Here is a 72089-nt window from a genome sequence, read left to right on the forward strand (position 1 = left end):
ACCGGGTTGGTTCGGATTTTTTACAAACCAAACCAAACCATTTGTGTCGGGTTATTAAATCTATAAACCAAACCAAACCAATAAAAATCGGGTTTTTCGATATCAATTTTTCTCGAGTTTTTCGGGTTTTTTCGGGTTTCTCGGGTTTTTTGGGTTTTTTCGGATTTTTTCGGGTTTCTCATAGTATCTAATAAAAAACACAGAGCAATGCTTCTTAAAAAGAGTTCTAGTACAAAATATCAACATATAAGATGGAAGCACAACACTGTTCGAAGTTTTAACTTTATAATATAACTTTATAAGATAAGTTTTTTTTGTATATTATTTAGATGGGCTACTCAAGTCCAAATCTAAATGTAAGAAAGAAAACAAAAATTATGAAAATAATTTAAAAAATATTTATAAATTACATTTTAATAAATATTTTTATGTATAACATAATTTAAAAGTAGTATATCTATAATCGGATCGGTTTGGGTTCGGTTTGACTTTTTTTAGTTAAAACCAAACCAACCCTATAATAGTCGGGTTTTTTTTTCAAACACCAAACCAAGTCAAACCAAACCACTAGTCGGGTTTTTTTTCCGGTTTGGTTCGGTTTGCCGGTTTGGTGCGGTTTATCGGTTTGTCCTGTACAGCCCTACCAAGCACACCCAACATTAAAATTGAGTTTTATATTTGGCAGTCAGCACCTCCCAATGCGTAGCAATTTTTAATGTAACTGTTGTTAATATATGCAAAATGGACTGCCAAACAACCCTCAACAAAAACAAAAGAGGACTAAGCTTTCCTATGAAATAAATGTGGTTATTTTTTAAATAAATTTGATGCTGATCAGAGGCACAGTAAAATAATTTAATTTATGGATTCTAAATCATGATTTGTTTTGCTTAGTGATTTTTGAATACGTGTACGTATTAAATAATTTTTAACATAAATTAAATTGGAATTTGAGCTAAAATTATTAAACTTTGTGTCGCTCCGCTTTTACTTACTACAAAAAATAGTAATTTAGAATTAGCTATAAATTTTATCGCTAAATTACTTGTAGCTAACATATATTTTAAGCAATTGCTAATCTTTTACTAAATAAGTTTAGCAGCCGATTTTACCATTTAGCTATAAAAAATATGTAAATCTTATTTTTAAGTGTGTAAGTTAACGTTATATTGTTGATCTATTTTGGTGTTGGAACGAAAACAAATCGGAGGGTTATTAACTTGACGACATGTTGCTTGGGCTGAGATGAGATAGATCAAGATAGACTAATTAACATATGAATTATTGGACTCTTATTTTTATTTATTTATTTATTTAAGGAAAAACTATACAAAATGGACCCTTTAAACAAACTATTTATCACCCCATACCCTGCCCCTAAATAATTTCTTTATTTACCTCTTCGCCCAAATTAATTAATTACCCCCTGTACCCCATTTAGTCTAGCCCCAATTCACGTTTATGATACCATCACAATATATATATACGCTATGATGGTATCATTCAACATTTGTGATGGTATCATGTCAGTATATGATATATATTTGAAGGATGATCATTGATGAATGATACCATGCTAGTATTTGAATATATTGTTATGATATCATTAAGGAATGAGTAGTTTTGTGAATGAATAAATAAATGAAACCTTAGTGCTACCACAACAGTATATTCACATACTTCGATGGTATCATACATGATCTGAGGAGTGTTACTAATTATATGAAGCAATCATTAATGATATCATGCCAGTATATAATGGTATCATGGAGATGTCGCTGAAGTATTGAAGTAGACATTAATGATATCATGACAGCATATAGATATACTGTGGTAATATCATTACAGACTGAATCAACCTCAATGATACTATGTCAGTATATTGATACCGTAATGGTATCATGATCGCGAGTCACGTGCTTTAGAGGGTATGAATTGTAAAGAGGTATTTATTTATAATTATTTTGCTTTTAAGGGATATGAGCTTAGTTTTTCCATTTATTTAATTGGGGGATAGGGAAAGAGATTACAATGTGGGAAATCAAACCTTATCAATGAGGTAAAAGTTTACGTTGCTAATTAACTGAGCTAAAGATTTTTTCGTGATTCTTATTAAGCTTTAACTTTTTTATTAATCTATTTAACTACCTAATACAACATGTTTTTCGCTTTTATATATGTGTGTCGGCACTAGAAAAATAAAATTCTTTTTCAAGTCCTCTTCTTTGGAATAGTGACAAATATTTATTATTTTGGTGAATTTGGCAGTAATATAAATTCAAAGGTCCTTTTTTAAAAACAAATTGAAATATAAATAAGAAAGAAATGGGTATTATGCATGTTTTATAAGCTTAATTAATATTCAGCCAATCTAATTTCAGGTTTCGTAGAGTTGACCTTCGTCTCATTAGGAATCTGCAACCGTCTTCTCATTTGAAGTACTACTCAAGACTTCAAAGATCAGATTTTGACAAATATGCACTTTTCTTTAGTGGAGATGTCCTTTAAATCTCTTGGAGTTCATCCTATGGTTAACATTACAGGGAAGATTTAGCTACTGTGGAAAGACTTGAAAGATGCGGCATACAGGTGCCTCGAGACAGTTCTGTGACACCGGAGAGATCTCACTCATCTGTTTTTTAGTTGTGGATATGCAAAGAGTATGTCGAAGAGACTATTGGAATGGTAGGGTATAGAGAGACAGGTTTCAACACAGGAGGCTGAGATACAATGGCTGTTAAATGCTTGGATGAAAAGAAAAACCAGAAATTAGAAGCAAGACTGCAAGTATAGGATCAGACAGATTATCCTCCAAATCCACACTAGGGGACAACAAAAGACCAAATGGAGGAATATACTCCACTCCAAAGTTCAAACAATTTTCCTAATTAGATTTGTATAATCCTAGCAGTTTATTGCTATCAGAGAGTTGTAATGTAATTAGGAAAGTCACAATACAGAGCCTTGATGAAGTTCATATTGAACGCCCGACTGACAGATCTAAAACCTCTGATGATTATTTCTTGCTTGCAATGTAAATGCCAGATATTATGGCCACTCCTGCAATTGCAACTCCAAGGGTTGTCACAATCTTATTGACAGAAATGAGAGGTTTGGGTGACGGTATTGATAGTAATTCCTTAACCTGTGGAAGCAAATAAGAACACAAGAAGCTCTCAATAACTTATGAGTAAGAAGCTCAAACCGAGTTTTGGACTATGTGGATATGAAAAATAAATCAAGCTCTGTTTTCATATACTTCATGATGCACAACAGATGATATCCAAGTCTTACCAAAGTTGTCACTAAGAAAAAATGTCTATTACCTCAATAGGTTGTTTCCAGTTCTTCTTGATTCCTGGAAGATGACCCTTGCCAACAACTGCGACAACAGAGTTGTGTTCACGGGCAACTCTTAGTAACATTGATGACATAAACCTGCAAAGAGAGAGAGAGGGTAAGATTCTTCAGATTTGTTAAATGGTACAAGTAATTACTTTCAACATGTATCAAATGTCAAAGTCTAAAGGTTGGATCAATCACTCTTTCTGCATTTTTAGAAAAATTTAAGGCGGCAGGAAGAATGATGTTACTACTAGTCTGCTTGATTGGACTAATGAAACAATTTGTGCCAAGCACTAACATAGGACTTCTAAATCATTGGTAATCACCATACTATAGCTGAATTTGTCAAAAGACTGATGACGTTTAAGCTTTAAGCTTATAAGCAAGATATATCCTTTTTTTCTTAGTCCAACCAAACAACCACAAATTAGTCCCATTAATGGCTTTTTTCTTGGCACTACCCCCTTTATTTTATGTTGGGTGGAGGGTTAAAGTCTGTTACCGCCATAAGATATTGAAATTACATTTCAATCTAAGAGAGAGCTATAGTAATATTGGCTTTATTTATGGGAAATCTAGAATCAAATAAAGGAATTGATAAAGAAATAATGTTCTACGGAGACTAGCAGTGAATAAAGACAAGCAATGAAACACAGAGATTCCTTGAGAAGACACTCATTAACCCTTCACCTAAAGGAGCACAATAGTGAGATAGAGCACCACTCTCATGCTCTAAACTCAGAGACATATATTAGTCCCTTTATTCCATATTACTTGAGATTATGAGTACATGCGAGAAGACATTGTCTAACAGCCTATGATCAAATGTTATATCAACCCAAACTAAGAATACTCTAAAGACATAGAAGCAATTAATCAGAGTATTTTCAATGTTTTGACCTGGAATGACTTGGTCAAACAAAAGCCATCTAATTCTAAAATCAAGTACGAGTGCCAAACCTGACAGTTAGTTCCTGGTTCTAGACTCAAAGCCAGTAAACAACTGTAATCACCTTGAATTCACAAAACAATACCATAGAACAAGCAGGCAGCAAACAAACTGGTATCATACCAACAGACCTCGCATGGGGTGGGCAGGGGGATTTTGTGGGTGGGTGGGTCAGGGTGGGGTGGGGAGTGGGAGTTGGGTTGGGGGCGGGGGGACATTGTATGCAAGTGAGAGGACTAACTCATCTCGCTCATGAACTAAGGTATCCATAAGAGTAGGGAACTGCTTGCTCATTTCTTGAATTACAAGAGTCAACATGTCAACATCATCCATTTCCTTCAACTGCCCAACAAAAATAGTTTGGCATAAGCAACATAAGAAATTCTTCTCCATAAATGAAATTACTTTATGCAGAGAAGGGAATCCCATAGCAATCTTATGCAACGAACCTACCATTTTGACGAGATCTTCAGGCTTTGGTAAGAAAACAGCTTGGAATAATAGAGAGTACACCAATTTTGTCTTGTGCCAAAGTGGCATTTTTGCCCATGTTCTTCGTAATGTCACCTGTTCGTAATACAGATACAACAATTCACAATTCATTATACTGAAAAACAAAAGGTAAACCAAAGATACCGAGCAAAGCAACAGTGAATACGCAAAACTGTTTTTTTTTTCATGTGGAATCTGCTACCAAAGTGTAATTGTAAGCTGATAAATCATGAAAGCATTGAAACCCCATATGTTTATAGAGATCTACTCCATGAAAGTGGTACTCTAGTGCATTAGAAAAGAGAGAGAGAGAGAGAGGAGCGTGAGGAAAGCGACGATGAGTTTCTTAATGTCGCTCATGATTCAGAATCTGACGAAGAAACTTCGGAATGCAATTGCAGTGGTGCATTTTTCCTTTGTGATAGTAAATCTATCAGAGTTATTTCAAAAAGTTCAGCCAAAACTTTGTTCTCAACAATTGAACATATCAAGGACAAAGATGCCAGAAAAAGGTACCTCATAGAATTACAAAAATTGGTTACTCGGCAACATGAAGAGAAACCGAAAGTAATCCCATTCAGCATGAAGCAAATCATGCACATATTTGATTCTAAGAAGGAAGAACCTTCAATTGAAGAACTCCGTGGAGAAGTCAATCTCCTTAAAGGAGAAATCAGAGAAGTGAAAGCAAGATTTCACAAAATTGAGATTGAAGCTCTCACGAAACAAGTTCTAAAAAGAGCTAGCAACCCAGAAGAAGGTACAACTTCAAAATCTATTATAGCAAATGATTCTGAGAAAGAAGATGGAGATCCAGAATCTCCCAGATACGAAGCTGAGGCAGGCGTAGCTGAGTAGGAGAGTGCGGTTCTGAGATGGATATGCTTTATGTTGTGAGACAATTAGACCAACTAGTGAGGGTTGGGCGAAATCATTGAATGGTTAAGGTTGCTAGGTGGGGACTATTGGGGTGATGGAATAATAGTAAGGTGGGTCCCTAACCCACAGTTTTAAGTTGTGACTAGGGTGGTAGTGGAATCGTGTTGTTTAGGGTGGTCAATACCCTAAGGGTGAGAATAAGAAGTGCACTTATTGGGCTGGGGTGGCTAAATTGAGAAAGTCCAAGTATTATGATATCTCTTACTTTTCTGTTCATATATTATGCGGTGGGTATCAGATTAAACGATGATGTCTACCAGTACGTGTTGTTTGTACTGATACTACTCTTGTTATGCCACTTGGCATAGTCTGATTGTAGGGTCAGTTATATCTCGTAGGTGAAGACGAAGGCGATCCTCCAACAGCTTCTATTTTTCCCTTATCTTGGTGGAAGCTGGGTCATTGTTTTTTTATTTTATTTCTACTCTTAATAGCTCTTGTACTTGTTTAGATTAGTATCCTTGGGGATTTGTATAGTTGTGTAAGTTGGTCTTAATATAGTTTTCTTTAGAATTTTGGTTTAATTATTCAAATTTGTTTTAAATTCTACAACTGTTCTTATCTAAGGGTTCTCCTACTTGGGGTGTATAGTGGGTGCCCGCACGGCCCGGTGAGTTGGGTGTGACAATAAGTTAATAAAGGTTCAACATTTTTAGGGACAGGTCTACCTCAGATATCATTTTGAAAAAAAAAGGACATTAGATGTTATATTACCCTAAAAATTAGCTCGAGTGAGGAGGATTATCCGAAATCATATAAGAAAAGTACAATTCATACATAAAAATCGATGTGAGATTCTAATAGTACAAAAAATTGGAATATTACAAATATTTTGACCATATTCTAATTAAATATTGAAGAGTGGAGGAGAGTGCATAAAAATAATGATATTAATGATATACATGTATATGATTAGCATTATATTTGTCAGGAGACCAATAAGGGAGTGGGTTGTAGATTCCCCTAATGCGTTTGACATTAATAAACTTAGAGAAAAAATCAACACTACCATACCAAATTGATTTTCAATTTAATATTACTAAGTTTAGTTTGGTATATGCGGTTGCAAAGTAATAATATGACAAGGTATCATTTAAAGTTGTAGTTTCGAATCATCAAGAAAATTAAATAAATGGAAACTCCTAAAGAGGGGATAAGATAAAGAAATAGTCTCATTCCCACAAGCCCTCAATCCCATTAACTGTTTCGATATGTTGAGTCTGATCATCACCACTATAAAACTGTCAAAAGGGGAAAATATGCTTTTATGTCTACTGGGAAAAAATATTTACATCACGTAGTTCAATAAGAAAATATTTGTATACAACATTATATTCGTTTAGTCCATATTAGGCAATCATAATACGTTAAATTAGGCCTTAAATCTAACTCACAGTCAAAAGTTAGTTCAAAGAAAGATAATTGTCCAATCCTTATTAGAAAGCCAAGATTTCATTCATTCACCGATGTGTCGTGTGAGATATTTCATTCATCATAATACACATCGCTATAAAACCAGAATTTTGTGTTAATGAACCTTTTATCTGTTTTGTCATTATTTTTTTTGATTTAGTATCTCAATATCTGGTATCAGCTTTATTAGGACTCGATTAATCAAGTTTTGTGCCACGAAGTCCCATTTAAAATATATTTTTAAAATGTTCTCTGGAATCTGAAATTCTGCTCAAAAGAATTATAATACGGTAAAAAAGGAAGTTCTTTCTATAGTTCTTTGTATTACTAAATTTCAAGATGACCTTATCAACAAAGAATTTCTACTTCGAGTAGATTGCAAGTCTGCTAAAGATATCTTGCAAAAGGATGTTAAAAATCTAGTCTCTAAACAAATATTTGCTAGATGGCAGGCCTTATTATCCAGCTTTGATTTTCAAATTGAGTTTCTCAAGGGAGAAGACAATTCTCTCCCAGATTTTCTAACCAAAGAATTTTTGCAGGGAAAAACATGAGGCCAGCAGTAAGGCCAACATCAAGTGGTCCCTTCAAGGGAAGAGAAGGAGCTAAAACTCCTTTAGCCAAACCTTTCGAAATAAGGCCATCATTGAATGAACAAAATAGATATTCAGCCTTAGCACAATTGCCTCCTATAAACCCGGCTGCATATCCACCATTACCTCCGAGCTCATCGTCAAATCCCTTGGTTTTGAAAAAAACATTTTACAAGGCCAAGAGCCTAGTTCCTATTCTCCTTCAGGAAAGCAAAGATTTTTCTAAACTCAGACCAAAGATCGTTATACCATGAAAACTCCTGAGAGTTTCGCTGAAGCCGTTGCACCTACAGCAACCTCCAAGCAGTAGGCCAAGGAGAAATTTGATATTGTTTCTTTGCAGGTCTTCCCGATCCTTGCCCTAGACAAGGAATATAAAGTCAAAACACTTGCTCAAGAGCTTTGATAAAGCCTCTTCACAGAGCAATGATAATGGAGATATGCTAAATTCAAGAGCTTTAGCACAATCTTATCTAAATCCTTTTGATGATTAATCCTAATTGAGGTTGTTAAAATTCGGAATAATTAGACTTTCAGATGGAGACTTAAAAAGTCGAAATTATCTATAAAGTAAAAGAAGAGTCTCAAAGAGACGGAATTTCTTTTAATTAAACATCAAATGGGACCACTTAGCTGAAAGCAAATTATCCTCTCATTAAAGGAAATTTGTCCCATTCGGAAAATTTGGGCAAATTATTGCCGACAACATTATTAAAGCTAAAGACTATAATAAAAGACGGGCACGCCTCGCAAGCAGTGGACCCTCAAGATAATGCAATCCGGAGCAGCCAATCAAAAGCCAGTATCGAGATTTCCTTATCTCTTTTCGAAGTCTATATAAGACTTGTAATTTCATTAAGGCATCAGAAAATTTACTTACATATTTTCTTTGAACCCTGCACTATTGTACAATATATTCAAGCTTCCGAAAGGTTGTTGTTATCTTCCTCCCGTGGGTCAAAAGAAGAAGGCCTTGCCGAAGACATTGTTCTACTTGAAGAAGCTTGGTTGTAAGAGTTGGATCTTAATCATTTAAGATTAATCGATCCATCTGAAAATTGAAAAACCCTGTCGATTTGAGATCGTTTGGGTTGAACAGGTAAAGGGTTCGTGATAGAGTCAAATTTTCACTCTTCATCCATGAGGATATCGTTCCATTTAAGGAGTCGAGGAACGAAGGTAGTACTGTGCTCTTGGTTAGCTTCCATGAGCATAGTTACTCCTTTGACGCTAGCAGTTATAGCCTTTAGGGCTATAGTGGTTTTCATAAGCTTGTAATATACCCGATATATTACAACTATTTCTCTGGTATCTAATTTACTATTCATATTCTTGGTTTTGACATTAAGAGTTGAGGTATCCATAACATTGGGATCAGGGATATCAACCGAGAAATTGGGGTAACAGTTAAAGTAGACCGAACGCCATTGGCGAGGTTACTTTCAACTACTCCGGACAGAGAGACATCAAAATTTAAAAGTCTATCATCTCTAAGAAGTAGACAAATAGGAATATTCTGACCTTTCCGGAAAAGAGGTTTAACAGCTACTTGAACAAGACCAATATGAAGGAACTTAAATTCCTTAAATCTATCAATGTCAGCAGCAATTAACAACTTGATAGTTTCAATGGAATTATTAATAGCAATAGTAGATTCACAAGTCTTGATATTATATTTTTTAAACATGGAAAAATTACCTAGTTGGTAAATCTTTTCAAAAGGTTCTTTTGGAATAGACCAATTTTGTAAATCATTTTCTACCTCAGAGATAGACAAATTAAAACTATTAACAGTATATTGATGATTATTCATAGAAAAATGTTGCCCTAAACTATACTTTAAGCAATGATATTCTAACAACAAACTTTCTTTATTAATAAAGATATCTAGAACTTATTGTTAATAAATTTCTAAATATTAAAAGTAAATATGGACTTATAACAAGGATTTTACACAAAGGTATCTTGGATATTACTCGAACTGTCATGTTATCTTAAAGGCAGGAACACCTTGCAGTCTGTGCCTGTCTCATCGGCTAATGACCGCCCTTCTGGCTTGCCTACCTAAAGCCGGGAAGTAGTCGGCATCTTCACACTTGACAGGATTCGAAACCTCAACCCTTATCACCAGATATAAAACGTCCATTTTTACAGAGAGAGAAAAAGAAACTCATTCACAATAGATTAAAGATAACTATATTAATAAATTATTTTGTCATTAGATAATCATAGTCTGGGCAGAGAAAATTTAGCTATTCATGGATAATAATAACAACATCTATGAGATTATACTAGGCATGTTGTTGTTGTTGTTTGCTGAATCATCTGGAATGAAATGGATTTCTAGAACATCAACAAATTTGTTTTCTAATAGCCCTTATCCAATAAGCAGAGTAATCTATTCAATAACACAAATGATTAATGGTTTGTGATTAATTGTTCCCTAATAATTATCTCAGGGAAGGGAGAGAAGAGAGAGAGAGATGAAGAGGAAATGCTTCCTACTTTACCAACTCTGATGTTCAAGGGACACAACAGGACAGCAATCTAAATTTTGCCAGGATTACAGGGGATATGTGGTGATGTAAAAACACTATCCAGTTAAAGCAGGGATTCACATGATCAATTTTGAGACACGGAAGCAAACAGACCAATTAATAATGAAATCAGTGAAAATGCCTTACTTGCACGGGACGGTCACCAAGAACCACTTTCCCACCATACTTCATTGCTTCTTCATATGCCACACGAAACTCTGCCCCAGGAAAAACCTCGAGCTTGCTAGCAACCTAAAACACAACATAGATTCAATGAGTGATCAGCATGTCCACAGCACTAATGTTAAGGAGTAACATAGCACCTCGAACAGTAAAGACAACTTTTGAGATTATGGTCATGCCTTGGCAAGAAACCAGCTGTAGAGTATCCCAAATGGATTTTGATTTTTCTTCCACATCTCCACCATTTCTCCCATCGTTGGTACCTGGCCATATCAGAATTGGGCATGTTAAACATTAAACCTAACGAGGAGAAAATGGATCCACCAAAATGTTTTTCATCAAAAAAAAAATATATATATATATATATTAAAACTAAATGATACAAACACCAGCTAATGAAAATACTCAATTGAATGATAAATCAAGCATGGACAGAATCTCAGAATATACTTATCTGATTCTATAACATAGTAAGAAAAAGTAGGTGTCATTAATATGTTTGCTTAGAAAAATTAAGACAATAAACATGATGCCGAAAAAACATATGCACAGAAGTCTCCTGTGTGGTTTGCAAGCTATTGCATAGGAGCGGGGGTTTTATCCTATGCACACCCAAAGGATAGAGGCTGCGGATTTCCCTTGTCATAAAAAAAAAAAAAAAACATACACACAGAAGAGACAGAGAAAGAGGGAGAGAATACAGTTCTCTGGCATAGTCTATATCAAAAGGTCATTTCACTTTTCATCTATGTCCATGACCGAGTTGACTTAATAGCATACACATCTGATACACCCTTAATTGAATCTAGATTTTTCTCATGGCCAGTCCACTGGAACACGTTAATCTCTTGATGTGCCTTAGTAATTAAATTTAAGACTTCCAATAAATGAATCTGAATTGCAAAAAATAAGGGCAAGAGAAAAGTGGCAACTTAACATGTGGATACGAAATATTAAAGTGAGACAATCACAAATGACACCAGTTTGACACAACCAGATGATGTCTACATACATATGCATGTGCTTCAAATTTGATGAATCCAAAGAAGTTAAACAATAATGAATGCCTCCTCACGGCTGAAAGTTCCTCTTCTTTTGAGGGGTTGGGGAGGGAGGAAACATCTAATGTAATTGTCTTCGTAATGCAGGATGCAGAACTCAAGCTAGTATTCAAGCTACATGCATGATTGCATGTGCACACCCTCATAAAGAGTGCAGAGATGTTGAAACTTTTCCTCTAAATTCATAGACGATATGGACAAAGACATCTGCAACGCTATCCCCAAAAGAATACTAAGTAAAATAATAACCATAGTGCAAAAAACACCGGCCAAAATAAGCTCAAACCTGACCAAATGGAACCCAAAAGCCAATCCCACAGAATTTGGTTCCAATTATCAAGCAATTATAAGAGAAAAAGGTAGAGATCCATATAGCTTGAAAGTCGATCAAATTAAACGAGTTCCCAAGGTTCAATACCCAAAAGAATGTCAAACCTCTGTCATCCAATGAACTCAAGGCCATATTAAAACCTCAATTTGTTCGGAAAAACTAAAACTAGGCTAGGAAAACCATAACTTTCTATCATAACTATGAATCTGAACAGCCATTATCAGCAACCTCATGTTTTGCCAATGAAGAAAAATAAAACCAGATTAGAGGACCTACAACTCTCCATGTAAACTCCATGGATCATCAGTGGAGAATCCGAGAAACACCACATTTTGTCCTACCAAAACCATGGAAACGCTTCAAAGTACCTGATTTTAAATTAGCAGAGAAATCACAGTTTTTATCCCTATGGGATATGACACATACCTCACTCCGTCGTTGCACATTATTAGTTTCGACTATTAGTATTTAACAAACAAATCCTTCTTTTGGTTTTTTCCATTACAAAATACAAGTAAAAGAAATATTTTCAAGTTAAAGTACACCCCGTCCTGTCCCACCCGCAGTCCTAACATCTCCCGTCAGCCCTTCACCTCCCAGAGATGAGGTAAGAAGGAGAAGGAAGTGTTAGAACAAGAATGATAATAGTACAAGAAATCCAAAATTAAACTTGCTTGGCTTAGAGCTAAAACACGAATTAAGGCATTCCCATGTTCAACTCTTGGGTTACTAGTAAACTTGCTTAAAGTTCCTAATGTGTAACCAATATCTGGCCTGGTACAATGCATGGCCTACATAAGACTCCCAACAATTTGAGGATATGTCAATTGATCAAGAACATCAACAGGTTTGTCGTCAAAATGGCCAAGCCTCTTCAAAACTCTCTCAATATAACTTATTGAGTAAGAGTCAAAACCATTAGCTAATCTTACAATCTTAATACCCAAAAATCACATCGGCTTCTCCAAGATCTTTCATTTCAAATTGAGAAGCTAGAAAAGATTTTGTTTCTTTGATTCTTTCAATATCAGTTCCAAATATCAATATATCATCTACATAAAGGCATATTATAACACCTGAATTTTCTTGAAATTCGCTAAACATGCAAATATCACCACCATTGATTTGAGTAGCCATTAAAATTCATGACTCTTCTAAATTTCTCATTCCATTGTTTACGACAAATCCTTCTGGTTGTTTCATGTAAACTTCTTCATTTAGATCTCCATTCAGAAATGCAGTCTTCACATCCTAAATTACAAGACCATAAATTACTACTAAAGCAATCAAGAGCCGAATGGAAGTCATCCGAGCTATTGGTGCAAAGGCATCAAAATAAACAATATCTTTCATTTGAGTAAAACCTTTTGCTACCAAGCGAGCTTTGTACTTAACTAAAGTAACATTAGATTTCAATTTCCTCCTGAAATCCATCTACAACCAATAGGTTACATCCAGGAGGAAGATATGATAAAATCCATGTATTATTTGACATAAACAACAATAACAACATACCCAGTGAAATCCAACAAGTGGGGTCTGGGGAGGATAGGATGTACACAGACCTTACCACTAGCTCATGGAGGAAGAGAGGTTGTTTTCGAAAGACCCTCGGTTCAAAAGTCACAGTTCCACGTACGAGAGAAAAACAATATATATAGCATAATGAAAAAAAATATTAAAATATATATATATATATATAAATAAAAAAATGCAAAGTTTACAAGACAAGAACAATAACTATAGCAAAGTACTGCGATGATCAAAGGCAATAGCAGCACAACTATAAAGGCACGCCTAGACCTACGACCACCCTAAACCGACACACGGCAAGACACCATTTTATCCCTACTAGCGTTCTACCCTAATGTAACACCCCAATTTTTTTCATTAAGATTTGAACCATTCTTCATGTGCGTATAAGATCGAACTCGAAGGCTTCAATTTGTATATATGATCTATGATTGATTCATAAGTATTTAAAATATTATATGTGATTTAGGGTCATAAGGAATCCCAAAAAAATCAAGTCAAGTCCAAAGAATTCCTTTCGGCTAAGTTTCCGAATGAGTTAGTATAAGGGTCAACTTCAAACGACCATATCTCCTAAAATATAACGAACTGGGTGTCCCATAACCTATCAAATTAAAGGTCTTTGAGTCTTCTTTCCAACGCCACCAAGATTGTATTTTTCCGAGTTCGGAGTCAAAAGTTATGCTTGATCGATTAGAGAAGGCCTGCAGCGAATTTTGGCCGATTTTCCAGATTTTGTAGGGATATTTTGGTAAAATTACCTAATATCTATATACATAAACTGGACGCGTTTTGGATCAAAATTCCAGTCTTTTCCTCTCCAAACAACCTAAATCTTTAGTCCCTTCTCTCTCAAATTATCTCCAATAAAATCCTCTCAAACTCAAGGATTCAAGTTTCCCTTTGAAGACCTAACATCAAGGTTTCTTCAAAATCTACACTAAGGTATGTAAGGCTACTAAAAACATGGATTAAATTCACCATGTGCCCTACATCTTATTTGAGATTGAATTTTCATAAGAATTGGGTTTTCTTGATAGATCTATGTTCTAATGAGTTCATACATCTATTAACTTGATTTTTGTTATGTTGATATTGATAAGTTGAGAAATTAATAAATGTTTCATGTTTGATATGAGTTGATTGATATGAGTTGTTATACATATTTTGTTATGTCTAAGAGTTGATTGATATGAGTTGTTATACATATTTTGTTATGTCTAAGAGTTGATTGATATGAGTTGTTATACATATTTTGGTATGTCTAAGAGTTGATTGATATGAGTTGTTAAACATATTTTGTTATATTAACAATAGATAATTAACTTGCAGTAACTTGAAATCCGTTGGTACGTTACAGTTTAATTCGACTATCAAATGATGGAACATAGAAAGAATACTACAATGTTGGTTAGGATGTTTTCATTAGTTTAACACCTTCACAGATCCAAATTGCTAGAAATAAGATGAGAACAATATTTGATGAACCTTTTAGTTAGCATGAATCCAATTTCTGTGAGTTGATGCCTCAATGGAATTCCATTAGCATCATGAAATTAAATTATATTTAAGAAAAAGTTATATTCCTATTAGTATATTCATATAATACTTCCACTTTGATATATTCTAATAATATAGAAAAAACTAACTTTATCATTTATTTCCTAATTTTACGTGAAGTGTTTGGTTTGGTTTGGGACAACTTGGATAGTTATTAAATAATAATGTTTGGCAAAAGAACACTATGGAAAGACATTCTTTCTAGTCAAAGGTGATGACACAAAGTAAAGTAAGCAATATTCTTGAGATTGCCTTTAAAATATATATATATATAAGATTGGTGTTGATTGGATAATATGATTGGTCAAGAGGCTTGATTTGGAATAGAATTGATGAATTGACAGAGGTCCAAACGAGACTGGTCGATATGATTAGATTGAATTGATTGAATAGAGTTTTATGAGCATTGAGTCTTGGGAGGAGTATCGAGCACCGAATTGGGTAAGAGTAAGTAATAACTCAAATCCAATAACTACGTCGCCAAACGTAGGAAGGAATTGGACCGTTAAAGTCGGATGTTTTCCAAATTACTGTCCTGACATAAGAGGACTTGATTGGTTATGAATTTATGATTTGTTGATTCGTTCGTACCCTGGCAAGGTATGAACGGACGTGGCAACAACGTCGGCTTGTTGTACTATTACTGGCTCATAAGTGATGGTTGTCAGATAAGAGAAACTCCCATATAGGTCTTGATAGTACTCTGAGTCGGATTGGGATGGATTGGGATGGATTGTATGTTATTGGTCCTGTCTAAATTATATTTTGTTTAGAATCAGAACATCTTGATTGAGTTGTACCTTCTTCTGAGTTGAGATTCTGAGTTGATTTGATCCCACCTTAATGTATGTTTCATTCGGCCATTTTACATACTCGTACATTCCACGTACTGACGCCATTTGGCCTGCATCGTTTCATGATGCAGAGACGGGTACTAGAGATCATCAACAGGCGCATCGTTGAAAATCTATTCACTTCCAGCTAGTTGGTGAGTCCTCCTTGTTTTCGGAGGATACCGCGGTTATCTTTCCAGCTTTGAGTTAGTTTTCCTTTATTTTGATTTGTGGTAGCCATGAATTTGTCATTGGCACCTCTTATATTGTTGATAGAGGCTTCATAGACTAGAGTGTGGATGATGTTGAATTGTTTCGTTGTGACTAGTTTTATTTTTCTAGTTGTTGAATGGAGATGTGGTTGGCCTTTGGCTTTATTATGAATAATATTCTTATAATTTGAGTCTTCCGCTAATAGAGTGTAACTGAATGAAAGTGTGATTGGACCAAGTGGTTCGCTTGAAGGCCAGAAATGGTTTTCGAGTGCCGGCCACATCTAGGGTACCCTCCCGGGGCGTGACACCTAATCTGCGACCTCCACTCTTTTCTATCTAAGGTCATGTCCTCGGTGATATGGAGTAGGGTCATATCATCATCAATAGCTTCACGCTGGAAAAGAGCATTATGTGAAGACATTGCTTCATCATAACTTTCAATATCCTTTTCAACTAAATAGACTTGAAAATCAGGTCCAAAATCTCTTGGTTTGGCTAATCTTGCACTACACCTTGGTTGGCTTTCTTCTGAGGGCTCAACTATTTTCCATTTAAGAGGAGATATAAAAGATCTTGTATCTTGTTCCAAAGATTCTTTTTTCTGAAGAAATATATGCTAAAAAAGTTAGCATGTAAAGATCCAATAATTGTGAAAGGGCTTGGGGCCTCAAGATTTAAGAATCTATGAGCCTTCTTGGTTTGTAAATAACCAATAAACACAAAATATATTCCTCTATAGTCAATCTTAGTCATATCTTGATCTGCTAATCTAACATGAGCCAAACAACCCCATACTAAAAATAATTTATATTTGGCTTTCGATTATTCCAAAGTTCATAATGAGATGCATCATGTTTCTTGGGAGGAGTTCAATTCAAAATATGACGGGTAGAAAATAAGGCTTCAGTCCACTGATTTTCAGTCATACCAAATCCATAAAGCATAGAGTTCATCATTTCTATGGAAGTTCTATTTTTTCTTTTAACCATTTCTATGAAGTTCTATTTTTTCTTTCTACTACACCATTTTATTGAGGGGCATAAGACATAGTCAATTGTTTCTCAATGCCCTTTTTTTCACAAAGATCAATAAAATCTGATTTTAAATACTCCATCTCTATTAGATCTAATTGATTTAATCTTCAAGCTTATTTTCAACTTCTTTTTTTATGACAAGAAAAACCCGCAGCTGCTATCCTTTGAGTGCACACATGGTAAAAATTCCGCTCCTATGCAAACCACACAAGAGTGGTAACCCACACTAGGCAAACCCGATGCAATGAGCTCAACCCAAAAGGCAAACCCCTTGCTTCCGCTGACAAGGGGTTTCGAACTTGAGACATCCAATATGAAAATCTCAAGCATAATTTTTTTTCCAACAAACATGTCATTTTTAGACAAAATAAATTTATCGACCTTAAAAATCATTTAAAAAAATCATGCTTTGAGAAAAACATACTTGACACCAAGTTCTTTCAAATATCATGTGACCATCTTTTCGGTAGTAAATTTCAATTCAACATTTCCTTCTCCAACAATCTTAGCAGAGGATGAGTTCCCCATATACAAAATTTTATTGTCCCTCACTAATTCATAGGTACTATTTCATAGGTCATAAAAGTATTTCGATCACCTAATATATGACAAGTTGCGACAGTGTCTATCCACCATTCCACTTGATCTTCTGCTACAAATGCTTCTATGACCATTGCCACAAGTTCATCTTTTCTATTGTTATTTGCTTTTTCTTTCTTTTTTTCAGCTTTAAGAATTTTACAATCATAGTGACCAATTTTGTGACAATGATAACATTTATTTGACTTAGAATTGGTATTGGTACACTTGAAATCCATACTCTTCTTCGCCTTCAAAAATTTCTTATTGTCAGCTACTTGATTGATTTTTCTTCAACAACATGAGCTTTCATAACGGGTTCCTTCAAAATACTATTGTCACAATACTGTATCTATTGATCAATTTGCAAATGTTGCGACAATTGTTCAAAAGTCAAATCTTCTTTCTTGTGTAAGAGTGCGTCTTTTTACTCTTCCCAAGATGGAGGAAGTTTTGAGACAATAGCACCAACATGAAAATTTTCATCTAAGAGCAATTTCAGATATAGCAATTTTACTATTAGTTGGAATTCTTGTTTTGTTCTGTGATTGACTAGCCATCAACCATTTTGAACTCCCTATAATTTGAATAAGAAATTTCTTTGAATTTGCCTCTTCGGCCAAATAGATAGCTTGAAGAGTATCGCAAATCTCCTTAGCAAATTTGCACTTAACATAATATTGATCATAATATTTGTTGGACATTCGTCCAAGAATATAATTCTTGCATAAATAATCATCATCTTGCCACTTGACAATTGGTTCTTTAATCAAAATAGCCTCGTCAGTTGCTACCTCAGAACCAGGAACGTCAAGTCAAGGTTTTTTAAGAACATATGTCAACTTCAATTGTCTTAAAAAGAGTTCCACTTTCCACGCCATCTACTGAAGGCTTTGCCATCAAAAATTTCAACATGATGATTAGGCAAAGATGGAACAAGAAGGATTAGGCATCGATTTTGATGTAGAAGCCATATAGACAACTATCTTCAAATTGTTAGAACAAGAATGATAATAGTACAAGAAATCCAAAATTGAACTTGATTGCCTTAGAGGCACGTTAATACGTTTCGTGAAGATAGTTTGAGCCTCTCCCTCGAGCAAACGAAGAATAAATAACAACTCTATCTTTGAAATTCAACTAAGCCACAAAACAAGTAACATTCAAGAATGTTGCTCTTCTATTCTTGAATCGGTGATTTCACCTTTTGATGATTGTCTCTCAAATGTTTTCAAGGGAAAGATTTTTGGAGTGGTTGCCTTTTCAATGAAAAAGAAACAGTATTTATATGATAAAAGTTCTTGAAAAAGAAGAGTTACAACAACAACAACCCAGTGAAATCCCACAACATGGGGTCTGGGGAGGGTAGAATGTACGCAGACCTTACTCCTACCAAGGTAGGATGGTTGTTTCTTGGAGACCCTCGGCTCAGTAAAAGCATAAATGCATAAAAAATGTTAGATAAGAATAGAAAATTTAAAAGCTTTATGAGAAAAACAACAAACAAATAACGAATAGATAACAAATAAATACAAATAAATAAATACTAATAACAAATAACGATTAAATAAATAATGAAAGCGTCACAGGTAAAATTGAAAAAGAAGAGTTATCATTAAATAATAGTTTTAATAGGTTCATGAATTTTTGAAATATAATGTGTCTTTCAAGAACCTAAAATGTAAAAAAATTAAATAAGGAATGAAATTCCAATTCACATTCATTTCTTTTGGAAATCAAGAAACTCTTATCGGATGAACTGTTTCAAAATTAATTGAAACATTAATTCTAACAGGAAGAGGTTAGACATAACCTCCTATTATAAGGTTGCACGAAAGCACCAAAGAAGCAACAAGGATTCAGAAATCAAATCATAATCCTCCATTACAACATTGAAAGAATACATATGTACATCTCTGAAACCTGATCTTTTTTCCTTAAAGGACTCCTAATACCAGCTAGGAAACAGTTCTATACTTATTACCAAAATGCTGGATATTCTCCTAACCGAATAAATTCTCTGTTTCCAATGTTTTCTGCAAACTGCATGAATTCTAGAATGATAAAAAGAGAGCCTACCAATAGAAAGACTGACCTTTAAGTTCTGCGGTGTAAGTACACCCACCCGACCTGAGCATAACTCCAAGAAGACAACCTATCATCAACAATCCAGTATGAATCAGACTGATGTTAAAAACGTAAAAAGAAGAGAATTTAGCATGCACCACAGGCTGCTAGGTGCCAATAGATTGTTAGAAGTACGACCTCTGGCTTCAAGAAATTGATTACTGCTTCAACTTCTTGGCAGGATTCCTGTAACCATACGTAGTAAAGTTAAGATGATTGAACATCCTTTATAACTCAATCTGTATTACAACATCAATTTCTTTAGGATGAATGATTAACTCGATAAAAGGTATAAGTCGCATATAAAGCTTCAAACTTTATCAACCTAATCAAGAGAAACGAGAAAATAAGAAAGACAAGGTATGAAAATAAAGGAAGTAGTACATATTCATACAAGCTTAGTTTGTATAAGGCATGGGAGCTTAACTACGTCTTCTACTGTTAGCTTCTTAACTTCAAGAAGTGTCAATCATATTCATCTATTTAACCATGCACCAGCTGATGTAGAGTCAAATCCAAAACTAAACAACATATCATCAAACAATGCTCACGAGATATCCAATAATCCTACGTTGTTAGAGCATCATTTCAGCAAACTATTACTGATGATCTACTAATTCCGCTTCTGCTACTGGGAAGCTGGATCATACCAAAATTAAATACTAGTCTTAAGAAGCTTTACACATAAAAAAGTACTTCAAGTGTGATTACTAAAAAGCACCTGGTCCTCCTCCTAAAATAATGCTAGTAGAATTACAGACTAATAGGGTAACATACAGGAAATGCGATTTCTATCACCTCCTTTAACTCAACAGAGAGAAAAAATATGTAAAAACTTCACTATTGTACACTTCTTTTCTCACCTCTCTTTGTGATAGCTACTTGTACGATTTCCAACAAAACTATAGAGGATGAATATGAACTATTCTCACTCGAATATCTCCGTTGTAGGATTATTTCTAATAAAGTAATAGAAAAAAAGCAGTAAATTTACCGCAGAAACGTGAGCAGTGCCAACGACATACACATCGCAAATGCCTCCATCAGTAGAAGAATCACAAGTTAGCATCATTACACTCCTTGCCAATTCCTCCGGCAAAACCTTCCTTTCATATCCTTCTTTTTCTCCCTCTACATTCGCTGAAATTACCTCTTCAACTCCTTGCTTCTCCACAACACTCGCTTCCGAGCCTTCCGAATTAAAATTATCAGCTCCACCATCAACGTGAACAAAATCCTCCGTCACCGACGCCGTCATCGGATTTGAACTCATCTCTGCCGGCTTACGCCTCCCGATGACCGCCGAGGAGGAGGAAGTTTTGGAATTCACAGCGATCGAGAATGACTTAGCGATTTTTCCGGAATATTTAGTGAGGAGAGATTTGACCGGAAATTGGCGACGGTACGGTGTGCCGGTGAATGAGTTGAACCGGTACGACTCGGCCGGGTTGAGAAAGGTGAGTTGGCGAGTCAAGCGACACAGCATGAAGGTTTCAAGATGTAACTGATTTTACTTTATTCTTGTTTTTGTATACCTTGCTTTGGACACTGGAGATGATGACACGTGGCAAGATAGTGTGACTGTGATTGTTTGTTTCGTCATATCTTTACTTTAGTGTTAAGTTTTGCAAGTTATAATTTTGATGAATTTGGATCATTTGGTCCGTCGATGATATAGAAATGGTTATGGTTGATACGAAGAGGGGTAGAATAGGAAAAAGTGATAACACACTATGTCACATAATTTTAAATTATTAAGGTATGATTTTAGATAAGAGCTCGTGGAGAACATTAGTCAATAGAGTGTTGTTATGTTTTTCGAGTTTTTAGGCATGGTGGTGTTTGATTGTAATTTATTGTGTTTCGATTATTGTATTATTTTATTTTTTTTGTTTTTTTATAAGATTTGCACGATTTATTCCTTTATTAGTTATTATATTTTTTTCTTTATTGTATTCTTACTCCTTGTACTTGGATTTGCTATAATTAAGTCCATAATCTTTCAAAATAATTTTTTTACCTTGTATAAGTATGCGTACATTTTGTTCTCCCAATTCCACTGCATATGTTATTGTTGTTATTATAGTGTATGTTCAATCATTAACTCTAAAGGTTTCATTTGGTAGGATATATAAAAATAGTGTGATATGGCATGTACGTTTTAATGTTGGCATTAGTAATACTTATATTAATTGAGCTAAAATTGTTTCTTATGTAGTGTTGATTTGGTGTATTAAAAATAATATAAATTGCATTATTGTTAAAAAAATATTTGTTATAAAAATACCTTCCACAAATGTAGTGAAATGGCGTGGGAAGAATTTTGAGGGACAATTGTACCTTCAATCATGCATTAAAAATATTTGCATTACTTCTTTCATCAATTTTTGTATATTAGTTGTACATATCTCAATACCAATTAAAGTACATAAAACTAATATAAGCATTAACTTTTTTTAATATACTCTATCGAATGATTCATTAAAACCCCCAGAGAGATCTTTAATCCAAAATGGAGCACCAATATGGATAGGGGTGTTAACGATTTGGATAAAAACTGATCCAAACCAAAAAATAAAACCAGTTAGATCAAATAAACTGTTTTTTATTTAGTTTGGTTTGGCTTTACACTTTTAAAAGCTGATTAGTTGGTTTGATTATGATTTTGTTCAAGAAAGTCGAAGAAATAACCGAATCGAATCGAATCGATTGATTATATACATATTTTTTATAATTACATATACATAATATATTATTTTTTATGAATACTTTTTATACAAAAAAATGCAGTACACTAATTTAAAATAGTAAGGTATGATGCAAATTTTATTTGTACAATCATATCATTAGCATGTACATTATTCAGTAAGTTTATGTTGTTTAGTACATTGAATTAACTAACAATATAAATAGAAAGTTAAACATAATTAAAGTTCTATTGTAAGAATTATAAGATCCAAGATGACACGAAGATTTTTTTTTGAATGATTTTTTTTTCTTTTGAGTGAATCGTTTTTTAATTTTCTGTGTTTGATTAATAACCAAGCTAAACCAAATCGAAATCAATAATAACCAAATCAAACCGACGAAGGTATATTTTATTTTTCTTTTCTTTGATTTTAATAATTCTAAAATTAATTAAATTGATTTAATTTTGATTTTGATTGATAACCGATCTAAATCGATCAGTGAACACTCCTAAATATGGATATGGAAAATAGAAAATAAATAAATAAAACTCTATAATAAAATAATACTACGACAATAACAATAATAACTCAACAAAATTCTACAACGTGCGGTGTAGGAGGATAAAATATATGCATACCAAAGTAGGATGACTGTTTCCAACTCAGTAAAAAGCATTAAAAAAGGATGAGATAAGGAAATAGTAGTAACTTAAAAATCAGTTTTGTCAGAAGGTATCCATATCCATCCGCAAACTGTTGTGTTGGTATCCAAAACTAGGGTTTTGTGAACTATCGATTTTCCTTGTTTTTATCGATCCATTTTCTTGTGAGCTGAGTATTTCTCTGCTGCAAATACCAATCCCAATCCCAATCCCAACAGTTTTTATATACAAAATCGAAAATGGTGGAAAGGAAGCTGTACAAAACGAAACTATGCATGCTTTATCAGAGAGGTCGTTGTCATCGTCAGACTTGCTCTTTCGCTCATGGCAATGCCGAGCTCCGTCGCTTCTCAGATTCCGGTGGCGGTAATTTTGTTTCTTCCCCCATCATTACTTGTTTAACATTTACCATATGCTCCCTCTCTTTTGTTTTAATTGGCCCATGTTCTTTTTTTTTCCTAATGATGACCGTGGTGTCCGGGGCCATTTTTGCGCAGCTCTACTAATTTCTCGGTACCAATTAACTTTGTTTGTCAAGGTTAGAACTAGGGGTGTGCCTAAGTTGGTTCGATTCGGTTTTATGTATTATCGGTTTACTGGTTTTCAATTTTTAAATATGCTAAATCACTAAGATGTTTCTTATGGATTTTTGGTTTATTGGTATTGCTCCTTATGATTTGATTTTCGGTTTAATCAATAAGAAAATACTCGTAAAACAAACATATGATTTCTCCAATAATTTGGACTGAACAATAATATAACTTTATATAATGCTCATAAAATAGAAACAATAGTAACTAACATGAAAAGAAATATACAAGTGCAACACAAATAAAAAGATTAGAACGATAATGTGAATTACAGTGATAAAGGGCAAAGAGGACAGAGATAGTAACCATTAAGTCACTGATATTAATATTTAATATTTATGTAGAGGTAAAGTAGTATATTACTATACTCCTAATGGGTTATCGATCTACCAAATAACCCAATATTAAAAAATCAAAATCAAATCGATAACCCGGTAATTGTTTTTATAAAACCATTAAAAATCTGTCAACCCAATAACCCAATAAATTTTTTTTGGGTTAGATTCGATTTTTGCACACCCCTAGTTAGAACAAGTAGGACGAAATCTCAGTCATGTTTACTTGACACTTCCCTCAAGAAAGTATTTATTAGGGTTTATTTCTCTAAATCAATCCTTTGAAGTTGAGGATAATATTAGGACAAGTGAGGCTTGCTCTGGTTGAGCACCTCCGCTATAAACCGGTAGTTTTGAGAATTCGAGTCACGCGGGAGGGAAATTGAGAACACTTTTGATCTTCTCCTGGGTGTAGTGGGAAAAGCATAAAAAGGAAAAAGGATAGTATCGGGGAAAATGATAAATTTATCTTGAAAAAATATATTTTCAGTAGAAGAGCCAAGTAAAATGTATCATAGGTTCCCAAATTAGTTGTCTATGTTTCGCTTTGTGAGAGTCAGTTTGACTAATCTTTCAAGCAAATTGGATTAGATTTAATTCAATATTTTAAATTTTAAATTTAGATATTCAAAATCGATAGGAAAAGTACTACATAAGTTGCAATTCTTGTCATGTTAGTATGGTGAAAAAATAAATGTTGGTCAAAGTTCGCGTAGTGTGACTATAGAGAGGCGAAACATGAAAACTAATTTGGGACGGAGAGAGTACCAAAGAGTTTATATCTTTCAATTTTATTTTATTTTTGATTATTTGATAGCTGATTCAAAAATATTTGAGCTGAAGTTGATATTTGCTGATTAAGTATGTTCCTCCACATCTTTGCCTTCATATCTGCTGATAAAGTACCAATTTACATATGTAATCCTCCTCTTTGTCAAGGTGTCATCTGTCTAATAATTTTCCCTTGCTGCCAATCAAGTGAAGAAGCACATCTGTCTACTTTCTGGTGCCTTAGAATCCAAATCAATGTATGAGGAAAGCCAGACTTTCCTCTTATCTAAACTTGTGGTAGTATGACATTAATGAACAAACACTAGCTCTCCTCACCCCAATCCTGTCTAGTGTGTGTTGTCTTCTCTTTGTGAAGCATTTCACAGTCCCTGGAATTCATCAACTTCCTAATAAATTCCTTCTAAATATCATGTCCTGCAGAACTCCTCCTTGTTGTGTCCTCAGAATCTGTTGCATGTTCTTCTTTCTGGCTTGAAATTTTATATAAGTTGGGAAGGAAATCCGCAACGTGCTCTCTCCGCACCACCTGTTGCCCCCAAAACTAACTCTACTTCCAACACTTGCCCTTCCAAGTCCTTGATGTAACAATGCCACTGTAAGCTTCCCATCCTTCCGAGATATTCTTCCATATTACGTATCCCTAAGGTAGGGTGGTGTTTCTAGTCACCTATCCCCCTTTTCATTGATATTTTCTTGTGATCGCCTCCCCCTACAAAGTATGTTCCTCAGTTCCTGCTCTCCATACTATTTCCAAGGAAAGGCTTGTCAAAAACTCTCAAGCTTGTCACGCCAAACATAGCTTTGCTGGTTTGTTGAGATCATTGCTTCCTCTAACTAATTGTTCTGTCTGGTTCATCAATATAAGAGTAAAGAGTTGAAGAAGTATCATCTTGCATTTCATTTCATTTTTTATTTGAGTTTGTTTCTTAAATTTAACTTTTTTAGAGTAGTAGATTGTAAAATTTCTTTAAGGAATGAAAGAGAAACAAGATAGTTTGTAAAAGTACATCAGATATCAGAAATATTTTCTAGAGAAACAAGATAGTTTGTAAAAGTACATCAGATATCAGGAATTTTTTCTTACCTTTCTTGTCAGTTCCCATTTTGCTTGTCAATCATTCCAAATAAATTGAGACAAGAGAAAACTGATAAAGTGAAAATTATTGGAAATGCATTACTCAACTATCAAAGGAGCAGAAACCTATCCATATCTTGATCATAAATTCTCATTGGATATATGTCGTATTTTTACCTTGTTCTGCTTTTTTTTGCAACTTTTGTTTTATACTGTTATGAAGCATTTTGGCACTTCTCTGCTATGTGTTTTGGTTAAAATTCAGTTTAAGAGATCCAAGTGTTGTATCTGTGTACTCAAATTGGTGATGTTACTGAGTTGAAGGGAGAAATTTCACACTTTAGGTTATTCTATTGGACAGTGAATAAATGCCTATCAACTGACAGGTTTTAGTATTTCTTATCAGAAAGGAATTTGCTGGTTGCTTTATCTTTGTGCTGCTTACGGTATTTTTCTCAGCATCTTGGTTTATCATATTGCATCTTGAAGCAGCAGCACATGAGGAATCAGAATATGTTTCTCTGGACATAGTCTCTTCCATATGTATATTTACTCATCTGCCAGCTTGATGAACCATACCAATGCTGTGCCCTAGTAATTTCTTCACTCATATATTCCTCGAGAATACGGTGTTCCTTCTTGTGACTTCTGTTTGAATGAATCTTCAAAGGAACCTGTTGGATGGTATTTTTGTCCAAGAAGGCCTGTTTATTATCCTATATATTGTCATGCGGCTTGGATAATCCATATCCTTTTGATATGGCTGCTAGCAGATTATGTGCCGTAGCAATTTTTTTACTGAGCAAGATGCAAGGATGTTTACTACTTCTGTTGGTTCTATGATATGTGAAGCTCTTCTGGGTAAAAGCTCAAAAAACTGGTATACTATATCTGTTCATTGTATGAGAGCAGTAGTTTCTATGGCTTCTTTTGGAACTCACAAGAAGGCAGTATAAATATTTACTGTTATGTTTCTCTTTAGTTTGATGTATTGGTAAGATTAGCTCTATTATTCATTTTTGATGATTTAGTTGGTGTGAATTTGATCAATATGTTGAATCAACTACTGGGTCCAGTTCAATTTAAAATATAGTCTTCCCATTGCAGAAAGGCGAGATTTTCGTGGTCGTGACTTGAGAGAGAAGCTTGATAGAGAGCATTCTCCAGTGGGCAGATACTCTTCTGGTAGAGGGCATTCTCCAGTGGGCAGATACTCGTCTGGTAGAGGGCATTCTCCAGTGGGCAGATACTCCTCTGATAGAGGGCATTCTCCTGTGGGCAGATACTCCGCTGATAGAGATGCAAGAGAGAGACATGCATCCCGTGGTCAGAGCTTGTTTCTTTCACTTTCACTTTGCTGTTGTTGTCGGATTTTTATAGACTATTTACTCCTGCTCATCTGAAAGGATGAGTTAAAGTGATTAAGAGTATTCATTCCATGGAAATATACTTGCTGGAGGTTCTTATTTCTGTCAGGGGATCCTGTGAATATGTTGGCTAGACGTAGCCATTGGTTCACATAGATTAGGAGCTAATATATTCTCTGGTTATCTTTCTCGTCCTTCTTTCATGGTTCTGTTCCATTCATATAATATTTCCTTCTGATTTATTTTGCAGGGCACAGTCCTACTGAGTCTGTTGAGAGGAGGTAAATTTATCAATATCTTGTGTATACTTCATTTTGGGACTTAGTGATACATAATATACAGGTCTTTGTTGACAAATTACATACTCAGGCTTTAGATGGAAACCTTGAACCGACTTCCGGTCACTTAGAAATTAGTTGTGAGCTGATTGAACTTGAATCCATTTCCTTACGATTTATGTTAGATATGTAAACCTTAATTGCTACTTAAGATGGAATTTATTCTGTCGCCAGTTAGACAATTTTATCCTGTAGCATATGCTATATTCCGTTTGTGGTAATTAGGAGATCACTGTAAGGAGACCTAAGGTTTTTCTTATTTAAATTAGGAGAAATCACTCAGCAGCTCCCTAAGGCAGAATATTTACAAGCAAAGAGGTTCATTGGCTCTTCCCTATTTCTTGAGATTTCTAAACGCCTTTAGAATTGGACAATTGGTATGCTTTTCATGGTAAAGACAATTTGCTATCTTTCAGATGGTTAATCTAATGATTTTATCTTCCTTTTACCTTGACCTGATGCTATGTATGGAATCATAATGTTTGACTAATGTCTGTCCAAAAAATTCATAATGTTTGACTAATATCAGAAAAATTATATATTGTAGTGATAGAAAGCGCAGGATGAAACATCATTCGGATGGTCAAAGTGATATCTCTGGAAGTTTGAACATGTCAGATGGGACAGGAAACCATGTGAAGGAGAAAAAACATTTATCTTCCAATTCCAAAGATGTCCTTCAGGTACAGGGAGTGGAGAACTTTGTTATCCTAGTTCGCGACTTGCGGAGTTCATCAGCCCTTCCTTTTGCCCACTCTTTCTTACATCCTCGTTATGTATATTTATATTGTAGTGATTTCTGTCTATCCTTCTTGTTACAGCTTAGGCAGTTGCAATCTGAAATCAATATGTTGGATGACGAAAAACGAGAACTGGAGGTTGGTTTTGTTTTTCTTGTAATTGGTTGTTTGCTGCTTAATAGACTTTCTTTTATTGGTCGCTTCTTGCATAATTTTAGAGATGTCTTTCCACTGAATTCCTACTTTATTTATATTTTTAAGCAAGTGCTTCCAGTTATGTCTTTGGTATTTTGTTATCATATGCATTTATATATATCCTTTTATTTATTTACATACCAAATCTGATTGGAATATGAACACGTGTCTAACATGTACACATGTGTGTATTGGTACATGCATAAATATTTTTTTCTTCCTTTTCACGTGTGTATTACAAAGGTATAGTAAAGATAATGAGATTGGTGATTTAATAATCCATGTATCACTATCAGGCTATGCTGGTATTTCATGAAAAGTCAATTATTATACGAGAAGTAAGGCTCTTCAATCCGTAAGAAGTTCAGTATGATTTGACGTTCTTGAGGAAACAAGTCCAATAGACTACAGCTATGTGTCTCGTTGTATTAGTCTTTTTTACAACTAATCTTTCTTGCTTTCTCTGATTACCGTTCTGAACTTGTATGTCTATGTCTTGTTTTGGGGTAGCACTATATTTGGCATGTATTTTTCACTTGTTTAAAGTCTGAAGCTATTAACACTAGATAGGGCACATTTTAGCTCTTATGTTGCGACGGGCAGTGATACCGGTTTCAAATAGAGGGGTTATTAGTAAAGTTGCTTGTTATGCCATATATTAGCCACTTTTTTTAACAACCATGGTGTCTAGGCCAGCTTATACGCACCTCGACTAATTCCACGGGGTACCTGCTACCTCGCACTTGCACTATCGGATAACTTCGGCCAACAAGGCTTGAACATATATGAAGAAATCACCTAGTGGTTTTGCCTCCATGGATGTGAGACCATGGTTTTCAACCCACTTCATAGATGAATAGGCTATATTAAAAAGGAAAGAAAAGGGTATAAGCTGTCAAAGAACACCTTGACAGTCTAGAATAACCCTTTTGACTTTTGGATTGTTTTTTCTTCTTAAATTAGCTACCCTCTCTGGTCGCTGCTGGTCCTTGATCGCAGCAATAGTGAAGTTTCTGACCTAAGTTAGAAGCTCAAAACTTTAATCTTCTGTGCTAACTTATAGCAGTGAAATAGATGTTAATTATTAGAGAAATCTTTCCTCTTCTATCTGTTTATTAATTTGCTATTAGCAGATGTAAAGGCTCTCATTAACGTTTACTTGCCTTCATTCCACTCTCTTCTTTCTTCAACAGACTATTCTACTTCCTTTCTCTGTGTCCTTCCCTTTTTATTTAACACATTCTTTTGCTCCTTGCTCTAACATTTCAAGTTTATTCATCAAATACTTCTCTTTTTTGGTTGGAACTTGGAAGATATACCTTGAAGAGACAACTTGTCAGGCAGAGAGTCTAGCTTCAAAAAATCAGGAACTAGAGATGGAACTTTTCAAGGAAAGGGAGGAACGTAAAAGGTTGCTATTTGTTATAACGCATTTCAAAATCTTTTAATTTGAGTCTGCATATACCTTTTCCTTACGTCCTGTCCATCCAATCCTGACTTTTCTCCCAGGATAACTTCGAAGGCTAAGCAGTTTATTGAAGCATATAATAATCACTCACGGTTAGAAGCTGAACTGAAGAGGTATTTTAATGATATTACTCCTTCTATTGACTTCCTCCTCCCCATCCACTCCAGATTCTTGTCATCTAATATTGTCGGTCAATTTATGTTACTTTTGGTTTCCATGAATACTCAGTGGAGATAGTGCAATTGTAGGTCAGAAGCTCAGCTTCAAAACCTCGCTAATAAACTCAACTCAGATTTCATCAGAACTGGTGCAAGTGAAGAGGATTCTGCCATCAACATTAGTGATGGAGGGATGGCTGGTAATCATTTTAGCTCATTGGATGAGCAGCAGAAGAATACTTCACCTACCAAGAAAAGGCCGAGAATTCATCATGAAGCTGATGAAACCTCAAATCAAGGTAATAAATGACTATTATGTCTTAAGAGTGTAGCTTTTCATATAAAATAACTGTACTGGTGCTTCTTATCACAATCTAGAGCACTTAAGCTGAATTTTCTAATTTGTCATCAGCTTTAGGTGTGCTTGCTTTTTTATGTAATTGGTTTTCTTTCCTGAACAGAACTACCTAGGATTTCAGAGTATGTCTCAGTGCCCTGTTCTATCGTTATATATAGAGAGAGTCGAAGAGGCTGTCGCAGTCTTGGGCCGAAATAATTTCATATTAAGTGCTTGTTTCCTGCTCATCTCTTTCAAATTCAGTTCCCCCTTACTCAACTGATGTCAGTTGACTCAAGACATTCTATATAGATGTGAATAATACTTGAATCTAAGAAAAAAATATCTTAGATGTTGTATATAGATAGTTTAAATGAATTTCAATTATGGTATTTGGGGACAAGTTACTGTAGTTCTCCTTCAGCACTGTGATTTTCTAATCATCATTGCTTATTTTGATGATTATTTTGGCTATTAGAATTATGTATTTAGACTGATAAAGAGTTCAAGAACTATGGTAGTTAATGCTCTTTGTCCCAAAAAGTTCATCACTTCCTTACTTCCTGATAGTAAAATATTATTTCAATCTCGCTAAGAACATTCCAACTTCTAAGTATTCTTCTTATACTTTTCAGCCAAGAAAAAAACATGTGTAATATTTTCTAAATCTCAAATTTTGTTTTCAGAAGTGGATTATCTATGTTCAGGTTAACTTTGAAATTGGTCAACTTATCCTTGAAAAGCGTAATGTGACTATTAGATTTGAAGGATGATGTAGATGACATGGAAGTGAAATTTTTTGTGTTTGCTGATAAGTCTCATTATTGTAGGTCCGATGCAGCATGATGTTTCTGTCATGTCTCTGAGTGACAATTGTTTTATTTACTGCAATTTGGAAATAAGTAATAATATACATTTCAGTGATGGTCCATGAATAGGGATGTATACAGTTGAGTGAATAGAATTTTTCTAAGGACTCTTCTATCTATGAAGTACCCTACATCTTGATTCTTGGGTATTGATTCTGTATTAGAGGGGACGTGTAACTCAAATTCTTTCACATATACTCCTACTATATCTTCAGAAATTCTGTTTTAACCTTAGACAGACAATGGAGGTAAACTATTTTGGTGAGCCAAAAATAGACCTGCTACTTCAAGAAGAGGAAAGGATGTAGGAGAGACAGAAAAGGTGGGATGGGGAGGGAGAAAGAGACGAAAATCAGAAAATAGAGATCATTGAATATACTGTATCAGATCTTGTCCAACTAATCCAAAATAGAATCCTAATGACAGATGCACAGGTATATAGAACAAACAATCCACGTGATTGAGTTACATGTAACTCCAATTTATGTTGATCTTTATGGATGTCTTTGATTAGCAACTGTCGTTTCTGTTTCTCAAACATGACTGGAAAGGAGATGGAAGACATGCAGGTCTGCAGCATTAAGCAGTTGAGCTATGCAAAATATAAAGCTGAGAATAGGAGACTAATTAGCTCTAAGAAAATATGACAATTAGCATATAGACTTGTGGGTTACTTAATTTTCCGCCTTTCCCCCTAGTTTGTTCTGAGGGATATATTCTATGATGTTGAGGACATTTTGGAAAAGGGGGTTCATAGAGCATACATGGATCAATAGGGAATCACAAGGAGAGCTAGAATAGCAAAGTGGCACCTTAACTTAATAGCTCATTGCAATAACCCACATTTTTTTGGACATTCGCATGCCTTGAACTGCCTGCTACGTGTGTGTAGTAAAATTTTAAGTAGAAAAAATGTAAATGAGGATGGTTCACATCAAAGTCCTTTCACTGCTCATTTGACTTAGAAGCCATTCAATATCTATTATCCCATCATACTCTTTCTTATTTATTTTTCTGTATTGGTGATTATACTCTAGAAGTATGGACGGCAATGCAGCCTTATTTTCTGACCTTAGTGACATTTTAATTTCTAAATAAGAGATGCTCTTTTACTTGAAAATTAGTACTATGAAAGTGAAACAAAAAGAGTAAGATCCTTGATTTCAGTGATAAATGCTTGAGTTTCATCTAGATGGTATGGAACATCAATTCTTCAATCCGCTCATTCCTACTTGTGTCTTAACCTTTTCATGTTTGAGTTTACTGTATTCTATTCCATCTATACCTTATTTTGCCACACTGTATATTTGCAGTATGCACAAAATTAGATTCATAATATCATTAAAGCTCCCTTCTTGTGAAACATTCAACAACATATCCAGTGAACATTAGATCTAGAAAATCGAAGTTCTTGAAATCCCTTGTGAATTTGATGTCTCTTAACTCTTTTTACCTTTGGCAACTCTCTCTATAACAGCTTCAACAAGAGCAAAAGGAAATGCTTCACAGAGGATTTCTTATCCTACTCAGCCGAGTAATGAGAAGAAAGACGAGGCAGAGTTCAATTGGGAGAATGGGTATAAGACCGTAGGGGGTGAAGAGAAGTCTAAGAAGGGGATAAACTTTTCCAATGACATGACTTTCACTAACAAGGTACTCTTTTTACTTTAAACTTCATAGCCCCCACTGTTCCTCCCAACCAGAAGAAGTTAAAAGAAAAACTGTGCCGACACTTAAAAAGAGTTTTGGACAATATACAACTACATTCTTATGCTGATAATTTTCTGGTGCTCTTTTCGACATGGTTTACATTAAATTAACAAAATGATATGGAATGGACACGTGGACTTAATGGGAAGTAAGATGAAGTGACAATACGAGGGAACTTGTCAGAAAAGAGAAGATTTCTTGTGAATGATAGATGCTACTTTATAATGCAAATCAAAGTTCTTGGAATCTCTTGTGAATTTGGTTTCTCCGACTCTTTTTACCTTTGGCACCTCACTCTGTAACAGCTTCAACAAATGGATAATGGTCGGGCCAATTGTCCACAGAGTTTCGAACCGTCCGCCACTGGTCTTCCAGGGATTCTCGGTTATCAAATAATTGGAGTATGCATCAGTAGTCCCCTGAATATGCACATGACTAAATTTGAATATCATTTTTCATATGGAAGAATGCAACCATGTCCAATTGTATTATTTTATTAATTTTGCAGCAGCATGTCCTTTGCCTTTGGTGTTTTCTAGATTGAAAAATGAAAGTTGTCTTGCAGTTTATGCCTGATGGTAGTTGTTCTTAGTTCCATGCTGCAAATAAAAATGAAGGATATTGCATCTTTAGAGCATTTTATTTCTTATGCTTGCTGTTGAAGAACTGATAAATGCATTCTTCAAATTCTGCAGCCCAAAACTTCTGATATTGCCGTTGTTTTGCCATCAACCAGCATGGCCGCTCATGCAAAGGATGAAGATGTCGAAGTTGGTGAGATGGAGGAAAAGCTTGAAGTAGCTGGGAATGCTACAAGAAGAGCTGGGAAGGGAGTTCCTTCTGGTATCGCAGAGTTTCCTTTTCTTCCACCTCCTCCTCCTCTTCCTCGAGGTGCTTGTTTGCAGGTTAGTTCAATAACTGAACCAGCTCATAGCTAGCATGCAAATGTATGTGCCCGTAAGTTCTTTCTGTTTGCAATCTACTTTAGTGCAACACCATCAGTTTCTAGCTGCTTCTTCATTGGGTTGCAAAACTACAAGTGGGTGATCAGTAAAACTGTGTGAAAGGTAAAACCGAGAAGATTCATTCACGAACTTCCCCCCACCTGAAGAAAAAATCAGGCAGACTACACTCTAGTCCTCAGATTCTTGCCAAAAGCTGCAGCATTCTTTCTACTCTTTAACGTTTGACTTTCTCCGAGTCCTTGATCTATATTCATAATTTATCTGATATCTACGATCCTGCCTTGTTATCTTGCAGTATAAGCTTGATGATGCAGATGGACGTGATGAAGAGACATTGGAGGTGGATATTGTTTAGCGTAGTGATCCATATGTTGCCATTATAGGATGTGACTTCGTACGCTGCTGGTGAATATGTAGAGGAATAGAGCTAATGGGCTGGAAATTATGGTCCATACAAGTTTTTTTGGATACTAAAGATTGTTATCAACTAAATTAACTGAGAATGGTGCTTTAAGCTTGATTACCAGTTTTCTTTTTGTACAGCAAATTAGTAGTATTGAGTCTATTTGAGGTGTGCTCGTCTATAAAGCAGCACATAAATATACATTACCTGTATAATTATCATTTATTATTTCTTAATTGTTTTGCTTAATTTATACTGAAAACATGTACAACCTTCCACCCACGTACATATAACATTGCATCGACAAAATTGAAATATACTTGAACTACAACTTAAGAGTAGTCTTGAAGAATAGCTAACTATGGGAAATGAATGAAAGTTAGCACATAGAGCCTTCTAGATTTCCAATCGCATTAAGATGCAATCAAGGATAATGGATTACCAAATGATTACTTGATTGATTCACTTTCAAGTATGATTATAGGAAGTATTTGTGATTATCTCGTGAAATTGATCCAGCATTGCTTCACAACCAACTATTAGGTATACCTAGACGTGATAAAATTAGCTCATGTAAAAACACGACTTGTTCAATCCGTCCAAGTTTATGCCCATTTGTTAGGTCAGACCATCTAAAAATTCGATTAATATGTAGTTTAAATTAAATCATATAAATTTTGTGATTTTAAACTAAATATATGTAAAATGTATCAAAATGTCCTTTAATCTTATGGTCTTGAACATGTCACGTGAAAAATTGAAATTAAGAAGAAAAAAAAGAGACTTTTTTAAATAAATTAAAAATGAAAGTAGAACAAACAAATTGCAATGGAGGGAATAACACTTGGTTAAAATTAGACGAATTGAACATGAAAAAACTATACAAATTGGACCTATTAGGCAAAATATTTACCCAAATTGAACCCAACCCAAACTATTTATCCTGATTGGACCCACAAACCAAATTATTTACCCGACTGCCCCCTTGTTCTATTCACTAAACCACTGCTTCTTCATCTTTGATATCATCAGAGTATATATATACTCTGATGGTATCTATATACTTTGATGGTATCAAGCAATAATTGAACAATCTCTAAAACACTGCATGTTATACATATATATACTCCGATGGTATCAAACAATAGTTGAACAATCTTGAAAATAGTTTTTCTTTTTGGGTACAAGTGTTCTTTTCCCTTGAATTATAACCCACTTTTTAGCCCAAACCCAAATAACCACAGACTCGCCCACTTATCAACTCTTTAACTCATTTTGCTCGCCCAAATCTAGCCCAACCCACCCATTAACTCCCTAGGCATATGTGTGTGTGGTTGAATAGATTTTCATTTAGGAAAACTGACAAAACTTGAACTTAGCCGTCTCGGTTCTGAATACTGTTTTTTTTCCTCAAGAAAACAGCGCAACCATATAAATTATGAAGTGATCTGTTCTGAATACAACAGAGTAATATACAAGTGTGTTTCTCTTGAACCTCAAAACTATGAAGTTGCAGGTACCAGAAAAAGATGTAATTGAGTTAAAAATATGAACTCTCACAGGCCAAAGTTGAAGAGGAAGGGCAAAAGGTGAGACCTAAAACAAATCAAAATGTGTTAGAACTCATCTGGATATGCATCTAAACAGTTCCAAAAAACTGCTCCAAAGACGTTGAGCTGAAGACATTCATAGCTGTTCTTTCTGATTTGGTAGGCGTAATGTGTAGCTCATATTTGATAAACCTCTGCAATCAACACATTAAAAATCAATAGAAGAAAAGCACTAAAATCTGCATAGCCACACTGCCACTTGAATAATTATAGGAACACTTAACATTATCGTTTTCATCATTACCCTAAAGGAATGTCTAGTAGAAAACAACAACATACTCCGTGTAATCCCACAAGTGGAGTCTATGGAGGGTAGAGCGTATGTAGACCTTACCCCTACCTTGGGCGGTAGAGAGGTTGTTTCTGATAGACCCTTGGCTCAAGGAAAAAAATAATTCAAAGCAGGTCGAGTCCCATAGAAAACAATGACCTGAAAATCCTAATCTCTTATAGGTCAAAAGTTGAGTTATAAACAGGCAAGAGACAAGTAACTGTATGTGTTTGTAGAAACATTCACATCGACGATAGGAAATCACAGGGCTAAACTTGCAAATTTCCTAATACGAGAAGAAGAAAAAACATAAATTTTATAGGCAACCTGCTTAGAATCATTAGTAATATAGCAGAGGTTGAAGTTGTTTACTTGGGGAAAGAGATCTAACTAAGCATGGTAGATAAACGGATGGATTCTTGTTTAATGATACTTCTACTTTTCTTCATGAATTAGTTTGTTTTCTGAAATAGAGAAAAAAATAAGATCATGGGACACTCATGCTAACAGTCAAAGTAAACAAGGAGTACCGCTAATTGGAAAACGATTTCCGCATTTGTATCAATGTGCCAATCAGGTTCCAGTTGTCGGACAAATGATGTTCGCCCATTCTCAATGCTACAAAAGAGAACCTGTATAGCAATCAAATCAGTAACACAGTTGTACAAGAAAGAGGACCATTAGAAAATAGTAAAGGTTAAAATGGCAGCTAACTGCTGAGCCATCAATTAAACTGTTGCATCTTATATCAAACATTCAAACTATGACAGCTGGAAGACTAAATCATTTTTATACTACTCAATTCACATTTTGCTGGGACAAATCTACGCTCTCTATAGATGGTAACCAATCATTATGTTACTCCCTACATAATCAAAAACAATGACATTTGCTGATGACTCTTCAGAGACATTTGATTGTCTATTCTCTGCTTTTATGTAAGACCTTACCTAGAAAGAGAGCCCCTAACTAAATTATGAACAAAGTCGACCAATAGAGTATAACGTGAGTAATAGACCGGAGCTTTGAATGAAGAACCTCAATCTTTGGGAATGACAAAAGCTTCTTCAAGAACTCTCAGAGAGATTTTGGGTGGGGTGGGGGTGGAAGCTGTGTATATCTACCTTGCAAGGAAAGAGAGTGATACAATTTCCAGCTGTGAAGATGGTCCGGAGGGTGATGCTGGTGAATTGTTTATTGTTGCATCTGCTGGCTGTTTTTGGTGGAGCCATGGTGGAGATAAATGAAAATCTAGTAGTCTAAAGGTGGTGTAATGGTGTAGAGAGGTGATGGATGGTGTTACAGATGATGAGAGAGGACGTCAGCCAGTGAAGAAGATGAAGGTTGGCTAAGGCGACAAATTCCTTTTTTTTGGGGGCAAATTGTTCCTTTTTGTTTTTGCAGATATGCATTCTTTTAGAAGTTTGATTTGCCATTAGAGGTTTGATTTGCCACGTCACAGGATCAAAAGAGAGTGAGTCACACATTTGTTGTTGGTGTGGATCTGTAAAATTTGTGTCTAATAGCCACACTTTTGGAAGCATTAAGTTTTCAATAGTTTATGACGATGAGGTACCAAAATGGAAAAAATGTGACAGTTTTAGGGTCCATCAATGTATTTGGCCTAAGCTTTTAAGTGTGTAAGAGCATAAAGGAATAAATTGCAAAGAGGATAGTAAGATTATATTCATGGCCCATTGGCCCAACAAAATATGAGAATGTCATTTTTCTACACAAAAGAACAAAATTAAAGTATATGGGTTAAACTTGTCCACCTATATAGTTTTGCTATACAATTTTAAAGAAGGAACTGGGACATTAACATAGTACTAGAAAACCACAAGGAACATATATTTTTACAAACCAAAACCTCAGGGGAGGCTTTTGTACTACAATTAAAAGGAAATCAATATATCCTTTTTCCAGTACAGAGGACATTAGCTTATGTTACAAGATAAAGATTATGCATCCAGAATTGCATAACAGTTGGAAGAATAAATCATCTCGAATTTTCCAGGACGAGGATACCAATATGCAGACAAAGGAAAAGTATTCACAGGTGCACGGTTGAGATTTAAATTTGCAGAAATCACCCATTGTAAAACAAACATAATAATAAGAACTCCATGAAAGTATCATAAACGGATTTCAACTTCTATTGGCAAATGAACAATGATTAGTTGTTACCTTGTCTTTGACCATGCCACCAGATGTAAACACTCCAGCATCTTCTAAAGCCAGTAGGACCTTTTTCTGCAAATATTCGTACATTTCAAGAATATGTATGCAAGAAAAAGAATGTGTTTATACACATGCAGATTACTCATAAAAATTGAATGAGAGTGGATCAACACTGCAGCCCACCATAAAGATGCACCGTAACTATGATAATGGGTGCTAAGAAATGAATCATGCACTGAATATGACGACTTCAAGAAGCCATGAAATAATAGACAAGACCAGACATCCAGAAAGGAAAAAACCAAAAGAAGCTCAAACATGGTCATCTAATCTCATTTTAGTTCGACTTACTACCAAAGGAAGCTATTTGGTTAAAGTATGCAGATTAGTAAGTGAAAATCTTCTACTAAACAAGTAAACGATGAATGTTGGTTAACGTTGTGACGATTATTTAATGTGATATCATTTTCCCAATAAAAGAAAAAACAGAGAGGGAATAGTGTATTACCTAGGGGCTGGCATTACACTTGATTATAAGGGTATGTTAAGGGAGTCGACGTTATAGGTGATTCTCAGAAAATCAGTAAGCATAAATGGTGCCCAAAGCAACACATTGGCAACTAGTTTTTTAGAGTCACCTAAGAGTCTTAGGTGGTAAGACAGCATCAAAGATGCATCTTTTTATCTTTATAGATTTTAAATTTAGGGATCAGTTCAGAGAGCCAATTTTATTTGGTATACAAAGCCAATCAACAATGACAGCCTTTTTCTTTTCATTTTGAAAGAGGCATCAAATGGCATCTCACCCCAAAAATTTATCCTCGCTAAGTCAGGCAATGAAGATTAAATTTTTTTACAGAGATTGGATCTCTAGCAACTACTAATCAACATACAGATGGAATATAATAGAGTGAGCACTAACTTCACTTTCATCATCAAGTACTCTCTCCATGAGATAAAGGTCACAAAATTTGGTGATTTCGAGCAACACTTCAAGCACGGAAGACCGGACAGTAGCTTGTTTCTGCAAAGGATAAGTATTAACATTGTCACTGCATGTTGAAAATAGATGCACAATCAACAGAAAAAAATTGATGCACAATATTAACCTGTAGTTCCTCTGGGCTCGTTTCCTCAAGGATCACGCCAAGCAACCGACATGTTACCTGTAAAGTGAAATAATATGCAGATTGTCCAAGTTATTTGTGCTACTGTGACAAAATAAAAATTAACAGTCTCTACCACCACTAAACAGCAGGAAAGTGATACCAGAATGCAAAAGCTTGAACAGATAAGATTTGGTCGAGTAGCACATTCTTTCTTAAATTGAGGTAGAGACAACCATCACGCTCTCAATTATTTTTGATGTTGCAATCAGTAAATTACTTCATTATATCCTAACTAGGTTCCCATAAGGCTACCCCCCCCCCCCTTAGAAGTGCAAATTGTGCATGCTAGGGTATGCTTCAACACAGACTTAGTTAAGAACAAAATGCAATAACAGCAAAGGATCTATATAATATGATCATGATGTCTTATTATTGTTACACTTACATTAGGTCAGTCAGTGTGGTCAATGGCATCTAGTGGCTGACAAGTCTGGTTGCTGTCACAGGCCCTTTTGTTCTGGTTAATGACTCGTATGACCTTACAGTGATGAGCATAAAATTTACAAAGTTAATTTTAAAAACTCTAATTAGTTTTAAAAAAGACAAATGTATATAGAAATAGCCAACCAAACTAGTTTAGAAGTGAGGCATAGTTGTTGGTATGAAATGGGACCTGAATAAAGCCGAATTGAAATAGAGGTGTTTTCTATCAATCCAACTAATTTGGGGTTGAGGTGTGGCTGTGATAATCGCAGGGTTCCTTTCTACGTGAAAATAAAAATATAGTTCTATTAACCTACTACAACCTCTGGCCTATTTGTGTGATAAGCTTTTCTTTCTAGTCTATCCAAGAAAGAACGACATAAAAAACTATTTGATCTTAACATTGCCGTCTTACCCGTAATGAATGTCTTATTGGACCCACTTGATATAAAAGTTCATTCTTTTACAATGAGAATTAAACTAAAAAGACATGTGGAACTCTCGCAATCAGTTATCAAAACAATAATAGTTCTAGTACTTTCCATATATTTGGCTTACATATCAAAAATCTTATTTAGTTTCTTAAACTTAGGGTCCCACGGCTTGGCCGCAGCAGGACTTATTGGGTTTTGATTGTTTATCCTTTCTTTTCTATGGTATTTTCGCTTCTAATCCGTAATTAGATATTCAAGCTTAGCCCAGTCCGGATCCATAACTTCACATAAATGACACGGAGCATGAAGTTATGCCTCCAATTAATTCATTCCAATCTGTTCAACCTTCCAAACTATACTTCACACGCAAAAAAATTGACAGAAAGAAACCCCCTTTATTCAATAAACTAAATGGCTACTGATTTATTCTTAGGAAGCTAAGACATTAATTGGACCAAAAAGCAATGATCCTGTGTCAAGAAAAAGATGTGTACTACTCTCTTATCTTGACTATAGATGGAAAGGGGAGACACATTGTGCTCATTTACGGTGATGCAAAAGGGTGGAATAAGAAAAGATACTCCACAGTCCACATGTCCTTGTCCTCTACCATATTTTTCAAACTATGAATTTCATAGTGAAAGAGTGAGAGTAAGTTGAATTATAGGGGATCATAAATAGATTACAAGTGTAACAACCTGTCATTTCTGGGATTACATAGACATTAAATTGAACTTTTGAGTAATTTACTCAATTACAGCTTTCTTTTTAACAATTCATGTATAAATATACACACACCCTTGGGAGCATCACTTGAATGTATATAATGCATACAACAACTACTACACCTTAATCCCTACCAAGGTGGAGTTCACGGTATGAATCCTCATTGACCATATTCGCCATTTAATTTCATCTCAGGCCAACATTATACAACAACCACCATATATACCCAGTGTAGTCCCAAAAGTAGGGTCTGGGAAGGATAGTGTGTACGCAGGCCTTACCCCTACCTTGTGAGATAGAGAAGTGTTTCTGATAGACCATTGGCTCAAGTAAAAACATTACAACAAAATGCTAAAAAGAAAGCATGACAAAGCATACTAAAAAGGAACATTATACAAAATAAAAAATAAAATGAAAAGTAAAGTTCTCCTATTTTTTATTCTATTGACATAAGAATCTCTAGTAGGACTAAAAAACTCTTCGAAAGCATAGGAACTAAGGTAAATATATTAGCGTGATTAATATATATTCCCAACTAATTGGTATTTGCCTATATAAATTTGGTTTTCCATTGCACACTATCTTTATTAAATCTGCACCGATTCCAAGAGATTATAGTTCTTGAGAGAACTATTACCCATATGATTTTAAGTCCTCTTCCACTACAATTATATTCACTCACCATGATTTCACACCTATTGACCGGTACATCTAGAATTGAAATATGACAAACATCTCAAACCATCTTCTCTGATTACCTTCTAGCTACTGCAATCCTATCTAATCTTGTCTAATCATGTGTGACCGCAAATCCATCTTAGCATCCGCATCTCTGTAACTTAGCTAGTGAATGTAACATTCACTTTCATATAATATTGTTGGCCTTACAAATATTCTATACAACTTACTTTTCACTTTGGTAAGCATTTTCTTATTACATAACATCCCTCTATCACTTCTTCATTTCAATCATCCAACTTAGATTACGTGTAACATCTTCACCTATCATTTCATTCTCTTGGAATGATGAGCCTAAAATTTGAATTGTTTGTATTTAGGCACCACAATCCTATCTAATCTTATCTCACCTTAATTTCATATGTTGACTAAACTTGAAATGCATATCTTCAATTTCACTTCTACCTATCTTAAAACCCTTACTTCCGACAGTGTTTCTCCATAGTTCAAGATTTTGGTTTACACCCTTATTGATTTTGTCAATTAGTACAACATCGTCAGCAAATAACATACACCACGACCATGGGACCTCACCTTTGATTGTGTTGGTTTGCTCATTGATAACTTGGGTAAATAAGTACACAAGCACAATATGGATCCTTGGTGTAAACTCATGGTTATAGGAAATTCCTTTATGTTTTCTTCTATTGTTCTCACTCTAATGACTGGTCCTTCATACATGTCTTTTATGACAATATGGCTCGTGTTTTAAATGGCTTAAAGAAGTGAAAATATAAATTGTGTTTTTTTAATTAAGAGAAACAACAATACAGAGGATCTTTGGGGGAGGCATTAAATAGGGGAAGAAGAGCTTTTTGAATCATCTTCTATGGACATCACTGTTTAGAAGAATTTTTTTGAAAAGAGACACAAAGAAAATTGCTTTGTTAGCTCAGGAAACAACGAAAAACTTAGACGAGTCTTTAATATAATCTTTCAATTCGGCAATCACGATTTATAATATATAATAGCATTCTTTTTTTACTTTCACGGGGTATATTATATAGAAGACTCCTCTTAACTTTTCGTTGTTTCCTGAGAAAACAAAGTAGTGTGCTTTGTGTACTTTTCTCCTAAAATCCCTTAATTAGTTATGTCCACAGTATACAATTCAGATAGTAGCTTAGACTCCCTTAACGACTCCCCAAGGTCCCTCTATATTGCTATTTCTCCCTTAATGAACAAAACACAATTTTGTTTGTTTCCAGTCCCTAAGCCATTTGAGATGTGAGACCGAAATATCCTTTAAGTTGTCATCCAATGTCACCTAATTACCAAACAAACCATCATATGTAATATGAATTTGGCCCACTAACCACTTATTTAATCTAAATTTCATACATTATACGGATGTATGTTATGCTCCCAAGTGCATGTATGTATATATTATATGAATATATTCTACAATTACTAGTTTCGGTATGTAAAATTGTTAAAATAAGAAAACTATAATAAATGACACAACTCAAAATTAACTTTGATGTCAACATATGTACTTAAGGGCAAGCATAGTCCCGAAAATGTCTAGTTGTTACAATAAGAGAAAAAGATCCAAAAATACAATAGCGGTTAGTAGAAATCATACCGCCAATGCTATTAAGTGGGAACTGGGAAAGACTCATCTTAACCCTCTAGTTTATGAACATCTAAAGATACGAAGACAATATACTCTTTGAAGAATGAATTGATAGCATCTGATAATGATCTATTCCCGTGAAGTTGCACCGAATACCAAAGAAGTATGGCAAAGACGAAGAATTGTAATCTAGTTTTAGGTAAATTTAAGTACCTATCTAGGAGATCTATTTTAAGACTAAATTAGATAATGTTCAAGATATTCCTATGTAATATATGTCTATATACATCTACTGAGGGATTAAATTTATTAAAAGGTCACTCATCATTTTCATGCTCACTCACCATTGAGTAAATATACTGAAAGCAAAGTGGTGGGCTCAAGTCTAAGTGGCCAATGGTATTGGAATAAAATATAATAGTTAATCTTGTGTGCATTGCTTCGTTGATTCCATTGCATTAATCCCTCATCTTTGATGAATCCTTCATATTTGAACTCTTTCTATTCACTTTAACTAATTAACCTATTTGCACAAAAACTATTCCAGGAACTATCTCCAGAATTTAAACATCCATTTGGACAATAATTGGAAAAAGTTTGTGAAAACATTAGGTGTGTGAATGGTTCTTTTTGCGTGAAGAGTTTCTTGAAAACATTCTTCAATTGACACACAACTTCAAAAAGCAGTATTGCAAAAGAATTTTTTTGCAAATAAAGCTGAAAAATACCTTCATAAACACCAATTTTATTTTATTTTTTTGCATATTTTGAAGAATAAATAAATTCATTGACAAAACACCTAAAAAGAACGGGAACTTTTTATTTTAAAGGAACAAATTCAGGCAGCCCATGATCTCAAATTATTCTTAGATTAATAAATGTATGTTGAACATCAGATATGTACTTGGCACCCACAAGGCCTTGGAGATGGGGGAGAAGTGTACGTTATATAAATAGCAACAACAGTAGCATTAAGAGATACCTTCCTCCCCTCACTCAGTCTTTGCCTAATTATTTGCCCGAGAGTTGGCTGCAAAGCAATAAGTAGAAGTCACTAATCCACCAATTATATATGGATAAAGGGGTAAGGGGCAAATGAAAATCTTTTTCTACCTTTACGGGCTGAAAGAACTCATCAATGACATTTTGTGTATTTGAATCCTCTGAAGGGAGGCTAACTTCTGAAGTTGGTATATTTTCACTAAAATGACTGCTTACACCAGAACTACCAGGAGTAACAGCTTGTCGCTTAGGATGACTCCTCTGCGGTCCACTAGGTGATCTAAATATTCTCCAGGTAAATACTATTGCCAATGCAAGACCGGCTATAGCTCCTGCAGATCTTAAATCCTGCATTTACAACAAATAGCTGTTACCATCTAAGAGAAAGTAGCACAACATCTAAAACATCTTTCTTTGGAATGCCATTACTTTTATTTTATTTTATTTTTTTTTAAAAAAAGAGCTATTGTAACACTACTTCCTGTATGATAGAAAGATTATATCTGCAAGCAATTAGATATATGACAGTTTATTGGTTGTGGAATTGCTCATTCTCCGTCCATTGCCTTCCTCAATTTTGCAAGTGGAAGAAAAGATTCAGGCAGTTACACTTAAGAAGTCCTGAAACTCTACATTGTGCGGTCATCTAATTTTATACTTTGATATTGCTCAGGCTATGGGGCAGTTGTCTTAAAACTATTTGCAACGTACTGGGTCATGCCAAAGTCGACGATTTTCAGAAAATTCGACCCGAACCGTGGAAAAAAACTACCATCACGTTGTCAAAGTTAAGTGTGTTGAAATCCATTAGTATTCGAAGGAATTTTAAGCATTAACTAGAAATAAACTGTGGATTTTAGTAAAGAAATGTAATGAGGGGAAAAAAGATATATATAGGTAATGCAATAAAAATAACTACAAAAGGAAAAACAATTATATGGACAAATGAGCTAAAACAAACTACAAAGGAATGGAATATATGAAGTAATAACAATGCAAAGCAAGTTCGAAAATCATTTTTTAAACTTCTGATAGGAGTGCAAATGTGCAACTTTAAAGTTTCTAGTTTAGACTAGTAACTGGTCTCCTTATACTAAAATTCTAAATTTTACTCCTAATCAGCAAAAAGTCCATTCCCATAATACTTCTTAACAATTATTAAATCATTAGTTCAGCCTCTTATCAAGATATAGCCAGTGGAACAATCAAAATTTAACATTCCATATCTGCTCGTTCTCCCCTCTCCAATTCTCAATGAACCACATGATCTTGACCTATTATTCCTTCGAATTGGCCCATTTCATGTGTACTTAATTCTCCTCTCTTTTATATTTCCACTGATAGCTAATCATATCTAACCTGAATGGATTTTTTAGGTACAATTCCACCAACTTTTGTTCAGCAAAACCATCACCTAAACAAACTGAAGCACTGGTTCTAATTTCAATGTTTAAGCATGCGGTACTCGACCCTTTAACAACACTGATTAATCATCAAATTATTCAGTAACACTATCTGAATCCTCACAAACATTGTTTATATAAGAAGTAATGGTCAAAAACACACATTGACTATCACATTTTCATGAGTTTCACATCCCAACTATCAACTGCTCCCATTTCCTACTGAACTATCATGTTCTCCTTTCCTAGTTCAACTTTCACCATCCATGTATTAAAACACTATACACACGTTGAAGCTGAGTAGGCCAATTATGAGTTGTTCACTTTCCCTACTTGGACTATCCGAATCCTCACAAACATTGTTTATATAAGAGGTAATGATAAAAAAAACACATAAAACTATCACCTTTTCGAGAGTTTCACATTCCAAATATCATCGGTTCCCTTTTCCCACTAAAATATTACCATGTTCCCCTTTTTCTACCTCAACTATCACCATCCATGTATTTATGCACACCTCACCTCGATGCTGAGTTAGGCCAATTATGAGTAATTCCATTTTCCTATGTGTTCATCATCATCTACCAAACTAGGTGATGTTTCAGTTAGGAAAAACAAACAATTGATAGTTGAGATCTGGAACTCTAAAATTGATGGTTCAAATGTTGTTTTTTGCCATTATCTCTTTATATAACACAACAATATAATCACAAAAAGGGACAAAATTAAATTCCAAACAGAAAGATAGAGAAAAAAACCAGTGTTTGGGAGAGACTAGAAATCCTGAGGGTAAGAAATGCCCCAATTCGTTTGACGAGCTGGAGGAAATCGTCCTGGGAGGAATCAGCCATAACCCGAGAAGTCTTCAAAGTTGACAGAATTCAGTGATTCGTTGGCAGTGTGGAGCCGATGAAAGATTGATCAAAGCTCTCCGCTGTTGCAGAATCTTCTAGAAGAAATTTATCTTGCAGAGGAAGCTTCGATAGAAGAAGCAATAAGCGGAGAAAGATAGGAAAATCTATTTTCATGGCTAGCCAATTTTAGGACCAGCATTTAAGGAGTGTTTGGCGTGAAGCATAATAATATACGATTATTTTATCGAGAGGTATTAGATAATTTTTAGAGTATTTATCCTATTATTTATATCTTAATAATGTAATAAGTTATCTTATATATATAATAGAATAACTTACTTGTTCCTAAACAAGCGATCATATAAGTTTTAACTATTTTGGATAACTTCAAGTAATACTACTATATATGAAAAATGAAGATCTAAAGTATATTTGAATTTTATATGTGAATTATTAATGAACAATTGATAGTTCACGTGTGTTTCAATAAACATTTGGTGATAGTTTATATAAGAAATTCACACACTTGAAAGTATGTTTTTGCCTCTTAATTCATTTATTTCTTGGGCCAAACTTTCATACTCTCTCCATTTCAAAATAAGTAAATTGTCTGAATATTGCACACCCTTAAAAAAAAAAATTAAGACATTAATTAGACATTACTTTTCATTTTTACCCTTTTTTATTATAGGTAAATTACTCTTTAGAATGTCTAAACATTGATCATGATAACTACTCTTAATACTAATCAAAACAATTAAATTTTCTTAAATTTATCACATAAGAAATCCAAATAAAAGAAAATTATATTACTATATAAAAGCCCGACATAAATTATGCTCTCAACACAATCTAGCACGCCCAAACTCTATATTATCATCTCACACACATAGCCAAAGAGGGAAACTTCCTCCTCTTTCTAGTGGATGTTCAATCATGGTGCTACTAGAAGTGAACCTAATATGTAATTTTTATGCATTGTAGGTCAAAAAAATTGTGTAAAATCGACATTCATGTCCGAAAATAACAGATGATAACATATACCATAACATTAATAATAAGGTAGGATCACCATTATGTTGTTTATGATGTTTAGGTGATTCTACCTTGTTGTCGATGTTACGATTTCATGCATATATGATTCACACTGTTTTTCTATTAGTTGTCATATTCTTATTCACTATCGTTTCTACTTTCTATGAATATGTTAATTTACTTCACTTGATCAAAGAGTTTTTTGAAAACAACTTCTCTATCCCCAACCCAAGAGGTAAAGCTGAAGTCTGCAAACACTCTACTCTTTCCAAATCTCATTTTATGAAATTTCACTAGGTATGTTATTGTTGTTGTTGTCTCTTGATTTTGTAAATTGACAAATTATGGAATGAAGAAAATATCAAATAACCCTCTTTCTTACACTTAAATATCGAGATACCACCGACAAACACCAAGTTAAGTGGATGTCTTGAATTAATTTATTTTAAGTAACTTTTAGGTTTTAAGTTTTTTTTTTAATTAATTGAATCACAAGGCTATTTTAAGCATTCTGGATTGCATATGATTTTTTCCCTCACTTTTAAGTCTCACTTTACCCCACGTGCGAAATTCAAAAGGCACGTGGATAAATACAAGTCATGTCACATAACCAAAAAAATCAATACTTGAGGTGCCTAGGTCTAGAATATAAAACACATGCCTATATCTATTGCCTTATCCGTCTTAGCTCAACAAAATTCTCTTCATTCATCACATCCCAATTTCCATGACCATTTTCTTGATGTTGATTAGAGATGTTAAAGTAGCTTTTAGTCGAGACAATTGGGGTATACTTGATAGTGTCGTTTAATTCGCGACAAATTGAGGTATAGTTGATTGATAGTGAACTTGTTTATTTAATTTGCGATAAATTAAGGTATATTTGATTGATTGTGAACATGCTTGTTTAATTGGCCACTATTTGAGGTATAGCTGATTGATTGTGAACGTGTTTGTTTAATTTAGGAGAATTGAGCTATAATTGATTGATGGTTAGTGCGTTTGTTTTGTTTAATTTGGGGCAATTAAATGGAGCCTCTGTGCGAGGTTTGTAGGATGGACAGGGCAATGGTGTACTGTAAATCAGATTCAGCTAGTTTTTGTTTGTATTGTGATGGAAATGTGCATTCAGCAACTTGTTTATTTGTGGCAAATGTAGTTCGGAGTCTGCAATCAAATGGCTAATAATGATAGCAGCTTTCATACTCCTAGTAGCTCATTGTGTGTTAATGAAGGCTCAATGGTGGCTAGCAAGCTCAATGAGTTAGCTTCTCGTTTGAAGTTTGAACAATGGGCTATTTCAACTCCAACAATTCCTTCAAATCCAACATATTTGACAAGTTACAACATAGATCAAAAACCTTTCTTCTCAGAGGAATCTAGCATCACTAAGGTTAGGATGTCTTCTTTTTTTTATTGTATTTGTTCCAGTATGAGCTATGCCGCTCGAACTCTTCAAAAACATCTAATGGCACACGCATTTTTGGATCTGAAAGGGATTCGATTGCTTTTCCTTTGTTGGAAACTATACTATGCAAATTGGATGAAAGTAATTTTTAGTATATATAGAAATTGTTGAATCTTTAACATAAGAGAAGCTTTTAATTGAATTTGTTCTAGTATTGCTATCAATGCTAGGTAAAAGGGGCGGAGCTACATTGTCTTAAAGGGGTTCAATTGATTTCCTTCATCGGAAACTATACTTTGCAAATAGGGTGAAAGTAATTTATTTTTTTTCGTAGTTATATAAATTGTTGAATCTTAACACATACCGGAAGATTTTAATGTGGTGGCAAAGGTAGCTCAACAAATTGTTTAGATTAAAGTTTGAATCTCTCGTATGTCATTCTTGTCAGAATTTCTGACTCCGCATATTTTTGCAGAAAATGTTGATATGCACTAATGGTGCTTTCTTTGTTTGCTTTAAGTGCAGCAAAATTGTAGCACTGTTAAATATCTTGGAGTTCATGGAGGCCAGGATCTCGCGAAAGGTGTTGATTTGGAAGAATTGAGTTCCGATATTAGCTACAGGATTTTCAGCAGTTTACAACAAAGTCATCATAGTGAAGACAGGGGAATGGATTGCCTAGTCTTGGAGAAAAAATTATCTGTCACTGGTTCTAATAGTCATGTTGAAACTGCTCTTGAGGTACTTCTCAGATCTATATATGTTTGTGCTATAGCTTCTTAAGAAGAGTTAAGAAAGTACACCAAATGAATTACACAGTAGATCTTGTCATTAACACAAGCAACATACATCTTATTTTAGATTGTTTTGTTCTTGAATATGATACAAGACTGTTATGTTGCTCAGACAACAAAAACATATCCAGTGCAATCCCATAAGTGGAGCCTGAGGACAATAGTGTGTACGCAAACCTTACCTCTACCTTGGGAGATAGAGTTTGTTTCCAATAAAACCTTGGCTCAAGAAAAAACATAACAAAGAAATTGGGGAAAAGAAACTACAAAAGTGAAGAAACCACGACAAAATATTAAATATAGAGTGACAAAACATTTTGAAAAAAAGGAACAATATCTACAACAAAATAAGTACTATAATTGAATACAAGAAATAAAAAGACAGTAGTAAAAAAGGAATAATAAGAAACTACAAGAGTGATGCTACAACTACTCGTATGTAACTACCTACTGGCCTTGCACCATATTTTTGTCCTCGTAGTCTCTTATCTAAGGTCATGTCGATCATCGGTAAGCTGAAGTTGTGCCATGTCCTGTTGCTCAGACTCTTCAAAAGTATTGTCAGGTGTGTGTCAGATCCTCCATAAGCTATGCATTTTTTGAGGATCCGAGATGGAAACAACAATATTTTGGGAGAGTCCGAGCAACATTAGATACAAGAGTTCATATTTTAGATTGTTTCATAGACTGTTATTTGAAAATGTGCTTGTTCTATTTTTTTAGGCATCATCTGGACAGCATGAGTGCATTGGATTTCAGTCTTCACAAGAGGCTGCAGGTGCCAGTGCCACTACTAATTTCATGCTTATGAATCCAAGTTGTAACAAAAATATCGGCTTAGTATTTCCACCAGCATCAGTTCATTCAAGGTCATTGTCAATCTCCAACATCACTGGAGAAAGCAGTGCAGGAACCGGCTATCAAGATTGCAGATTGTCACCACTCTTTTTGACCGACGAATCATCACAGGTTTGGAGAACGGAAGTTAGTCTTCAACAGGCACGGAATGAAGCTAAGATGCGATATAATGTGAAAAAGAAAACTAGAACGTAAGTAGATCCGTTCTGTTTTACATTTGGTCAGTCGTAGCACATGCTTATAGCACCTCAAGCTTGTTATTTGAGTACTTCTCTTTAAGCTTTAGAGAATTTAGTTCCAGTAGAAGACTAAGTAAGGTACGTCCAATCACCTTCTTCCAACTATTCCAGTTCACATTGTATCTGAAGTTCAGAATTTCGCTTCTGATGTAGTTTGTGAGAAGCTATGTTCCTTTTCATGTTACGTTCAGCCAGCATTCCGAACTTGTGTTGATACTGACCATTCGTACTTTGAATTGTCCAGATAAAAATCCATTATTGCTTCCCCATATATCTTATACAACCGAATAGGGGGGTTAGTAAAACTGTTGTAGCTTCTCTTCTTCCTTCAGAACATTTCCTTGAACATTTTTACAAGTTTTTTTTTAGTGCAAATCATGATTTTTTGCCTTCACTTGACAGTTACCAATATTAATATTAATCATCCTTTACAATTTGCAGGTTCAATAAGCAAATAAGATATGCTTCGCGTAAGGCCAGGGCAAATACCAGAAGACGAGTTAAAGGCAGATTTGTTAAGGCTGGGGATGCTTATGATTATGATCCAGTAGCAACAAGGATATGAGAGAAGGAGACCTTTAGAGTAACGGTAAAGTTGTTTCTATATGATTCATAGATCACGAGTTCAACTCGTGGAATCAACCCATAATGTTTGCATCAGGTAGAGTGTCTATATTATAGCAACTCTTTCCGGATTTTGCATGAAATTGGAAAACTTTGTACACCCAAGCTACCTATTTTTTAGTTAGTAATAAGGGATATGTTGGCTATCAAAGCTAATTTTGGCCCCTTCTATATTGTCAAAATTTGCCGGTGTTAAGGTATCACAGGGCAAAGATACTCGAATTCCTTTGGTGGCCAGTCGAAAAGGTTTATGTTAGATGAGCTGGTCAAACAATTCTTCATGGTATTAGAGCAGATAGACGTCATAAATTCACGTATCACTGTTGTTGACATGCTTAGTACGTCGATAAAAGTGTATCTTCTATAAGAGCTTAAACTTTTAGACGAGGCAATCTGGTAATTCAATACCGGGTTTATCCCATGAGAAGTTTTATTGTGGCTAAACTAGTTCAATTGGGGGTATGTCAAGAAACATAGCATATGTTACTATATTTCCTATAAAATGGAAGATGTGAACTTGATAATGGAATATGAAGGGAACCATTTTTTTATTGTCTCTCCAGAGATATGTCTTGTATATTGTATTATTGATATAGAATAATACTCTTTCATAATATTTTCTTGGTAATAGCATTATAGCAACCTCATTATACCTTTCTTAATAATACATGAGATATAGAGGGTAATAATAGAGAAGACACACGAAGAGTGTGATGCCCATGACCCTGGGAGGGCCTGCAAAAGCGAGTCAGAGAAGGACGGGCTAGGTTTGCAAGCTTCTGGAGAAGGGGAACATATATATGATCTTTTTAAGCGAATTTTAAGTTGAAATAAGATAGGAAGTAAAAGATTTTATAAAAGTATAATACAAGTTCACATGATACACACGTTTTTTGCTTTGATAATGTCTCAGCCTGAGAGACAAAATCATGAGGTGGCAATACATGTCAATGGGCTTTGATGATAATGAATAGATAAAATTCTTTTTTTGGGGTTTTTATTTGGTGTTCGATATCCGCATTAAATTTGAATTCGCTCTTGGAAGTCCCACATCGGGGGAGGTTAAGTGCTTCTTAACAAAAGCAACTTCATATCAAGGGGAATTCAAATTTGAGACCTTCAGTATTTATCACTCCACTACAATTATTGTTGTAATAGATAAAATTCTTACTCCATAGCAGTAGCATAATTAAATGTGAATATTTGTATCCTAGTACCATTATTGGAAAAATATATATGGAAATTGATTGTTTAACAACCATTCTGACATCGAACTAATATCAACCTCATAATTTTGTCATTGTACTAGCCAATCGCCCATCAACACATAATTATGTTTTCACTAGTAGGGTCCTTATTTGCTACTTTAATTAATCATTGTTATTGAATCATGGCTTCCAATGCCAACTGCAGAAAACATGCCAAATTAAAAAAGAATCCTTTATAAAAAATAAAAAATAAAAACTCTGGGAAAAGACTCATGGTGTGTTTGTTACCAAGAAAAAAAATATTTTTTTAAAAATAAATGTTGTATTATTATTAGAATTTAGAGGAAAAGTTAGAATTTTGAGTTTTGAATTCTACAAAAAATATTCATAGTGAGTAAAAAATTATAAGTTTACTTGCTTTAGAAAATTTTAAAAAATATGATTTATGAAATTATATATAACTAAAGTTCAATTATTTTTGTCTGAACTACAAACACGTTTGGCTGAAGATCAACCATTTTTTTGAATTATTTTTGGCCATTTTTTGCTTAGAATTTAATTATTATAATCATGGCCTTAATTCTCCATAATTTACATGCTATCAAAGATCCGTTTTGCAATTAAAAAGCTATATTTTTATCCTTTTTTGCTTGGCTTTTCCAGTATCTATAAATCTCTTTACTGTTCAATCCCAACAAATCTCAAAATAAAAATAAAAAAGAGACTGTAAAATTAAACTTGAATTTAACTCGTAATGATAATGAAAAAAGATTGCTCAAGTCTTTTAAAGAAATTCACGAATCCTTTCTTCATCAAATCACCCCACCCCTAAATCCAATCATCTCTGATTTGATGCGTGATATTCATAGACCCCTGATACACGTCTGCCTCCGTAATTGTTCGATTTCTGGGGAATCGACATCAAATCTGACTTTAATATCATATTAAGTAAGTTTAAGTCTAACTCGTACACTAAAATCTAGTTAAAAAAGAGAAAAATTGTCCAAATCTATTAATAAGTTCCAAGGACCCTTTTTTCATCGAATTCTTTTAATTGGAACTTTCTATCGGACATGTCTGAAATTTTAAGATTTAAAATTATTTTAATGTATTTCACGCATCTTTAATTTAAACTACAAAATTCAAGCAAAAAATATTTATTTTTTTAATTTTCATGTCAAGTCAAAATAAAAATAAATAAAATTAAAACAAAGTATATAAGGGTAATGAGGATGGAATAGAAAAAATTATTTCATGAAATTAACTATCACACTATAAATAGTGTAGTAAATAATTTCAAGAATAATTATTATCCTTAACCAAACACAATAAAATACTATATTTTATCTCAATTTTTTTTGCATTTATCTCTCGTACCAAACGATTATTTATGTGAAAAATCCCAAGAAAAGAACACAGAGAGAGATACATAATGCATCAACTTATCTTGCATATCTTGAAAAATCTAAATTTCTTTAGTATTCAAAAAAAAACTAAAAAAAAACTATAATAATAATCAGATAAACAAAAAAGGTTCTTTTACAATTCTTTCACAATTTTCCTCATCAGAATTATCATCTAAATTCCATGTCACAACTTTTGGAATAGTGACTTCACATGAATTTCCAATCAAATACCTCTTTGTTAATCTCTTACAAATTCCACAAAGAATGCACCTTATATGTCTTTGTGCCAAGAAATTAGCAGCATGTACCAATTTATCACATTTTCTACAAAGAAATCCATCATCTGCTTCACAATATACATAGGCTTCTGATTTACAAAGTTCACAACCAATAATATTGGCTTTCTCTGTTTTTTCTTCTTCAAATTCTCTTCTTCCTCTGCACATTTTTCTAGTAATTTTTTTGGTTTGTGTATGTTTGGATGGGGGGGGGGGGGGAGAGAGGGGTGGAAATTAAATAAGTTACATGATATGAGTTGGAGAAATGGCAAAGGGGGTATTTATAGGGAAAAAAAAATAGTGTAGGATGTGTTTGCTTCTTCACATTAATTTCATTGGAAGAAGAATGTTGTTGGAAAGACACTATTGACACTTGTTGATATATGACAAATGGTCTTAGATATGGATTCAGAATTTAAAGTGTATAAATTTTTATAAGGTATAATATATAAATAATAAATATTCAATTTTGTTTGAGCTGATAAGTAAATATTCTAATTTTGAGAGTGTATGACTAGACATTTTAAATTGGTCTCAAATAACAACTAAATACTCTAATTTGTTTTCATTGTGTCTTATGGATATTCAATGCTGACGTGACACATAAATTTTGGCGGTATCTAAATGACCATTTTATACGTTAGGAGTTTTTAGTTAACACGATAAAAATGAATTGACGTGTCTAGATACACATACTCAAAGTTGGAGTGCTTATCAAGTTTGAATATTGATTTCAATTAAATTTTTTGAAAACTATTTTTGATTAATAAACCCAAACCTAAACAACCCTACCTGTTTAGCAACATTGACACTATATAGGAGTAGGGGGTCACTGTTTAGCTATTTTTGAATAATTTTTCATGCACTTTCTTAACAATGCATGTGGATCGACAAGACAAAGGTTTGAAATCAGAATTATTAAAATAAATGTTGAGTTTGAACATAGATCGAAAAAATCAGAGTCGCTTTTAGTTGAAACTATTTTATTTTTCAAAATAAAATTTTCTGACATAAATTTAAATTAGTCGATAGAGTTCTAAAGTGAATATTATACATTGATATAACAAAGAGAATTATTGATATAAAGATTCACTAGGACCTAGCTTCCAACTAAAAAAATTCGTATTAAAAGCAACGAATATATTCTTATTTAATTTGTGACTCTTGAGATTATATTGTTCGATTTACTATAAATATTAAGTGTCAAATAAATAATTTAACAAAACTTTGATATTGACATTTTAGTTTTCAGGAGAATTTTTTTAGTTTAGCTGATTGGTTGGATGAATATTCATTTTTTTTAAGTGAGGGTTCAATTTTTCAATAATACAAATTAAAGAAAAAAAAAGGAAGAAAAGGGGTTGTAGTGTACATTGCACAAACAGATCAAATGATTTCAATTAGGGTTATTATTGTTTATTATTTTCGATAGAGTTTCGAATATATAATTTTAATTAAATTTAAAAAGGTCAAATTTGTAAATTAAAAAGAGAAATGATTGAGTACAACTTCTTATAAGCAGACAAATGATATTTTAAAAAAAGATTACTTGATTAAGGCATGAAACTTTAATAGATGCTTGAGGATATATTATGAGCCATGATTTTTTATTTGTTGCTGTGCAGTTGTTACAAAGTCAATTTTGGTTTACTAAAGATATATTTGTATGGCCAAGAATTAAAGATTTAATTCCAAACTATGGAAACCCACAATATGATTTTATGGAGTCCCACACACATAAATACACCCACAGAAATTATGTTTTTTTTCTCTTTGGTTGAGTATTGATTTGACCGATTTCTATAAATTCTGATTCTTTGTCCAAAAAATAATAATATTTGTATCATTTTATGTCACATTATTTTCTTAGTACATTAAAAAAGAATAATATATTTTTATATTTAAATATAATTTAATTTTAATTCCAAATTTATTCTTAATAATATCCTATTTATATAGATAAAAAATTGCATTAACATTTAAAATAAATTTCATATCGAATCAAACTATAACACGCAATATTATAAAGAGGGTATCAACGGCAGAATTTATATTATGAGTTGTGGGGTGCTCAAGCACTCATTATATAGAAAAATTAAACTAGTACTAATTTATACTTCTTGGGCCCACGTGTTTTAGTTTATGTAATATATCTTCTTCTTTTTTTAATTGGGAAATGATATATTTTTATTATTTGAAAATAATAACCTTTACATTTTTTATCTCATTTTTAATGAGAAATTCTTATAATTACACATATTTTATAATATTTTTAAAGTTCACGAATTTTAAAAGTTGTATAATCACACAAATATTATGACATTTAAGATTATAAGTTTTAAAAAAGTCATTTCTTTTTTACAAATTTATATCAATTCATATTTATTTTTTAAAAAGTTTATATGACCCCCTTTTTTCATAGTCAATTAAAACGGAAACAGTACTAAATGTGGAAACAAATGATCAATAAAGACCATAAAGTTTTCAAAAAATTATGATCACGCAAATGTTATGAAATATGGTTAAGATCATAAATTTTAAAAGTATTTATTTCTTTCTTAAATAATATATATTCATTCAAATTATGTCGCATAAATTAAAATGAATTAATGATATAACAAATTCCAAATGAAATATAATTGAGCACTGTACATAAAATTCTAGATTCGTTACTTAGTGACAAAAACACCTTATGTTAAACGGATTTCAAATTAAATGACATATCTTTACTAGAAAATCATATTGTTTAGTTAGGTTAAAATTTAATTATATACTCTATTTTAACGTTATAACACTAGAAAATTTTATTCCTTTGAAACTTGTATGGTTATTGAATTGTACGTGAGGTGTGTGAAGGGGTCTTTTTCTGAAAGTACAAACGTTTGGATTGTTAAAGAAGACTTTGATATTATTTTTGTGGTTATAATTTGAAAATTTAGCTCTCTGTCTTTCAAAGATTTGTACATTTGCCAATAGGAATTGGTCCACTGTTGTTCTGATGGGATTCATTTGTTATTGATGTCTGACCAGAATTGTATATGATGACAGTTGGATTTTAAGAATTCAAGGTTTAAAGGTAGCCAAGTGGATGGTCTAAAATGTTTGATGTTTTTGAGGTTTTGTATTTAGATTCTTTTGATATATTGATTTTTTGGTGGGAGCTTTTTTTTATTTTTTATTCAATGTTTGATATTCATATTAAAATTTAATTAGATCTAAATTTATGCTAAAAAATTTCATATTAGGAGTTAAAACGCTTTCTAATAAAGACAATTTTGTACCCAAAGAAACTTGAACCCGAGATCTATTGGTTAAGAATGAAAAAGTATTTACCACTCCACCACAACCCTTGTTGGTTATCCTTTGGCATTTGATGGTGAGCTAAAAAGATTATAATCTTGATAATAAGCGATCGTTTGGTGTGAGTGATAAAAATAAATAATTATGGAATAAAAAAACAACTCAGGGATAAAATTTTAATGTCTTGTTTGATTGTTAAGTTTGAGATAGCTTATCCCACCATTTACACCATAGTGATGGGATAAGTTATCTCATATAATTGGTGGGATAACTTATCTCAGGATAATTAATCTTGGGATAACTTTGTTTCCAACTAAACGACCCCTAATAGAATTATTTATTCCTAATTTATCGAGATTATAATCCTTTATCTTATCATATTCTTCATTTATTTATTTGGTTTGAGCTAATAGACATAAAGTTTAAGAAAGTAATTTTTTTTAAAAAAATTATAATTTAAAATAGAAATATGTAGAATGTATTAAAATGTCCTTCAATTTTTTAGTCTTAAATATATCAAATAAAATTTGCATATATTCTACCTTTTTTAATTTTTCTTTGTAATATTACATCGTGTAAGTTGTAATTCATAAGGTATTATAAAATTATGAGATTATTTTCACATCATTATTTGCTTCAATGAGTGAATTTATTCAGCCTGAAACTAGATTAATCGGATGCATTATTAAATGATATGATTAGATTGAATATGAATTATTTGTAACTTATCAAGGACATATCTTTACATAAAAGGGCATGAAGGCACAAAATTAGGTAAAATGTTAGTAGGTATACGAGTGTTGTCTAATTTATTTTATAAATATTATTATTATTATTATTATTATTCTATTATCTTATTCTTCAATTATATTATTTTTTATTATTTTCTTCAATTCAATTACCATCTTATTTTAACATAATTTCTTCATCACCTGTTCCAATCTCACACCTATAAAATCTTGTTGTCATTGTTGTTGATGTTAGTATAGCATGATGAGACTATGTGGTTTTTTCTTTACGTTCATTATTAGTCCTATGCCACCTGTTCTAAAATAAGATCAGTTTTGGATTTTAAAGCAAACATCATTTTCAGAACCAATACAAACATATTAAATAATATTTTCTACGTCAAAAAACACCTCTTTTCCCTTTTAAGTTTTAAAAAAATGACCTTTTTCTTTTTCAATAAAACTTCAATTTCAACTTTTTATGTGACATGTTTAAGGCCACAAGATTATAGAATATTTTGATACATTTGACATAACTTTTGTTTAGGACCACAAAATGATTTTTTTTTTAAAACTCTATATCAAATTAAATTAGGTCATTTTTTTTAAACGGGTAGAGTATATATTAGTTATGTATCTTGATATCGTTTCATTACTGATTTGAAAATAAGTTGTATATGTTTTAAATTTTATATAAATAATATCATATTTGATAATTATTTGAAGATAAATTATTTATATATAAAATTAATATTGTATGTAGTTTATAATTCAACAATTCGCATGACTAATTGGAAGGTAAAATAATCAAATTCTATAACGATGGACTAGCACATCATTGTCTTTGAGTAAACTTTATATATATATATATATATATATATATATATATATATATATATATATATATATATATATATATATATATATATTTATATATATAAATAAAGTGCAATTGTATTTTTGAGTATACTAATTCATACAAACTCAGAACTCATCGTCACAAATACGTATGGAGGAAATGACTTCACACACTAGTTTAAAAATCTTTATCAGCCCAAAAATATCAAGACAAAAATAATAATCATAGTTTTTAAAATGAAACATTTGGATAAAGCTTAAAAGTATATGTCATGTATTGAACTACCTAAAATATTCTTTGTCTTAGTAAGAATGAAAAAGGGCAGTTCCGATGCACTAAAGTTCTCGCTATGTATAGGGTTCAGAGAAAGGTCTATTGTACACAGCCTAATCTTGTATTTTTGTCAGAGGCTTAGTAAAAATGAAGAAGATAATAAATTTAAAACTTCGTCATTAATAAGATAGGATCGTCAAAATATTAAACGATCCAATGTAAAGATGGTTTTCAGTTTCGATCCGAAACTTGATATAAGGGTGTAAAGTGAAAAATAATTCTTAAGTAATTGTCAGTAGAGTTGAGCAAACCTTATTCTGAAATTAGTGGTTGAATCAGAATTTTCACTAAGGAGGTTTAAAATATGAAGAAGTAAACATATGAACAAGTTGAAGAATTTCAATATCTACTATGCATACATAAAAAAAAAATGGAGTAATTTGTGATTTGCACCACTAATGTATGGGTTCTTTTGTAACTTACACCTTATCTTATTATTATTTACACCCTAATTTTCTTAGTTATTTACAAAATCATAAAAAGTCTATTTTTTAATTATTTATAAGAAAAGAAATAGAGATTTACATATAAAGAAAAACAAAACACGATTTAAATTTAAAATAAAAGTAATATTGAATACAAGTCATTTGGTGCTTGTTTTCATTTTTGGCCAAACAATTATTTCTTACAATCTACTGGTTTTTGTGGTGTTTACCTAGTAGTATTGCTATTCAACAAACTCATTACACTTATTCTTCTTCTCATCTAAAAAAGTGGCTCTTTTCTTTGTGGGTTCCTCTTCTTTCTTTCTTTTAGTCGGAGTGGAATTTATTTATCTGACTTATATGTGTATTAAAAAAGAAAGACTTGAACAATTAATTAAGTTGTCGGTAGAAAGCAATTTAATTAATTATATTTTTAAATTATAACAAATATAATAACTTGTTAATTTTCCTCTTTTATCCTTGAAAATAATTGAAAAATGAGACATTTTTATGATTTTGCAAAGAACTAAGAAGATTAGAGTGTAAAACAATAAAAACAATAGAATAAGGTGTAAATCACAAAAGAATGCATACATTCGGGATGAAATCATAAATTACTCTAAAAAAATGATGTTAATCATGTATAAATAATATAATTTATCGTAAAAAAATTAGAATGAACTCCTAACATCAATTTATGTTGAATTGCTTCACATATAATCTCTCATACCACATTATATAAACTAACCAATTCAGGTCTGATCCAAATCCCAAATCTAAGACACAATTCTTTTTATTAGACTCACCTCCCTCTTATTTGATTAAATACCCCTATCTCCAATTTTGGGGTTTTAAATTACACTTCAGTCCATCAACTTTTTAATCATGCAAATATATTTTTTTTGGGTTTTCGTACATTCGGTGTCCGTTATGCATATTGAAGTCTGATTAAATTCGAATTCGTATTAAAAAATTCTACATTACGAGTAAAACGCTCCCTAGTAAAAACGAATTGTATCTAAGGGGACTCAAACCTAAAACCTCTCGATTAATGAGTATTATTACTCCACCACAATTTTAATTTGGCGTGCAAATGTATTTACTCAATAACGTATGTTTTAGAAAGTCACATCAATGATTCATGATCATTCACCGAAAGACAATAAAATGATATTAAATCATCTTTTAAAAGAATGTCAAATCATAAAGTATATTATAACGTTTGAAACAAACTGAAAATTTATGAAACATATACCTTTTTTTATAAAATAAAGTTTTGGGGAAGGAAAAAATGGGAATAAATTATGAGGTAGAAAATCAAATATTTATCAATAAGGTGAAAATTCATATAGTCAATCAACTGATCTATTAAATGTCACGATCCAACCCACCGGACCGTGCGGGCACCTACTTTATGACCTAAGTAGGAGAACCCTTAACCCTTTATATAAAAATATTGTGGAATTTAAATCAAAAACCTGAGTAATTAAGCTAAAAGTTTATAAAAATCTAAAGTAATACACTTGTATAAGAATAACACATAAAAAATCCCCATGGATACTAGTCTAAAACGGGTATAAGAGCTGCTAAGAGTAGAGATAAACTAAAAGACCAATGACCCAACTTCCATCAAGAGAAAGAAAAAATAGAAGTTGTTGGAGGATCGCATTCGTCTTCACCTAAGAGACATAACTGACCCTACAACTAGACTATGCCAAGTGGCATAGCAAGAGTAATATCAGTACAAATAACACGTATTGGTAGACATCATCCTTCAATTTGATACCTACTGCATAATATATGAACCAAAAAAAAGAGATATCATAATAATTAACTTTATCACTTTATCCACCTCAACCATATAAGTACACTCCTTACTTCCACCTAAGGTGTTCACCACTCCAAACTTCAGAGCTCCACTACCACCCTAGTTACACCTTAAGACCTGTCGGTTATGATCCCTACCTTACAATTACTCAATCAACTAACAGTCTTCACCGAGAAACCTTAGCCACTCAATGGTTCCGCCCAACCATCACTGGTCTTAGACCAATTGTCTCACGACACAGAGCCTAGCCCTCCCACACCCATACTTTCTACTCAACCCAATTTTAGGTAATCACTACTACTACCTCAGCTACTTGTTGAAGTCTCAATGATAAGACTCTCAGTCAACAAGAACCTCAACCTCTAAGCCTGTAAGTATAGAGTGCGTTTATAATACATATGTCACATCAAGACCCAGTACAACCCATACTCTTACCCACCAATAACTTGTTCAAGCTCACACTTCTTTATGACCAACACCTCAACTCAGGAGTTTGTTTATAGGTCCTTAATCCATCGCGCACTTGCCACTAACCTTATATTACATAGAATTATAGATATCATCAGATTCTCTTATGGGACCATTCACACATACACATACTTGGCCCTCTTAGGAGAACCAATCTAGTCATATTTGTATTAGAATGTGACACCCAATCCAAGAATCATATCGGAACGTGACATTCGATCCAAATATATATTAAAATGTGACACCCGATCCATATATGTATCGGAACATGACACCCAATCTAATTATATAAACCAACCATAAACTACCACACATTATATCAACAGAATATGTTTATCACTAACAAGCTAACAAATAATCATTTATATAAGAACTAACTTGTTTCCCCTATTGATACACATTTAGGCATGTCATAAGTAATACAATTACACACATTAAGACAACTCCGGGAACCAAACCAACACTCTGACTATTAAACCGTTAGGATTTATCATGAATCCTTACTTAGTTTTTTTATATCCCTATACACAATACTATGCCAATTATAAAATAACCGTCTCTATGCAACAATATCACACCCAACATACTTCCCAAATTATTACAGCTCTTTTTTATCAGGTCACATTTAAATTAGACCCTAACACAAATGAATATTTGCCCGTGACTCATGACCATAGTTTAATTATACGATTTCTCATTAAGTTTCCTTCTATACTACACAATAGGTATAGATTTACTACTCAGAAAATAGAAGTCTAGCCTACCTAGGCGCCAAGCAATCATGGGGAGATAATGCTTCTGAATTCATTGGCTCCAACTATCCTACGGGCAAGACCGGATTGAATCACCGGTTGAAGCCTTTCGAATGTTGAGATTCCCTCCTCTCTTCTCCACAGGTCAAGAGTAGCCTTTTTGGAGGGTTTTACAGAAATTCTCGCCTCTAACTTTCACTTGAAAGAAGTGGGGGAAAATAAAAAATTGCAACTTAAGTTCTGTTCTACGACTTTCGCTCTAGCATTCATATTTCTTCTTTGGCGACACCACTGAGGCGGGACCATCCCAATCTGGCGGGATGGTGGGACCAATCAAGTAAATTTCTTATGATTTCTTTTTAATCATAATTAAATATCAATTTATCCTTCGTTCATCCCCGAACGACACACAAGAAGAAGGTACGAACTCTTCGAAGCACGCTAAAGATACACATTACTGTTTAGGGAACTAGGGAAAAGTTCACGCCCTCTGAATTATGGGAAAATAAAATTACCTCGAATACTCCCTCAAACTCTCCTAAAACTCTCTCAACTTCTCACTCTGATAGTCTGTGTAATGGTAAGAACTTGTCCTTAACTTTAATTTAAGGTTAACATGTACATTCTAATGCTTAATAATGACAAGAATTCGTAGAACTAAAGGCCCATACAACTCTTTTTGAAATATTTTGCTTGCATTGCTATATTTTGCTTGTATGGACTCTTCTCTTACGTCCACAATGTCTCCATGATGTCTTGGGCGTAAGGTTAGCAATAATTTTCACCCAAATTGGACTAGAATGTAAGGGTGGAAGTAAAGGTTTTTCTTGGCCCAAACCTTGATTACACTAATTATTTAGAGTTTTTAAATTAAATTCCTTTGTAAATAATGTTGCTAGGACACTTAGGAGTACTGATCTGCAAATATTTGGAAGAAATTTATGAATTGGGGTGAGGAGGCTCCATGGATCGCGCTTGGTGTTCATCCAAGATAAAGCCCGTTCTGGATGGCCTTCATCCTGGTCTAGAGGGGCCGCTCTGGTGGGATTTTGCCAAGTAGTGCCTCACTTTAGAGGCTCACTTCCCTTTAACCTATGATTTCACACTTATATTATTTGGTTCTAACTGGAATTTTGTGGAACTTGTAGGTACCTTACTATGGCTTACCACAACTATGCCAATCTCCTATTTGTCTGATTTCCCGATGCCTCTACCCAGGAGCGATATCATAACTATCGAAACAACAAATTCCTTCTCGAGATGGGTTTCTATATGCTGGTGGTAGCGGATAAGCTACCCTCTTTTCATGCTAGGTTGTAGGAGTTTGGGTGAGGCTCCTTGACTGAATACCCTCCTTCTGGACAAATTGGTTGGGTGAGGGAGTTCTATGTTATACTCTTCATCGTATGTTGGGACGATCCTGAACCCTTTATCCACATCCAATGAGGGGACATCTCCCTCAGTACTGCTTATATCAATACTGTATTAGAGGTAGTTAAGACCTCCAATGCTGACTATGAGGCTAAAACTGAGAGAAATGGACCTAGAGTGGCTATCAGATACTTTGGTGGCCCTAGAGTGCAGGAACAGGGTCTACTGGCCTAGAATATAGGGTATCACTAGCATGAACTGGTAAGATGATGACAAGAGGTGGCTACACTTGGTGGCCAAGAGGATCCGTCTGTTAGGAAACCGCACCGACGTGACCTTTCCATGAGTTCTTATCGTTGCTTGTGTTATTCAGGAGATAGTCCTGAATGTGGGGGATTAGATTATGTTCGAGTGGAAGATGTTTTACCGTGGTAACAAGAATACATTCTTCTTACTGGGCCTGATATCTGCTATGTGCAAGGTAGCTGGGGTGCCACTTCTGGATTCTAACAAGGTACTCCATATGGACCCCCCTTTCCATCCACTGCTTATCATACGGACTTCTTCCCGAGGACAGAAGAAACGAAAGACAGACGGGGCCAGAAGTAGCTAAGTAGCAGCAACAGAGGTGAGGACAAGGACAAGGATACTACTCCTCTCTCTCAGTCACAGCCACCAGTTTACCCTCGTTTGGAGGAGAACTTAGACGCAGTTTGGAGGCAATTAGGAGGCCACTTTTCCCAGACCTATGCATCAGTGCCACCAGTTACTGCTATGGAGGTGGAAATGCTTCGTCGTCAACTGCAGTGGGAGAGGAGGAAGAGCATAGAGAGGGACCGCCTCATAATGAGAATGTGGAAGACTATCAAAACTATCTTCTTCTGTATCGCTCCATAGAGGGAATTTCCCAGGTTAGACTCAATGATTTTTGTGAGTTCCCCTTTCTGAACGAGGCCTTGGAAGGAGAGTACCCCCCGAAGAACCTAGAGTCAGATGTCGACACTCTCTCTCGTCCCCGTTAGGATTTGTTATTTGATTAGGTAGCTTGATGTGTTGCATATTTACGATATTTTCAATGCTCATAACTGTGAATTAGTGTGTGTAGCAAGCATGTATCTGTAGATATGATGTGGTTTTTTTTTTGTAGAAAAACTAAGTCACACACAAGTTTTGATGATTCATTGGGTCTGAGTACTGTTTTGCTGAGTATTGAGGAGTACGAGCCTCACTACGGACTTTAGTGCCTTGCACGGGCCGTGGTGGTAGGTGTAGAGATGTGAGAGAAGGAAGCTATGCTGGAGGTCCTAAGTACAACTCTACAAACCATAGTACTTTGCGCGGGCCGTGGTAGGTGTCGTACTGCTGACCTTGTGAAGGTGCTGATGGTATAAATTTTAGCCAAGTGTAACTCTACGGAACCTATCATGGGCCGTGGAGTCCACTAAGGATCGTGCTGGATGATCGTGAAGGCTGAGGGTAGATGTGGAAGAATTGGCAAAGGCTATCAACACGGAGGTCAGTACAGACCTTATTCATCACCACGAGCCATGAGGATTGCCCATGAAGAAGTGAAGAGCTACACAATATTGAAGCCCAAGTTAAACACTACGAAAGAAAGACCACGGACCGTTAAGTCCAGTATATTCCATAGTGGTCAAGCGTGAAACGTGTCAACTTCAATTTTCTTAAACACTACGGAAGAAGGACCACAGACCGTTAACTCTAGTATGGTCTGTAGTGGTCGAGCGTGAAACATGCCAACTTCAGTTTTCCTAGTTGGTTTAGGATTTAGTTTTGTATTTCTATAAATATCTGAATTTATTTTATTTTTAGGGTTCAACATTTTTACTAGTTTTTGAGTACTTTGTGAACATAGTGAGGCTACACTTATTTACTTTTGGAGATTGATTCTTGGAATATCATTTCTGTTTTTATTCTTGATTTGTGATTCGTATGATTGATTCAAGATTGACTTCTTCATCTGCGTAGGTATTAATTAATGAATTCTTCACAAATTCCTATTCTTTTACTTACAAGCATGAGTAGCTAAACCCACAACTAGCGTTGTGGAAACCATGATGACTTAACTAGAATAGGCAAAAGTAGAATTGATATCCGTGATTTGTTTTTGCATGTATTGGGATTTCTTCATTTAAAAGTCTTTCTTAGTGAGTGCACGCATTAAGAACTTGCCCATATTCATTTCTTGTCCGGTAGGGAGGTAGTAATTAGGAAAAGACTTCACAATAGAAATTTGAAAAGTATGGGTTCGAAAGAAGGGATAAACTTCATCTAGATTATTTGAGACTGGGAAAAGATAGTACTCTTGAATCCAAAGCGAGGGTTAGTATAATATACATTCTGAGACCGGGAGGAGATGAATGAGATACGTCTAAAAAAGATTGGGAAGTGAATTAGATATTACCTAACTTGCTAGATTATGCAATATATTGAATGATATCATGAATACAATTAGCCTATTAACTTACAAGTAATGGGGAATTTAATCCTAGTCTAGCCTTCATATTTGTACAACCTTAATCTTGTTTACTTGTTATTACTTTGTCGTTTGTTCTTAAAGCTTAAACAAAACCCCCACTTTTACTTTATGCAAGTTTATTTTTGGGAAGTAGCAACTACGACTGAATAGTGATAGCTAATAGAACTTGTTTCAACCTATTCTCTTTGGATTCGACCCCGACTCTTAGTTGGGTAAAATATATTTCTAACGATCGTCTATATCTCTTTTGAGAGATGTAATTGAGTGTTAATGGCACCGTTTCTAGCAAAGAACAAACAATTTATCACTTTCCTTTACTATTTCTCTTATTTTATTAAGCATCAGATGCTTTTTAATTCCTTCACATCTCTGTACATATTAATATTATCGTTTTTATGGCTATTTGATCTTAGTCGATCACTACATTAACCTTAGAGCTAGACACTGTGCTTAAAAGATCATTGCCAAAAATAGGAGAGCAACAAGGGACCTCTTTATGAGGATTCTGTATCACGAGATCGCGCTCTAGCAGGCCCGCTCTGGTAGAATATTCCCGCTAGTCCGGTATTCACCGAGACAGTAACCTTAGAAATCTCCCTTGGCATTTTTCCTGCCCTATATTCCCCCTTAGACTCCCAGAGTTAAATTTAACCTATCTAACTCCTTTTTCCATGAAAATTCTGACATGAACTATCTCGGAGTCGAACCGAGCACCACACATAGGAGATTATCTCTCCCCATTAGACCAATGACATCAAGATAAACAAGGCATCTTTTAAAAACAACTTGCAGCATCAAGTTTTTATTAACTCAAGCTAATGGTTCAACCCATTATATTAGATAGACACAATTCAGCAACACCTTCTTTTAGCTCAGTTATAAAATATGCTAAGGATCTTCCATAATCACTATTAAGCTAATGCACCACACTAGATCTTTTTCTCACCTGATTTCCAGATAAATTTCGACTGCTCCGAAACCAAAGTTTCCCCACAGTCTGCATTTGTTAATTTTCCCTTATCAATTATTATAAATGGTAAGTCCATGCACCATTTATAGTCCACATTCCTTCATATGAGCATATCCTTTAACACAAGAACTCATCCATTAATAGTCTCTGGTCTTACACAAGTTCAATGCACATAATTGAATTATGACTCTTTTCTGGCATCAAGTTCACAAAATTACTATTAAACATAAACCACATAATTTCAACACGCAAGCAAAGGTGTTTCACACTTTAAATCAGGAGTTACTATGCACATAATCAAATATTCAGCTACATAACTCAAGCAAGTAAAGTAATTTAATTCACTCCATGAATGACCATTAGTTGATTATTTATGCATTCTCATCGCCTCTAAGGCAATATGCCAATTAAAACCTTCTTGGTTTTAATTTCCTTACTTATGTTCCTTCAGCTGTGACAATGATATCTAGTTTACCTCGTTGACATACCAATTGGAATCTAGAGATACCTATTTTACTCAACCCATACCACAAGTGATAGACCGCACAAATAAAAGAGAAGGAATGGAATTACTTCCTAAAATACTTCATAGCTTCTTGAAGATTAGATGACGACATCAACACTCCAATCCGCAGGAGTCTATTCCACATTTGCTCTTGTACTGGAAGACCGGTAATCAGGGCTCTTATACCAATTTATCATGACCCAACCCATCGAACTGTGCAGGCATATACTCTATGACCTAAGTAGGAGAACTCTTAACTCCTTATATAAAAATATTGCAGAATTTAAATCAACAACCTGAGTAATTAAGCTAAAAGTTTATAAAAATCTAAAGTAATACACTTGTATAAGAATAACACATAAAAATCCCCATGGATACTAGTCTAAAACAGGTACAAGAGCTGCTAAGAGTAGAGATAAACTAAAAGACCAATGACCCAACTTCCATCAAGAAAAAGGAAAAATAGAAATTGTTGGAGGATCGCCTTCGTCTTCGCCTAAGAGACATAACTGACCCTACAATTAGACTATGCCAAGTGGTATAACAAGAGTAGTATCAGTACAAACAACACGTACTGGTAAGCATCATCGTCCAATCTGATACCCACTACATAATATATTAATAAAAAAATAAGAGATATCATAATAATTAACTTTATCAGTGTATCCACCCCAACTAAATAAGTACACTCCTTACTCCCACCTAAGGTGTTCACCACTCCAAACTTCAGAGCTCCACTACCACCCTAGTTACACATTAAGACTTGTGGGTTATGATCCCTACCTTACAATTACTGAATCAACTAACAGTCTTCACCTAGATACCTTAGCGACTCAATGATTCCACCCAACCATCACTGATCTTAGACCAATTGTCTCACGACACTGGGCCTAGCCTTCCCACACCCATAATTTCTACTCAACCCAGTTTTAGGTAACCATTACTACTACCTCAGCTACTTGTTGAAGTCTCAATGATAAGACTCTCAGTCAACAAGAACCTCAACCTCTAAGCCTGTAAGTATAGAATGTGTTTATAACACATATGTCACATCAAGACCCAGTACAACCCATACTCTTACCCACTAATAAGTTCTTCCAGCTCGCACTTCTTTATAACCAACATCTCAACTCAAGAGTTCATTTATAGGCCCTTAATCCATGACTCACTTGCCACTAACCTTATATTACATGGAATTACAGATATCATCAGGTTCTTTCATGGGACCATTCATACATACACATTCTTGGTCATCTTAGGGGATCTAATCGAGACATATTTGTGTCAAAACATGACACCCGATCCAAGAATCATATCAAAATATGAGACCCGGTCTAAATATGTGTCAGAATATGACACCCAATTCATATATGTGTCGAAACTTAACCCCCAATCCAGTTATACAAACCAACTATAAAACACCAACAATATATCACATTATATCAACAGAATAGGTTCATCACAAATAAGCCAGCAAATAATCATTTATATAAGAACTAACTTGTTTCCCCTATCGGTACACATTTAGATATGTCATAAGTAACATAATTACATACATTAAGACAACCCGGGGAACCAAACCAACACCCACACTACCAAATCCTTAGGGTTTATCATCAATCCATACTTAGTTTTTTTAACATCCCTATACACAGTACTATGCCATTGTAAAATAACCGTCTCTATGGACCAATATCACACCCAACACACTTTCCAAATCATTACAACTCATTTTTACCAGGTCACATTTAAAGTAGACCCTAACACAATCGAATCTCTGCTCGTGAGCCATTACCACAGTTTAATTATACGATTTCTTATTAAGTTTCCTTCTATACTACACAATAGGTATATATTTACTGCTCAGAAAAGAGAAGCCCATCCTACCTTGACGCCAAGTAACCGTGGGGAGATAATGATGCTGAATTCGTTGGTTACAGATGTCCTACGGAAAAGATCGGATTGAATCACTGATTGAATCATTCCGAATGCTGAGATTCACTCTCCTCTTCTCCATGGGTCAAGAGTAGCCTTTTTGGATGGTTTTGTAGAAACTCTCGCCTCTAACTTCCACTTGAAAGAAGTGGGGGAAAATAAGAAATTCGCGGCTTAAATTATGTCCCACGACCTCCCGCTGAGGCGTTGCATCTGAGGCGGGACCATCCCGCCCTTGCGGGAAGGTGGGACCCACTCAAGTAAATTTCTTGCGATTTCTTTTTAATTGTAATTAACGATGGTTCAGGTCGTTACACTAAAATTTTCCCTATGAAACATATATGAATAAAACAATTTTAATAATTAAAAAGAATACCGTGTTTAACTTTTGTGCTCTCTCCTTAAACAATTAAATTGGATTTTTTGTACGTGAAAGGTTTTAAATTTTAATTCATGTGTAATTCGACTTTGCATGCCGTTGTACTTGACGTGTTGTTTCCACTTTTGCCCCTATTTTATGTTGGTTTTTAATTTATGTCCTTCGTAATAAATATCTTTTTTTTTCAGGACATAAATTATATTTTCATATCACAATATACCATAAGTTATGCTTAGGCATGACTTCAATTTCTACAAAACTTCTGTTCCACCAAATATACGTTCGATTGCTAAAAAATAGATACTAAAAACCAAATTATTTGACGAGAAAAAAATTAAAAATCAACTCAATTTTATGATATTTGTTTCATAGCACAAGTTTGGAATTTAAAATGACATAACATTTAAATGAATATATATGTTGAGTTTGCAAATTGATTGATTTTCTGAAGCCCAATTTGATGGCTCATTTGAAGCTAGACTTTATTTTTCACTTGTAAGGTCATTTGCATATCTAATCCTATCTTGTGCTAGTTTTTAATTCTTAAAGCTTTAAGGTAAATAATTTTTTCATGGATATAAATTTATATTTTCACATTATAATATTTTATAAATTATGATTTATGTATTTAAACAATTTATGCTTTAGCTAGATAGGTGTTTGATTTTGAAAAACAAAAATTAAAGTCCAGCTCATTGAAAGGTATTTAAGAAATGATATAACCTTGAGTTTTATAACATATTCATGGTCAATGAAACAAAAGAGTTCAAAGGAAAAAAAGTACTGCAGTGACATATTTGTCTTTCCACTTAGTAAATGTTGTGTATTAAAATTTGATTCCTTATTTTAAAACAAATTTGGTAAACTAATTGTTATAAAAACAAATAGCGTATTATCTTAGCTGCAAGATTAAAAAAAAAGTTTCCCTCTCACAAAAAAAATTAGAAAAACTGATTTTCTAGTTCTAAATGCTAAATTCAGTTTCTGGTTAAAATTAAGTTTTGGTATATTATTTATAAAATTAAATAATTTGATGTTACGATCCCGATCCACCGTGACGGCACCCACATTAACCCTTCAG

General features: G+C 34.0%; 4 protein-coding genes across 6 annotated transcripts; 2 read left to right on the top strand and 2 right to left on the bottom strand.

Moving 5' to 3' along the window:
* Nucleotides 1-2769: 2769 nt before the first annotated feature.
* LOC129870283 (uncharacterized) lies at nt 2770-21215 on the bottom strand. The gene is made up of 9 exons (XM_055945010.1): nt 20719-21215; nt 19863-19910; nt 19693-19752; nt 10631-10714; nt 10416-10520; nt 4748-4861; nt 4536-4636; nt 3327-3438; nt 2770-3145 (listed from the first exon to the last, which is right to left on the bottom strand). Exons 1-9 carry the CDS (start codon nt 21208-21210, stop codon nt 3017-3019), a joined length of 1245 nt encoding a protein of 414 aa, XP_055800985.1. The 5' UTR covers nt 21211-21215; the 3' UTR covers nt 2770-3016.
* Nucleotides 21216-23123: 1908 nt separating this feature from the next.
* Nucleotides 23124-34654, top strand: LOC129870077 (zinc finger CCCH domain-containing protein 13). 3 transcript variants are annotated; one of them, XM_055944660.1, is made up of 12 exons: nt 23124-23442; nt 26976-27194; nt 27486-27516; nt 28121-28256; nt 28395-28451; nt 29822-29919; nt 30018-30089; nt 30225-30433; nt 32818-32993; nt 33356-33451; nt 33746-33955; nt 34311-34654. In XM_055944660.1, the coding sequence occupies exons 1-12, from the start codon at nt 23316-23318 to the stop codon at nt 34368-34370; spliced, it is 1491 nt and encodes a 496-aa protein (XP_055800635.1). In that variant the 5' UTR covers nt 23124-23315; the 3' UTR covers nt 34371-34654. The 3 variants fall into 3 exon arrangements, with proteins under 3 accessions (XP_055800635.1, XP_055800636.1, XP_055800637.1); XM_055944661.1 differs by having other exon boundaries at nt 26976-27191; XM_055944662.1 differs by lacking the exon at nt 33356-33451.
* Nucleotides 34655-35792: 1138 nt separating this feature from the next.
* Nucleotides 35793-46990, bottom strand: LOC129870432 (peroxisome biogenesis protein 22-like). The gene is made up of 8 exons (XM_055945225.1): nt 46710-46990; nt 44660-44896; nt 44529-44576; nt 39590-39646; nt 39403-39504; nt 38487-38552; nt 36830-36931; nt 35793-36162 (listed from the first exon to the last, which is right to left on the bottom strand). Exons 1-8 carry the CDS (start codon nt 46800-46802, stop codon nt 36058-36060), a joined length of 810 nt encoding a protein of 269 aa, XP_055801200.1. The 5' UTR covers nt 46803-46990; the 3' UTR covers nt 35793-36057.
* Nucleotides 46991-48496: 1506 nt separating this feature from the next.
* LOC129871711 (zinc finger protein CONSTANS-LIKE 12-like) lies at nt 48497-52379 on the top strand. Its single transcript, XM_055946683.1, has 5 exons — nt 48497-48667; nt 49000-49233; nt 49774-49989; nt 50766-51091; nt 51581-52379. The coding sequence occupies exons 2-5, from the start codon at nt 49018-49020 to the stop codon at nt 51702-51704; spliced, it is 882 nt and encodes a 293-aa protein (XP_055802658.1). The 5' UTR covers nt 48497-48667; nt 49000-49017; the 3' UTR covers nt 51705-52379.
* The last annotated feature ends 19710 nt before the right edge of the window (nt 52380-72089 follow it).

Source organism: Solanum dulcamara, chromosome 10, assembly GCF_947179165.1.
Source record: "Solanum dulcamara chromosome 10, daSolDulc1.2, whole genome shotgun sequence".
Taxonomy (NCBI): domain Eukaryota; kingdom Viridiplantae; phylum Streptophyta; class Magnoliopsida; order Solanales; family Solanaceae; genus Solanum; species Solanum dulcamara.

Bases quoted from the DNA above. Each gene is read 5' to 3' on its own strand.
- LOC129870283 (XM_055945010.1), bottom strand. From the start codon at position 21,210: ATGCTGTGTCGCTTGACTCGCCAACTCACCTTTCTCAACCCGGCCGAG. The intron at 19,911-20,718 runs GTAAATTTACTG...GTATGGTTACAG, and splicing joins GCACTGCTCACGTTTCTGCG to GAATCCTGCCAAGAAGTTGA. The intron at 4,862-10,415 runs GTAAGGCATTTT...TATTACGAACAG, and splicing joins TTGGTGACCGTCCCGTGCAA to GTGACATTACGAAGAACATG.
- LOC129870077 (XM_055944660.1), top strand. From the start codon at position 23,316: ATGGTGGAAAGGAAGCTGTACAAAACGAAACTATGCATGCTTTATCAG. The intron at 28,257-28,394 runs GTACAGGGAGTG...TTCTTGTTACAG, and splicing joins ATTCCAAAGATGTCCTTCAG to CTTAGGCAGTTGCAATCTGA. The intron at 28,452-29,821 runs GTTGGTTTTGTT...GGAACTTGGAAG, and splicing joins ACGAAAAACGAGAACTGGAG to ATATACCTTGAAGAGACAAC.
- LOC129870432 (XM_055945225.1), bottom strand. From the start codon at position 46,802: ATGGCTGATTCCTCCCAGGACGATTTCCTCCAGCTCGTCAAACGAATT. The intron at 39,647-44,528 runs GTATCTCTTAAT...TTCACTTTACAG, and splicing joins GACTGAGTGAGGGGAGGAAG to GTAACATGTCGGTTGCTTGG. The intron at 36,932-38,486 runs GTAACAACTAAT...ATTGCTATACAG, and splicing joins GTGGCATGGTCAAAGACAAG to GTTCTCTTTTGTAGCATTGA.
- LOC129871711 (XM_055946683.1), top strand. From the start codon at position 49,018: ATGGCTAATAATGATAGCAGCTTTCATACTCCTAGTAGCTCATTGTGT. The intron at 49,990-50,765 runs GTACTTCTCAGA...CTATTTTTTTAG, and splicing joins ATGTTGAAACTGCTCTTGAG to GCATCATCTGGACAGCATGA. The intron at 51,092-51,580 runs GTAAGTAGATCC...TACAATTTGCAG, and splicing joins GTGAAAAAGAAAACTAGAAC to GTTCAATAAGCAAATAAGAT.